The 72,089-nt window shown below is 33.5% G+C and overlaps 1 protein-coding gene across 1 annotated transcript; it reads left to right on the plus strand.

Annotated features, from left to right (window-relative positions):
• The first annotated feature begins 11,445 nt into the window (after positions 1-11,445).
• Positions 11,446-30,078, plus strand: LOC126778255 (homeobox protein slou). Its single transcript, XM_050501745.1, has 3 exons — positions 11,446-11,767; positions 29,276-29,598; positions 29,820-30,078. The coding sequence occupies exons 1-3, from the start codon at positions 11,482-11,484 to the stop codon at positions 30,066-30,068; spliced, it is 858 nt and encodes a 285-aa protein (XP_050357702.1). The 5' UTR covers positions 11,446-11,481; the 3' UTR covers positions 30,069-30,078.
• Positions 30,079-72,089: the final 42,011 nt, after the last annotated feature.

A 72,089-nucleotide genomic window follows, 5' to 3' on the forward strand; every position in this document is an offset into this window, starting at 1 on the left:
ACCCAATAACTTTTTATTGGCCTGACCTTTTTTTTTTTTATATTTGCCGGGAGGGCAAATGACTCTACTCCACCTGATGGTAAGTGGTAGTAGAGTCCAAACGCGACGACGGCCGGTACAGACGGGAAAAACGTTCTGCACTAGCCGCTATCGCCTTGCCGGCCCGCAAGATGCCTCTTCACGCCTCGTTTGAAGGAACCCGGGTTGTAAGAGGAGGGGAACACGTGAGCTGGTAAGGAATTCCATTTTTTGGAAGTGCGACAAAGAAAGGAGTTGTCAAATTTCTTTGTTCGCGATGGAATTGATGTCACAGTAAGGCGGTGACATCGAGAACCAGCTCGCGTGGACTTAAGAAGGAAGGTGGAAGCAGGAATTAGAGAGAATAATTCCTCAGAGCACTCGCCGTGATACAGTCGATAGAAAGCGCTCAGTGCTGCTATCTCACGACGCAATTGTAAAGGTTCAAGGGTGTTTGTGACCTTTACGTCGCCAATAATGCGTACGGCACGTCGCTGCAACCGGTCCAAGGCCTCAAGTAGGTACTTAGCGGAGCCATCCCAAAGGTGCGAGCAATATTCCACGCAAGACCGTACCTGTGTTTTGTACAGCAGGCACAGTTGTTGTGGCGTGAAAAAGCGCCGCACCTTGTTCAGAACTCCGAGTTTCCGTGAAGCTGTTTTTATAACAGCCTCGATGTAATCCCTTGGACTAAGGTCGCAGCGAACATCAATCCCCAGCATGGCGATTTTGCTTTGCATCACCAGCGGAGTACCACAGAGGGAGGGAAGAGGGGAAAATGTTGACTTTTTCGCCGTGAGAGCGCATACCTGTGTTTTCTTGGCATTAAACTCAACAAGATTATCAGGATTACCTGGGAATTGAACCCAGGACCTCCGGGTCTGCGGCCTTATATCAAGCCACTAGACCAACGAGGTAGTTATTATTATACATACCAAATAATGAATTGTTAAGTGAACAAGCCTAAATGACTTATAGTGATAATAAAACAGTGCGTTAATAAATAGATAGAATAAATAAATAGTGTATTATATATTACGAGTAGGAATACTAAACATCCTATCAGATTATGGTATGTAATCAACTTCGAAATAAAAATAAAATAAGACGTACGAATTTCAAACCATGATATTCATTTTTTTGTTTTTATTTCGGCTTTATCTCCGAAGTTTAAAAGAGGGTGGGTTTTTGTAGGGGATGACGCGTTTATTGTAACAGGAATCCAATTAGTTGCCGCAACCCACACTGCGGGTGAAAATATTATGCCGGCAAATTTTCCCGCCGACGACGCCATTTTTTGTTTTTTTTTTACATACCTACTATTGGTTGTTGTTTTAAAGCATGTATGTATACAGCCACTATAAAGGCTTATAAAAGCGTATGCAAATATGAAACACGTGTAAAATTATTGTTCGTATTACTATTGGTATTATTTCTAATTATAACTTTTAGTGTGCGAGATACTTTCGTGGGTAAACAAATCCAAGATAGTATGAAGTTTACTGCTAGTTAAAAAAAAATTCTAGCATAAACAATATAGATAAAACGTAAATTAGCTTAGATTTATTAGTAAATATTACCCTATTTTTTTTTCATAGTAAAATTTGTTTTAAAAATACTTAATTTTAAAAAAAATTCTACTTATTCTATCTTCAAACTTTAGTAAATGTATTGTTTAGCTTTTCTAATTATGTAACATTGTACATGTTTAAATAAAGCCCTGTAACATATATAAGAAGTATAAAATATCAAGACTAGTTTTATTAAAACACATATTTATATATTTTCCTTTGTCACAGATGTGCCTAGCACAATAACTAAATAACATATATTTTGGTCACTTACACTTTAAATTGTTAAAGAAAATATCAAGTCTTTTATTTTAAATTTCGAATTGAAAATGAGATATCCAAAAAAGTTAATTTAACATTTCCCATCGTTATTCTATTTTTAACCAAACTAAGATTTCTTCCCTCCTAATTAAGCAAATAATACATTTAATTTATATCACAGACATATGTTTACAAATAGAATTAATTATTTCTTTTTTAAGATTAACATCCACTCAACGCGGAGCGAGTATCAGCTTCGGACAAGTTAAAATAGCTTTATCGACTCTCCTTTCTATTTAAGATTGATTGAATGTAGTGTAAGCGAGACAAAAATAGATACCAATACAGCAAAGATGAACTTTATCTCATTGGACGACAACATTAAAGCTGGCTTCCCAGCAGTGCCATCTGTGGAGTCAAACAGATCGTTTGTCGACAGCCGTTTCAATCGATTCGATACATTGAACTTTTTTTATATTCGATTCTCGTTCTGGAACGCACCGCAACGAATCCGGATACCGAACCGTCGATTAGTGAGTGCTCTCACAATCGTGTTCCGATTTACGAAAACATACGGTTAAAAAACGAACGAAAGGAGATTCTAGGTGGCGAATGAAAAAAGTAAAACTTCGTCCGGAAATCGTTATAGATCGCTTTGATTGCGTTCGTAATTTGTTCATTCGATGTGATTGGAAAAGAGATATGCATCCTCTTTCGTTTGTACCTTTGGTGTGAATAGTTGATTAATCCTATGGTTTTATAGGAAAAAAATCATTTTCGTATGTCGTGTTTTATATAGAAAAAACACGTAATCTTTATACTGTTTATTAAAATAAACAAGTACTAACCAACGACAAAATACAATAAACCACTATATACACTATGTATAATATGAATAAATTGGATATATTCAAATAATTACAGTTAATTAAGTAAATTAAATAGATGTGCGTCTAAATGATAAATGAAAATATACCGCCACATGTTGTGTGTCAATTTAAATAAAATAACAAAGGCTTTATATAAATTAGGGGTATTAGCCTTAGGATTTGTCAGATCAGAAAATAGATGGCTTTTTGATAAGCAGAAAACGAAGCTGTCTTCGCTCTAATAAAATGATTATTCAACGTCACCCTAAAAGAACAGGAACAGCATCTTAGCTATCAGTTAGGTATGACATCCAATTTGTGTTCAATTTGAAATCTTAATAAGCCGTCAAAGCGTTCCAGAAATAGTTGACTAACTAATTACGTCCCGTTACAAGGGAGGTTGGCGACAATTGACAAATGTGCTCTGCGACGGGCGATACATACAATTAGTCGCGGAATGTTTCCGAACGAAGCGATCTTGTCACCGCCCTGTCACTGTCAAACTTTGGCGGGAAAGTAAGCTTTGAGCAAACAATATAAAGGCTAGTTTCCCTCCGTAATTACTTCCAAATTGAGTGTTTGCTTTGTGAGGGGGGTCTATTTGAGAGGCCTTTGTGTGACGGAGATAAATCATGTGGCCTGTCAGGTCTGCTTGGAGTGTGACAAATTGCCTGAGCGCCACCTAGTGGTAAGGCGGAGAACGATTTCCTATCAGCGTTTCATTATGCGTGATTTGCGTTAGGTCGTTAAATGTTCAAATTGATTAGAAAAATAACGGCTCTTTTTATGTTTTATAACTTAAACTTGAAAAATATTCAAGAAGGAATAATATCTTTCATTATGTTATTTACTCTTAATTTAAGAATATTACACAAAACAATCTAAAATAGTTAAAAAACCACATTGCTACATTGCTCAAACGATCCTTATAAATACATCGCGATCCATTAATTTTTACGAGCTTCAATTTCAGTTTCAAAAGACAACATTGCTGCAATAAACATTTCTCAAATTAATTAGCTCATATCCATCCAGAAATGTCCAATTACCCTTGCTTGTCTCTGAAAAAAAAAACGTTTCAAAGAGATTTGTTAAATACAAATTGGTTATTAAGATTCTTGGCTCGCTCTTGACAATCTTTTACGATTGCGACTTTAGGAATTTTAATTTGAGCTTTTATGTATCAATTTAAATGATATCTTGAAGTCGATTTGAGAGTCAACATGTAATTGCCTACTTTCTAAATTATAATATGAAAACATTACACATATTTTATATATATATATTTTTTTCTGCCAACTGTCAAAACTTTCTATACAAACTGTATATTGTGTACAAATGTGAATGTCGAAAATATTGTATTTGTAGGATAAAATCTTAGTTTTACAATGTATTGTATATAATATAATCTTAAGAGATAATAATGCCGGTTTAGTTTAAGGAATTGTTAGTCAAATATGTGTTGGTATTTTCCACACACTCTTACAAGGTGCTCAAACCTCTTGATTGCTTCGTTTTTTTTTTGTTTTATGTTATGGGTAGGCGGATAGGCAAATGGGCTACCTGATGTTAAGTGATCAGCACCACTGGCGATGTTAGAAATATTGACCATTCCTTACATCGCCAACGCGCCACCAATCTTGTGAACGAATATGTTATGTCCCTTGTGCTTAGTTACACCGGCTAACTCACCCTTCAAACCGGAACGCAACAATACTAAGTATAGCTATTTAGCGGTAGAATATCTAAAGGTTCTGGTGTCTGCATCCATTTGATGCCCGCGGCTGTCTTCAGATCGTCGGTCTACCTGGCAAGAGGCTACCCTAAGCTGCGTTTGCTGATCCGCGGTCTCCTGGCTAAGTATTTTTGCTCCAACGGCCTGCTCCTTCGATATACAACCAACTGCCTTTTCAGTCTGCTAATATTGCAATTTCGGTAACTACAATACTTCTCCGTATTATCTAATTTTTAATTTTATCCTTCAAAGACGCTCCGAGCTAGCTGCATAGTACATTGTGCGAGCTAGAGTTGGTGGACTGGTCCTGCAGGTAATGTCCACTATTAAAGAATACAATCTATTTAATAAAATGAAACGGCAGATCTCATGACATATATAATTCGTTTTAGAATTAAGGCCCTTGACCAATAGCATAAGAAGACCAGCGCTAACAGATGCACATAAGCTCCACTTTAATATGTAATAATGTATTTTTTATATATAGGTGAAAATTATTCGGATGTTATGAGACGAAAATTATAAGGTCTAATAGTAAAGTTTTAACTTTTTTCTGTTTCAAATTAGTTAAAATACTATTTCTATTTAGTAAATACTAAAAAAAATACATATGTTGTATGCAACAAAACTGTTATATGTTTTTGTAAGATTATCTTATTTACTAAATATATATTTTACTATCCGTTACTAATGATTGAACGTGAAACTCATAACAGGCACTTAAAAATGAAGTACCTTAATGAATCCTGGTAGAATTTTAATTGGGGGCGCCCGATTCGACAGCACCTTTTTTTCGCATCAAACTTTTTAATTAATCCGTCCACTGAAACGAGTGGACTTCAGTTCTACGCCAGACGTGTTTATTAATGATTTAAATTTTGTTTGGGGATATTTTTTATTCCTTTTATCCGATCGGTGTCTTAATTAAACAGTATAGCATTGGATTATTAATTGATTGTTTTACACAACCATGGTAACGTGACTTCGTCTGTATAAAATAATTAATTATAACAATTTTTTTTTCTTAAAAAGTCTTTTACCAAGCAATCGAGAAGGTTCTATGGTTAAAACATGTGGATTTTTATTCTCTCTTAACTCCTAAAAGGACTGCTAAGTTTTTATAAGCTTAATTTTTGCTTATTAGAAGCATCTTTTATCATATCGTTCTCAGCTGTTAAGAACACTATCCTGAGGATATCCTTTACCACAGTTATCTATTTCCACCAACAAGACCAGAATTAATACATTTACGGTCTGTAGGGCTATAGAACAAACTCGAAACTCGCAGTAGAAAACGGTCGTGAAATGTCAGAAAGTGACATGCGACATTGACCATAATAATTATAACATTTCAAGAATACACCAAAATAGTTTATCACCATAAGTCGGTTGTCAACATTTCACGGGTGAGTCATGTAATGAGTTCTTACAGAACTACATTTATATATTGATATATCGATTTTATTTAAATAGTTAAGCTGAATTATTTATTTATATTTATGTACAGACATTTTTATAAAATTAAAATAAAAATAACAAAATACACATTACAAATTTAAAGCAAAAAGAGGCCGTCTAAAAGATTGTCCTGTGGAATTAAATCGAATTGAAAATATTGATATTGATTTTTAATTGAAAATTATGAATATATTTTAATTATGTAAAAGTAAGTTTTCATTTTGTATTCGTATCTTTTCAAAATATATTAACGATAACTATCTATATAATATTCTGAAATCATTACTTTTTACTTTCTTATAAAAATGAATGCGAATTGTTGATTTTTAAATTAATAGAATATAGATATCAAAATATGAATAAATACGGTAAATAATATAAAGTTTCATACGCAACACTGTTTCAAGAACTCATTATAAAATATGTGAACTGACAATTATATTTTTAAAATAAAAAAAATTGAGATTTTTTTTGCAATTTTTCTTTCATGTTTTCCTTCATCGCCAAGCACGTGATGAATTACAAACAAAAATTAAACATTTGAAAACACAGCCACGATTTTAAAAATATTCGATGAATTATCCGCAGTTCAGTAAAGTCGTAAATGATCGAGGTGGCTAATCGCACGCCCAAGCAACCCTTGGGTTTTTCAATATCATTGCGCCGTCTCATTTTTTTAAAGTAATATTGTATTACTTAATCGTGAATATTAACTGCAGGAGCATTACATCAAGCTTGCTCTGCGCGCTTTGCTGCTGTTTACGAGCTATCTTTGAAGGATAATATCAGAATTTGAAATATCTTGAGAAGAAACGAAACTAACCACACTATGATTTAATAATCGTTATCGAAATCTAACAAAGTTTATGGTTTACCTAATGTACGGAGTTTTATTAAGTGGATTTGTCAATTAACGAGTAGGTATACCAGTTTGACTACTGGCTTTCGTCGAGTTGTTTTTCACTTTATCAGTAAGCGCCACTAGTGTAGGGGTTAATCAAGTACCAACAGTGTTTGGGTCTCGTTGGAATACAAAGCACCCCAGCGGTTACTCTAATCACGAGGGAATTCGACGCGATGGCATGTCGCTTTTTTAACTCTGAATTATACAGGCTGATCAATTAGTTTTAGTTTAAAGGTTAATTACAAATGGATTCGATATTTACCTATGAATTTATTTGAATATCGTAGGGTAGTTTGTTATTCTAGCAATTTAAGTACTATACATAACAAAAGCTCTATTGAAAACATAACATATTTTTATTTTATTTTAATAGAACTACCAACAAAATTACATGTGTTTTTATATTACACACTAGGTTATTAGGATACATATAATTCCATTTAAGGAAGATAGCTGTTTTGTAATTAAGTCTCTGTGCCTCATGTATTGTGGATGGTACTACCAGCTAGATATGGTAGTCACCAGCTACAAATTAAGACTAATTAACGTGCAATAACTTTCTATTTAAAATAATTTTTAATATTTAAGATTTGTAATTTAATTGAATATAAGAACAAGAAAAGTGATGTAAAAAAGACATTGTAAGTAAATTAACAGTAATAACGATTAGGTCCTACATAATTTTCATCCATTTAACTGTTAAGTATTTAATACTAAATTGTAATACATTAGGTGTAAAAATTATGATGACAAACAAAAACGACTTTTGAATAAATCAAGAACGCATTATTTTTGAATATTAAAGCAAAGTTAGCAGTCTCATTGCTGAGAGGAGTTTACCCAGCACGATGCTTCCATGGATTAATACACATGTGGCAGATATATTCATATATTCATCTAAGGCGATTATAACGCCTAATAATGAACGAAGATGACCTATAAGAATCGACCTATTAGTCATTACATTCTTAAGAAATTAAAAATGATTTAAAAAATACGTTTCTTTTAAAACATCCTATACCTCGCCATAATATAAAAGCGTATCAAATAGTAGAAATCCTTCAAGTCATTGGTGTCACTTAATGGTGGATTTTTATCAGCGATTAAGTACATGGTTAAAAAATAAATAGCCGTATTGTCGTTTGACAGTCCGTCCACTGATTGACAAGACGTCACTGTCACTTTGACAGCCGTGACGTGTAAATTCCTACCGCTACTGTATCAGCAACTATCGTCAGCATTAGGTGTTGGGTAATTAGGGATTTAATTTATGAAGAATAATTTCGGTTTTCTTTTTAATTTTTGAAATAACTACTAAGTAATAAAAAAATTTGATATAAAAGTTTTCATATTATAAGTTACTAGCTAGCTGACCGTCCTGGCTTGGCACGTAAAAAAGAGTACATTAAACGTTTATATTGAAAGATAAACACACAAAGATAAAATTTACTTTTTTTTTTGAGCCAACTGTCGTGGACATACTCAAAAAAGCCAAAGTTTCATAACAATCATAGAGGACAAACAAATATTCATTTTTTTATTACGATATTTTTAAGGTAATCTACGTTGGTAATATGTTGTTTATTTCTTGAAGTAAATATTATAATATGAACGTCGAAAGGACGAAACTTGTAATTTTTTAAATCTGAATTTTAATATCTTTAATATTATCTGTTACTTAGTTATATAAGATGGATTATAATTTACGGAACACATAGACATATAACTAGTGCAATGTATGATGTAAGCCGTGTATGTTTAAAATGATTTATATATTCTGATAAAATGAAATATAAATAGAATATTTGGTTACGGCCCGGATGCTTTTCAAGCGAATGTTGGCAATAACAAATACGACACATACCAATAATGTCAAAAGTCAAAAGTTCACAGAATCATATATCTGTCTATTTATATTCTGTACATAGGTAAGTCAATACAATATATAAAAATAATTGGAAAATAATTATGTAGAAAAACAAATAAAAATAAACTATATTTTAGAAAGCCGACGCAAAAGCTGTTCAGAGCAGCACTTTGAATAGTCATTTTACAATTAATTAAACGTAAATCTTCATCGTGCGTTCAACGCATTTCTTCCACGTGCTTATGTGCTACTCGCCGGCACCTAGTGAGTCTACGGCGTCGGAATATCCACTAGAAAACAATCGGTTCCCACTCCGTCTATTCGACGGGCGTCATTAGTAGGTACCTAGTTCCATAATTATTATTACAGATACGTGTTCCTTCCATTTCAAGTATTAGTAAATAAACAGCATGTAGTTGTCTTATTGCCTGGCTAAGGCCTCTCCTTTTGAGGAGAGTTTGGAGGTGAAGGTTTTGAGCTTACATCATGCTGCTCTGATTTGGGCTGGCGGAAACACATGGCAGATTTTCATCCGTCACATGAAGGTTTCCTCACGATGTTTTCCTTCAAGCTTGGCTGAAATTTTTGTACTGTGACGTCATTTAGGTAGTGAATACAAAAATATTAAAAAATAAATAAAAAAGAATAAGAAGCAAGAGCCTAAATTATTTTTAGTCCAAGGTCGACTTGAAACAAAAAAAAAATAGGTACTTATAACAATTTAATTAGGTACATCGCTAAAAGTATTAAAAAACATTGGTTTTTGGACATGACTGCATGTAGACAAAAACCGAAAACCAAATTAATCATTTATAAAGAAAACAATATTTTAAATTTTCTACAGATTATAAATCGCTCATAGTTGGTGCTGGTGCATGAGTACATAGACGAATAGTGTTCTTAGATTAGCAATTGCTTAGATATATAGAAAAGTATAACATAACGCCGGGTACGTTATAAAGGTCTTTTTACCGCACTGATGACTCCTGTCATGACTGGTTCATTTTTCGTCCGGAAAAACAGATTTGCGATTCAAGGGGAAAATGCTGTTTCCACCATTCCACGTTATTATTAGCTAAAAATAGCTAGTGCCCATTTTATATTTTTATTTTTTGCGTTGATATATTTAAATCCTCAATGTAAATTATTCTTACGTAAATTAATGTTTATATTTAATATATTCAGTGGACGAAACTTTTCAGTAGGAAAATATATATATCATAATTCTGAAACTTCATATGCCTAGTGGTAATCCTTTTTGGAGCAAGCATTCATTTAATCGTTGTAATTAAATTAATTCTACCAGGTTTTAGGGCTTTTTTCAAATTCGTCTTGGTTCCTACCCAAGATATTCTAACGCCAAACAGCTATATTTTTTTGTGTTCAGACTTGAAGGATGAGTGAGCCAGTATTATTGCAGGCATAAGGGACACAACATTTTAGTTCCCAAGGTTGGAGGCGCAATGACTATTTAAGGAATGGTAATTATTTTTTACAGCACCAATGTACATGGGCGATGGTGACCATTTACTATCAGCTCACCCACTCGACTGCCTATTATATAAAAAAAAAAAAATATTGGTAAGTATTGTCACAAGTAAGTACCTATCTATTAAAGCTGTGTGCAAAATTTGAAATAAACTGATTTGGTGTATTTGGCTTTAAAATTTAAAATTAGCTTAATAGATTTTATTCACATATACCCAATAACAGGTCAAATAAAATAACTGCTTGTAGAAAAGAGTAGTGCAGTGTAGATCCATATTTTACGAATTTCTCTGTATAGTGGGTTTTTATTAAGTTCTAATATATAAAGGATATTATAAAATAAAACCTTTTTTTATATTTAATTCAAATGAATATTTTACAACACTATAAGTTTATTACTGGCCATTACAGCGAAATCAGTTTTAAAAGAAAATCCATCACGCATACGCGCAAGTTCTAAGTTAAAACGAAACAAAGTTACAATAAACAGAGTTAATACATCCTCACAGGTATTTAAAGACCTATACAAACACGTTAATGGCGCAAATCGCTCGCAGCCGCAGCCCGAAACCCATTAAGTTCAAAACTCAATAAACATCATTGTTTCAGCGCTTAACTACGAAAATAACCCGGCAGAGCCGCACGGGGCCGCTTTGGCCCGATCTTCAGCTCGCCGCGACCTCTAATATTCATAAGTCAATTTCCTGCCCCATTAATACGTAACGAAGTAGCGCAAATGGCCTTATCGCTTGTGCGCGATTACTTGCCCGCCGCTCTCTTACATAATTCAACGTATTAAACGAAATTGTTTAAACCTTATTGCTCGATTACGTTTCTCCACCCCGGGCACGCCTCGTTTGCCTCAGCCAATCGGCTTGCGGGATTCTCTCCCCTCCCATGGTAGACGGGTCCCCCTCCGTAGAGTCCCCGCCCGCTTCGTTCCCGGTTTTATCGTTCGTAGAGTTCCGATGTTAGGTGCAGACGGTTGCGTACTCACTAGCGCTCGCGTTGACGGATTTCAGTGCGATCGTTCACGGGTTGATTTAGAAATTATAATAAGTATGAATAATATTAAAATGTAAAAAAAAATAAAAAAAAAATTATGCTAATATTATGATTTTACAGACCAATTTGACTTTATGAATTAATTAAAAAAAAAAAGAAACAGTACCAGTGCAGTGTTTAGTGCCGACGAACTGTTTAAGTTTAAAAAAAGAACAATAATAATATAATAAATAAAACTGTAACTATGAATATAAAATATATATAAGTTTAATGTTTGTGGCATATTTAAATAAATAGACGTTGATATGACGATGCTGGCAATGGCGCGAAGTTCTGAGGATAGGAGAGAGGACGAAGCTGAAGCGGAGGCGGAGGCGAACGGCGAGGTGGACGTCGTCGGCGTAGAAGAGGCCGCGCCGGTTGACCTGACGAGGCGACTCGGGCTGACGAGGCCGCCTGACCGACCCGCTATTGCGTTTTCCGTTGAAAATATTCTAGACCCCACCAAGTTCACTGGACGATCGGAAGTGCCTCTGCGCTATGATGAGACGTACTGGAGACCACATTATGATAGAGATGACAGCGATTCTGGTAAGTTTAAAAAAAACGATTAATAGTATGTGTTTTTATTTTAAGTGTATAAGTTTTTATTATAAGCGAGTTTCCTTATCGAATAAGATCTTGTGAGAAACTTTAATCTCAATTATTTACATATTTATAAATACAAGAGTTCTACGCTGTATATAAAACTAAGCTTAAATTATTAAAATAAAAATGTATCAAACCTTTTAAATAATAACGATTACTTACAGGACTGCGGCTTAAGAATAGGTCGGTCTAATATTACTACATAAAAATTAAAACTATTTAAAAGCAATATTAATACTTTATTATTGTATGAGAAAGATATAACCCAAAACTTTAAATTCAATTTAGAATATTAATCTTGTATTTTGTAATCGTAGTAACTATTGTTTTAAATAAAAATTTTTACTCCTAAGAGGTATTACATTTTTTCTTTGTAACACTTGATAGATTTACGTATGTACGGAATATTTTTTATCTAAAACAAATAAATAGTTAATTCATTTCCTTATTATAGTTGATTGTTATCTATGTTAATAGATGAGACCGTCGGTGTAACGGATGCTTTATAACCCACAGATAAAATTTAACGTTCGCTTATTTGGCAATCGCTATTTTAACTAAGCGGGTGTACACGGTTCAACTTTTTTTATTGTATAAGCAGAAAGGCAGAGATAATCAGGCTAACGACCATTGATATAAGATTCCTTGGTGTAATAATCAAGGTATATAATATATTTGATTGTTAATAATAAAGCGATATTTTATACATAGAGATGCATCAGTTTCAACCCAAAGATGTTTACTCACAATGCAATTTCACACTTTAAATAATATATATACATATATTAAATGTTTTTGACATTTCTAAAGTAGGTACACAATATACTTAGGTATGTTTAATATATTTACAAATGATAAAAATAAGGAAAATATTGTACGATTGATAATCGATTCGCATCTACTTCACATCGATATAAAATCGATATCTCTGACAATAAAAATCGGATCAAAATTTTACATTAATCTGTTTATTTAAATTTCGAATTATTTATTTATTTTTTAATATTGCATGTATATTTTTTCCATATTATAAATTACTTTAAATGATGTTATTATATCACAAAATCTCAATTTCGCTAATTTTTTATAATAAAATGGATTAAAGTATTATCTGCTCTCTTGATTCGATCAAAGCGGAAGGTTTCTTAATTTAAATGCTAAGTTAATTGTATTTCCGTTAGGCAAATTAATAAAAAACACAAACGTAATTAAATTACAACTTTTTTATACAATTACTGTATAATATTTTAGAGCGAACTTTTTATAAAATTATTTATAATAATGTTAATTTGAGATGGTAAGCGAATGTCACCTGTCTAATACGCTCCGTAAGCTTAAAAGGCTTTTTCGCAGTACTTAAGAACTAAGTCGAGTAATGATATTGCAGTGCAAACTTAATTTTATCGAATACGTTGTTGTTTTGTTAGAAAATTAGTTGCTACTCGAATAAATAGGTACGAAAATAGTGTGAATATATTATTTTAGGCTTTTTATTAGGCATCAAATTAATGTAAAAAAAAACCACGCGAATATAACAAAATCAGTCTCGGTTTCGCTTGTTTACTTAATGCACGTTGGTCTATATCAGAAACCTTATTTATTCTTTATTGCACACAATTTACAAACATATAATAACATATAATAGCAAGTAGTACATATAGTATGCAAAGGCGGCCTTATCACTTAAAGTGATCTCTTCCAGGCAACCTCTGTAAAGAGAAATATTTATATATATATATTTGCCAGGATCATTCATCGGGCATAGTGTGCGAACAACTTATACTTAAAATTTATTTAAACCTTACCTTACGTGTCAACAAAAACTGTACAAAGTTTCCGTCTAAATCAATTGAACGATGCTCGAACGTAAATATATAAGGAAAATAGCCAATATTTTATATATATTAGATTTATCTTATTAGTATTTATACTTTAGTCGAGCACGGATTTACGTCACACGCTTTTCCGTTAATAGAAGCTTTTGTTCCGCATTAGGCTGTGGGATAACTACGAGCTGAAAGTAACTTTTATTTATTTATATGCTATAATAGACGTGATGGACACGCAAATGCTACCAATTGGTGACGGGATAGGAAGTATAAAATATCAATATGCCACTAACTCTTTACTCTTTCTAGTAATTACTTCACTCATTCTTTAAATCGTATCGAATACATTCGGCGATATAACTAATGATTGAGAAGGTTCTATCGAGACGGCCAGTGAAAATAACATCTATTTTAATTTAAAAAATCCTTTATTTAACAAAGTATATATGTTGATGTAGAATCGATTATATACTTAAGGTTTGTCAGTATATTACATATTCCTCTTGTATGTCTAACATACGTTAATATTTTATAACTATATATATTCTATAAAAAAAACTTCATTTGTTTACGCTTTCCGCAGTGATTTTTTTTTAATTAAAAAATTACTAACTGACATTTAATTTGTAAGATTCCAGGTAAGTAGGTTGTAGACACTTTTATAAATACACAAAAACTTAAAATTTATAAATATTATAATTTAATATCAACTTTTCTAGAAAGTATGTCCAAAACAGCTTAAATTTTTTGTATAGGAAATACCTAGTTTTTTTTAGTTTTAAATTTAAATTTTATGACTTAATTTTTATCACATTTCTACATCATCAGATCTTGCCGCACGATGCCCCAAATAACTGTGTCTTATGCCCTTAAAACGTTTTAATTTTAGTAAGATTTGGTTATGATACATTGCCTTCTCAGGAGACTAAGGCGGACTGTGATTAAAAAATTTATGTCATTAGTAATTAATTTTAAAATCTTTGTTTTATAGAGGTTGTTGAGTTTTGTAGTTTGTTGTTGAATTTGTAAGTAATAGGCAAAGTTTGGAAATTATTTAAATTTGGACATTTTAAAGACAGTCCTGCGACTGATCTCTAGCTGCGCTTGCGCATCCATTTGTGCCTCTATATTTACAGCACAGTGGACGAAGCAAATAAAACTAACACACACGATTAATACCTGAGTATTAACATTAAGCTTTTATATATCTATTTTTATGTTTTAATACCTATGAGCAAACAGTAAAAAAGCTTATATTGTTGTATGTGTATATAGATACTTAAATGATTTGGAAGTCGGTTGATACTTTATGGGTAAGGAAACGTACGTAGAAATATCGCCTTGACGTACTTTTGATGACTTTGGCTTATCGGCAAAGTTATATTTCTTATTTGACTGAATGCTAATCTAATCTAAATAAACGTCAGCGACTGCCTTCGGACTAATTACCTAATATATATTTAAATCCATAAATCAATAATAATAAACTTTCTTTAAATGACATCTTTTCCATTTAACGGAAAATAATCTTGAAGAAAATAATCGTGTCGTTGCCAAAACTAAAAACATTTTAGAAAAAAAATTAAACTTGACTAAACTATGCAATATCCATCAAATCACAAAATATTTATTTAACAAGACACATTAATGATTTTAAAACACAATAGTTAATTTCTAGGTTTATTTTTGTCAAGTTAATAACATGTTCACTGTCGTGAAATATTAACAGGCAATTATTCTGATAATGGCCGTCAAACTGAAAGTCAATTTAAACAAATTGTTAGGTCATTGTGATCTCGATTGCTAACGTGTCAGCCTTTAAATATTACAAACTGATTATCCGTCACGCCAAAACATTTTGACTTTTATGATAAAAGAAATAAGAGTTAATGTATCGTTTATTGGTTTGTTTTCTTTAAGCTTGTCGAAGTTGAAGACTTTATTGGGTACGTGACGAAAGGTAAACGATGTCAGACTGACGAGTGTGAGCGGAACAAGGTTGTATTATTTTTAGTTTATTAGAAGCTAATAAACATTTCGTGAATTGAAATGTCAGTTCCGCCATGTTCCTCAAATATTTAACGAAACGTAGTCACCTATTTATGTGTTTTTTTTATTTTCGCAAATAATGACAAAGGTAGCTGAAATACCTACCTAATTTGGTTACATTATTACGACCATTATGTGGTAGGTAAGTATTATTAAATTAATATCACAATATCTGAGATGCGTAGATATAGTTCACTAATAGCTCACTCTCATAGTCAATTGGGCATCTTATACGACCAGAGAGAGATCACTCCCAAGACCAACAGCTTTATTTCCTTACATCTCAGTTCTGTGGTATTTCTTTTCAAACTTATATCAGATTTTTTACAATCAATAAGAAACTGTAATGCTTCTATGTGAATAAAGGTTTTGATTTTGAATTAGATTTTTTTTGTCAAAAGCCCCAATATCTTTTAGTACCTTGATGTGGGATTCGAAACCGTAACATGGGCATGTACAGCAATATAACCCAGCTACTAAAACAAGGCATCTGATATATTATCTGACGTATTAAAGAAGGGCAACATAAGGTATATTTTTTGTAGCAACATAATCGTAGGGCAGATTTTAAGGAAGAATGCTTATAATGTTTACGATTTGATATCTAACGTTTTTCGCTTTGCAGATATGAGAAATTGTATCGGGGCCGTATATTTATAAAACCAATAGGGATATTCTGTAAAAAAAAAAAACCCGAAACTCACCGCGGAAAACGGTCGTGATACGTCAGCAAGTAATATGCTAAATTGACTATAATTATTATAAAATTATAGATATATATATAACCAGAATACACGCATCATAACTGAATATAGGTCTGTTGTCAATATTTTAATGGTGAGTTATGAAATGAGTTATTACAAATTCGCAATACAGTTAGTTTTATATTATTTTTCTTTTTTCTATCAAGTGAAATAAAGGTGAAGAAGAAAATGTTTACAATAAAAGTATTTTGTAAATAGAATGGCGTATACAATGGTGCGTCTTTTTTCATACATATTAACCATTATTACAATTTGTTTACACTGTTCATTTTTGTTTCTGTTGACAAAATCGATACTGTAGTTTGGTATTAATCGATTATTTTTTGTTTCATTCAATATTTAATAGCGGAATTTATTCGTCTCTATATATATTGTGTCAGCCGACGGAACGGCTGTTGTTATATACGTTCATGTATATAATATGATACATTTAGTTGTTCTAGATAAGAATATTTTTTTTTGTAAATACCTACGGCTTGACTACCTATAATAAACTATATTAATGTAAAAAACTTTAGTTTTTTTTTTTGGATATTTAAATCTCATTGCTTTTCTGTCTAAACTGAAAATTTTTATCGTTATCTCAAAAGGTAATTTGTATATATTAAAGAATAACGGACACTATAATAACTATACATACTTTTTTTATTTCCTTTTACATAGTAGGCTATTTACATAGTAGCCTAAGGAGGATTTTTTTTAATTTAATTTTCAAAGTTTGTATGAAATGATTCATTTTGAGGAAACAACTATTAAAATTGCTATTTAGCAATTCTGGATTATGCGAGCGGAGCCGCGGGTAAACACTATATAACACGCGGGTACATAGAGTATATAACATCCACGGGGGCGGAGCGGTATCGCATAACGCGGTTGTAACCACGTGGAGTACTTAGTAATACTCTACTTTATATATAAAAGTAATATTGTGCGTTTTCAATCAAACAATTTTTATGTAATTTAAGACGGATATAAGTCAAACGAATAGGACATTGGTAACTTTTTAAATACTTCCCCTTAACTACGCAGTAAGAGATTGTATGAAAAATAACCTTCTTAGGAATAATGTAACAAATTTTAACAAATAATTGAAGGTGACTAGTAAATCTTGTATGATTATAATTATGCACATACGATTGGCCTGAAAATGGCCTAGTACTGGACTAAGAACTTATCTCCTCTTCAAGAGAAGACTTGGAGCCCACCACGCACCCCAATGCGTTCACCGCCAAGTACAAAATGAATAATAGGCACAAATTACAAAGTACATTAAAAATCAAAGATGCTTGTCTAGATTTGAACCCTGGGTTGAACTTTGGAAAACCTCGAATCATAAACTATACTTTTTTCTAGTAAGTTAATGAAACATGTCTAGGTTTATTATAAAAACTACAGCTTGTTTAATGAATATAAAGGTGAGTAATTTAAATAATGTTTTAAAATCTACCGTAAATCCGACTTGATAATGACGACGCGTGATTTTATTGCTCTCGTTTTAAAATGTAATGACAGGGATTAAACGGACACTTGTTAGACCGGTCAATTACTAAATTACATTTAATTACAAATAATCGACATGTAAATGTACCGATAATGTAAAAATAATTACATTAAATATATTTAAAATAACAAAATAGATTAATTGGCACAGATAAAAAAAGCGAAAGTTGTAAACAATATCCAGCCACCGTCTGACCGGAAGCTGCAAACCTGTCGACGACAGCTGTACCAGATGTTGACATGTTAATTGATTTAGATGCTTTACTTCTCTTATATTTGTTTTATAGACTTTTTTTTTTGTCTGAAAAGTAAAGTATTATCTAACGCTTTGATAGAGTTTCAAAAGTCGTAAAGTATTGCTATATCAGAAACAAACAAAGTAAGTTGTATGATGTCATTTATTTAAGCATTCATTTTCACTCGCGATTTGAGCGTAGGGTCAATAAATCCTTGGAGTTCACCCTTGCTTAATACCAAATTTCATCAAAATCGGCTTAGTGGTTTAGCCGTGAAAGCGTAACAGAGAGACAGAGATACTTTCGCATGTATAATATTAGTATAGAAGTATAGAGTATTTTGACAATTCGATATTCAAACAACAGGATAGCAAAACGCCCACGCTATTAAATTCAAAATGGCGATCCGATTAAGATTCAAGATAAGTGTGAGATAGCGACTGACGTATTATAGTCGCTTTTATATCACGTAGTGCGTCGTCTATCATCGATGTTTCCGCGTCATTTTCCCGATTTTTCCTTTTAAAGTTTATCGTGAAACTAGTTTTCATACGTGGCCGCGTGTGAGGGGCAACTGATACCCTGTGACATTTACTGTACCCTTAACAACGTGTATGCAAAATTTCATGATGATCGGATGGGCAGTTAACAGTTATACACTCATTACGAAGATAATTTATATTTTTTTTTTTTTACTGAAACTGTATCAAATTTTTTATTGAATCAGATAATGAAATATAGTTTTTTAGTATGGAATATAATTTTAACACAAGTACAAGTAAGAGTACTCTTGGATTTAGGTATTTATTTTCTTTTATTTCTATTTTTATTACACTAGTTTCCGACCCCGGCTCCGCCAACGTTTAAGGGGGCGCAGTTATTAGTATCCTATATCCGTTCTAGGGGTTACAGCTTGTTGCGTACCAAATTTCATCACAATCGGTTCAGTGGTTTAGCCGTGAAAGCGTAACAGACAAACGGAGTTCTTTCGCATTTATAAAATTATAGATAGCAAATAAATCTTATTAAATATTCTAATCAGCAATTTGAGATGGTTTTGAGGAAATGTTTTTATACGTCTTTTTTTAAGACGGTGATTTTTTTAAATATAGAAATATTTACACTTACCTAATGATAGCCAGAGTAAAGACTATGTCATCGGTTCGGCGAAAAGCACTTAAATCTGATAAATGGCAATAAATATTTAGTGTTTTTTTTTAAATTGTTCGTGAACGCTTATAATTTTTAATACATAAAATAACATGGAGGCGTTTGATTTACAAAGTGTTTTGTCATCTATAAATTCACTAATTATATAATAACCAAAATATTTTTTTATTTAGCAACAGAAGTCGTTTGTGCTTTTTTCAACAAATTACCATATACTGACTATGTAGAGTATGAGTCATAATAAAATTGGGCTGGTTTTTTTGTTGTTTGTACATATTGATACATATGTAATAAATTCTTTCTTTACATACGTTTTAGGAAAGTAAATCTATTCAATTTCAAAAGAATTCGTAAATATTTTTACTTCTCTGAATGTAATCGTTAATTAATCTGTAGATGCCACGTTAATTTAAATCTGTTTTTAATAAATTTAATACTAAGAATGTATATATTTTATCTAACCTACCGACATAATATAAAGCTTTTACAATTTTGCAAACCCTCAAAATAAGAATACAAACTTTAGCCCTATACTTCCTAACGTGATTGGTCTGGGCTAGAGTGAGATAGCTGCGACAAACTGTACGTTAAATAGAGACAGATTCAACCCTTAGCCGCTGCGTCCCTTTGCGCACCAATCCGTGAAATTAGAGTCGTCTAAACGAATCTAACGATTATTTTATTATCCCTTTTGCGCTAAGATTTGTTCCTTGCTCACTCAAATAAAAATAAAAGGTGAATAAGGCGTTTGGAGGGTCAAGCGGACATAAATTCTGCGTTCACGGTCTATGTTGGTTTATTTTTCGGCCCTTTAAACGGGAAGGGTAATTTTTTTTTTTTACCGACAAAAACTTATTGCGGGAAATTTGATTTATGTATTTTGTTAGACCTCAAAGCACTTTGGATGAGTTAAGGGTTAAAAAAGAGTACATGAGATACATTACTTGCGTGTAATATAGTAGACTTAAAATTTCGCAAACTAACATATATATTACTTATATTGATTGTATCATATATATTTTATGTAAATAAGTACCTATTACTTTTTTGTTTTAATCATTTAGTGACAGATATATATATATATGATTAAGCGACGGAGTCAAATTTAATGTATAATCTTATTCTAAATCAATTTTATATTATTTAGTTTAGAAAGTAAATAATACTGATGTGTTTTTTTAAATGTAATCGTTTAAATATATGCCAATCTAACAACTTAGCTTATTTTATATTATCTTTAGAATATTAAAAAGATTTTTTCTTTATTAATTTAACAAACTTTTTCATTAAAATTATATCACCAAATTATAAGGTTTATTCTGACCTACTTAAGCCCATTGTCATTCAACGCGGTGTCACGGCGTTGTCACGTAATTCGGGCTGTAATTAAAAAGTCAAGAGCAGTGTTGCCAACATTAAGTCCTCGCTTACCCGCGACTTTGTGTTATAAACACCCTCTAATTTTGAGTTGATTAAAACAGAACTCAAACTTTTGCTTTTCTATGGTTTAATTAATTTAAATAAGTTATCAATATTATGGTACCTACTGTAAGCATTCGTTTCCAAGTTAATCTAATATACTTAGGTAATACGCTTTTTTGATTTTAGTATATTATTAATATTCGGAAAAAAAGCATTGTTTTAATAACATAATTATAATAAATTATTGAATTGCATGTATCTATAATTCTATATATAATAATAATAATATCCTGGGACATTTTTCACACACGGCCATCTGATCCCAAATTAAGCTTGTACAAAGCTTGTGCTATGGAAACCAGACAACTGATATACTACATATACTACTTTTCTTTTGTAAATACATACTTATATAGATAATTACACCCAGACTCAGGACAAACAGACATGTTCATGCACACAAATGTCTGTCCTGGGTGGGAATCGAACCCACAACCTTCGGCGTGAAAGGCAAGTGTTCTACCAACCACGCCAACCGGCTCGTCAAATATATAGTCGTTTATATATATATATATATATATATATATATATATATATATATATATATTAATTTATTTCAATTAAATATATTTTTTACGTAGAGATATGGCATACATCTTTGTTTATTGAATTATATATTGTAGATATTTTTATCACTCGAATGAATCTTAAGATTTAAATGCTAGCAAAAATCGGCAGATGCGCTTTCCACTCCCACAATGGAAGGGTCACCAACTTTGAGGTTGGATGTCATAATAATCTAAAGCGCTTGCTCTGGCATGCCAGCCGTCGGGCTGTGATGGTAGCGATCACGTGCAATCGAACCCATGGCGTCCTACAAAGCGAAGAGGATACCGAGGGTTTCCGTGTCTAGTATAGCATACGGTAAGACTCCCACATACTCGCATCGTGTCTATTTATTCATAAAATATATTTGTGATAGAATTTCAGTAAAATTAAGAACATACAGCGTAACGAACTATGATGTAGCGAGAGACAAACGCATATTGGAGTAGCGTGGTAAAATATGATCCAAAAACCTTCTTTTCTAAGTGAGGCCTTCCGCCTCAGGCCAGCAGTGGTACACTCAAAGGCTGGCAGAGAGAGAACAAAAACAAAGGTGCAAGAGTTGTAGGCTTTGGTATCATTCACTCATTCATTTTTCCACCACCGTTAGATCCCATGACTGGTTTTGCTTTGTTTTATTGTCTAAGGGAGGATACCTAATATTAAATGACCGAGTTGCCTTTTATAAATTTGTAAATATTTTTTTTAATTAAATGACAATGTTCGGCAATACATCAAGATGTTCGACTAACATATTCGACTTTTTTTGTAAATCCTCAAACATTTTGTTCATTGGCACATAATGCACTCTTAGCAAAACTGATCCAATGAGCCAATGATCAATCTAAATTGAACGATCGAAAAAATAATTTTGCGTACAATATTTGGTTGAATATGAATATTTATGATTTGTTATTAGCTAATTTATTTTCAGCGAATCAGCGTTTCGGAAATGAGTGTTAATCGAACAAGCGATTGATTAGTCCGGTACAATGTTTACTTAACAAATTTAAATTTTAAGATAACTTTTGTGATATTAAAATCATATATTTACTTTAAAAAATGTATATATTTACATAAATATATAAAAGTATATTTAAACGCAAATTGTTAATTAGTAATAAATTTTAAGGCAACTAGTTTTTATGAATCGATTAGATCCAACTCTTGCTAAGTTCGGTTATAGTAAAATAAAACATGGCCAAAATACAAACGTACCTAGTCCATAAAAAAAAGAAATATACATGACTTTATATTTCTTTTTTACTCGTGAAATGTAGAAAATGTTTACGGCGAAACGCTATTTTAATGTATCCTTTAAATTTTATAATTATTAGTTAATATTGCTTATCATTTTCTGAAATTTCACAATCGCGTTCAACGAGCTCGTTCTTACATAATGCGGATAATTGGTTCATACTAACAAAAATACAACAGCTGATAAAATATAATATACAAATAAATGATAATTGTCTTAAATGAATCACTGTTAAAACATTTTGTTATAAAATAAATTAACTCCATAACTCCGCTTTATCGTTTAACATAACTGCGAACACGACCCCGTTCTCAAAATCACCCAACCAAGAATCCTACCCAAATTACACTTCTCCATTTTCTTCATTTAACAAATTGATGGTCCTTGTTTATAAAACGTATTATACAAAAACAGCCCTTAATACGAGTGGAATTAAAACTTAAACCCTGTGCAGTACCATCAAAGGCGTACAAACGCTTACGCCCAAAAGATAAGGTTGAAATTTTGGCTAATAGCATCGCGTTAAGGGATTTTTAGCCTTAGCTAAGAGAGTTTAAAGTGTATAATTGCTTGTCAATAGACGGGTGGAGGCTTGCGGTCCAAGTTTGTAATTAATAAAGCCCTCTCGATTACAAGTGCCTTTCCTCACTGGGATTTGGAGTATGGAGAGCTGAAAATTGTGTTCGTTGAAGCTTTATCTGACTTTGATATCGGGAATCGAATTATATTACGAGAATATAGGATGGAATCTCGTATTTGTTAAGGGTAAACTAGGGCTACTTCCTATTTCTGACTATATAACCCATTATTATTCAAGAGACAGATGTACTTAGGTTATTAAGTAAATTAATATAGCTTTGAGCTTTCTTTAACAAGCAATGTTTATTAGAAAAATTTTAATTTAAATGTGGATAAAATTCGTATTTTTTTTAAAAGGAAATTTGTTCTTTATTATTAATATTCTATCTGCCATCTACAAAATTTTATAAATATTATTGGCAGATGTTACTCTTTCGAATGTCAAATGGTTAATTAAATAAGCAATGTTTAGAAATAGAACCGTTTGTATGTATTAGCGCTTGAAAACAAGTGCAAGGGAAAAACATTATGTTGAGTTGTTAAGTGATTGTGTTTACAAATAATTGCATACTTTTTAAGGCTGCAGTTCATCCTCATGATGACTATCCTATCCTATCCTTTAACCTTTGATTCTTCATCTTTAATGTATGTTACATATTAAACATAATAATATTAATATTTTTCTAGAACAATGTTTCATTGTGTCGGTATAACTCGAACTTATGTGACGTTCTGAATATTTACAGCTTTTTAAGCGTTAACGGCCTTACTTATAAAATATGCTTACCGCTTGTTTGGTTAAATATTGATTGCGCTCTTTCTATCATCATTGATTTGACGTTCGAAAGAAGAAGACACAGCATTGTTTAACTAATCACCTGGTAAAAAACGTTTATAAATTTATAATTACTAAGCCAAATCAGTTCTTAATGGATTGCTTTGTTACACCAACTGTCACACAATGTCCTGGATACCGTTTTCGGCTACGCAATGGGGGTAATCCTCAAGAAAAACAAGCTAAACGTAAGACATATTATAGTCCACAAGTGTGTGCTAACACAAGTGCACTCTCTAGGACTTCACACTCATTATCTAATGAGACGGGAAAACCGACATGACAACCGGCTTTACGTGCTATCTGAGGAACGGGAGTGTTAACACTGGCAACTTTCATATTCTAGGCTGCTACTGAAAATGTATTTACAGAAAAACGAATAACTTTTTTGCTAGCCCGACTCAGGGTATAAGCCCAGGATATCAAGGCCTGCGGCCTCAAAAGATAGCCGCGAGACCAAGGAGGCCCAGTCAACCAACTCATATATAGAATATTACACTACAAACCAACTTATACATATATTACAAATACATAAATATAACAGCCAAAGAGACCGCGGCCAGTCAATACTAACGAATGAAAAATAGGCAACGCGGTAGGTACTTTATATATAGGTGAGTATTTTATCGTCCTACTATTTTATCGTCCTCCCTCCCTGTTACCGAAACCAAGCTTGTTTACACGAGTCTACAAGCTTTCGAACTACGTATTTAGGGGAAATTATTTGTGTAATATTTTGTTTTATAATAATATTAACTTCTCTTGTTTTATTTAGTTTTGATTTAATTTTTCTTAAGTTAATAAATATAAAACCTCTTTGTTTAGAAAATATTATGAATGAAAATTATTGACGTAATTTAACCTCACGCAAATGTCTTAAAAGCATATCCAATCTACAATACTATAACGTAGTTTCGACTCATCACCATTAAACACATCAAAATTTGAAACCGATTGATCTCATTGTGTTTCATCTCTTTTATACGTGACATTGGCAGACTATTTAAACTTAACTAGCGTAGATATACGCCAGAAGAAAATTATATCCATTCTTATTTATATTATAAATGTGAATGAGTTTATTAATTTTTTTATTTCATTTTCACGTTTTAACAACGGACATTGAGTGACCTAAGTCTTCTCCTTAAACGCGAGCGAATAGAGTTTTTTTTAAATCACTTTGAGAAGTAACCACTAATTACTTGTTGGTAGTATTTATGCATACCACCCTGGGTAGGTAAAAGCTTATTAGTAATTATTGTAATTAGCTTGTACAAAATATGAATCGTATGCGAAGCGGTTGTTTAACAAACAAACTTACATTCTCTAATGTGTTTTCTACAAATAAAATCTAGCAACGTATTTGGTATGGAATTTGTGACAACTATGCTGCAAGGTTGCCATATGCTAGAAATTTCCCGGATTAATTATTAATTACCTATACATTCGGAAAGCACTCGAACGTGATAATGGTGTTTTTATTTAATCTCAATTTTGATTAAACAAAACATATTTCAAGCTTTCACTTTTTTTTTTATTACTAACCAATAATATCATTTACCAACGTACTAAGGCTTCTAAGTAAGTTGAAGTAAACTGAGTAAGTGAGCTGAAGTAAATTTCAAATCACATCCGCAAAAAGAAGAGAAGCCTTAGCTCAGCAGTGGCACATTTACAGGCTTTTTACTTTTTTATTCTTATGTTATACTAAGTCTTAATTCATACTTTTTGCATATTATTATTATCAGATATAATAAAGGAAAATAATATTGCACAAAGGTTCATTTTCAAGTTTTAATATTTGGTAACCCTAGCTCCAATTCTAGTCTATATGTTTTTTTTATTTGATTTCTGGCATTGGTTAATTGACTTACGCATTGTTCGAGTTTCATTGCGTATAGTCGTGGATTGATTAACTTGTTCGCGATTGCAATAGAAAAACATAACCTCGTATAAGATATTTAAAAAAAGAATATAATGTATAAATATGTTTATAAATTATTTAATTCTTTATCTTATTCAAATTTAAGTTGTTTTGCTGAATTTGTTTTAGCAATATTTTTTAAAGACCAAAATCTATTTATAATTATAATGTCATTCTAAATAAATCATAGAATTATGATATTTAAGCTATTTTATTTAATTGTTGTTAGGTATTAAAAAGAGGGTGAATTTTACCGCGAAAAATTTAACTCGATATAACTAAGACGATAATGTTTTCTTATTTTAATTCCTTTATTCTTTTAAAGATGAAAACATATAACGATTGATAATGGAGTCTACATTGAAGCAAATACAACATAGCTGTATGTAACTTCGGAGAGCAAACTAGATATAACCGGAATTCATTGAAATTACACTAAGTTTTAAACAGAGAAACAAACCAATAGGGCGATTTAGTATCTTCAGCTGGAACCGTATCCTTATAAGATGTATTTAATTTAGTAAACGTCGCAAGCGCACCCGTAATATATCTGTCGTCGGAACATCTGCTCGTAATTTTATCGCGTTAATTCGTACCGCGCGATGTGGACAACTTTCTTTAAAAAGAAAAATCTTAAACGCAACGTTATAACGTAGAAATTTCAACTTAACAGTAATAATAATAAGATTTATATTTAATTATTCTCATATAGAGTTACGTCGTTTACAATCCTCAAATGTTAGCAGGCGACATGTCAAAAAGTATGTTTTCATTTGTGTAATAAAGTTTAGAATTATCGGTATGATATGTTTGTGAAAATATGAGACAAGATCTTGTTATTTGTTTTAAATAATATTCAATTATATTTTGATTCCAGAATATTCTTTGTTCTTAGAGATATAAATATTGACTCACTAATGTAATATTTACTAGAGCATACATTTTTTTATAGTATTGGAAGGTGGACGAGCATATGGGCCACCTGATGGTAAGTGGTCACCAACGTCCATAGGCATTGGCATTGTAAAAAATGTTAACCATCGCCTACATCGCCAATGCACCACCAACCTTGGGAACCAATATGTTATGTCCCTTGTGCCTGCAATTACACTGGCTCACTCACCCTTCAAACCGGAACACAACAATACCAAGCACTGCTGTTTTGAGTTGTTGAGTGGGTGGTGCCTGTCCAGATGAGCTTGCCACAAAGCCCTACCACCAGTAAAATTTAATCTATAAGTAAGATTTGTTTATGTAAAAAAGACAAATAATTCATGAGGTGACTATGTAAATACTAAGTAACGTCCAGAAATTTAATAAATATTTTCTTTTAACGTCTCGTAATAATTTTAAAACTTTTAATTTTCCGAACGAAAATGAAATTAAGATTTTTCAATTCGTACATAAGCATAACTAACATTTTGTGATTTCTGGTACTTCTAGTACTTAGTCTAACGTCAGTTGAGTACTTAGAGACTTTGGCGTTTTTAATAAACAAGATCGAATGACATTAAAAGTGTTGTGAAAATGGCGGTTTTTGATATGCAACGTCTATTGTTTTATTAAATTAATGGACAGCCCTTTCAGACTAATTTCTTATAGCTTCTTATTCGTCAAATATATACTTTTAATATAAACAAATAAAAAACATGCTGTGGATATCTATAGCGTGTTTGCGTACCATTGTCGCTTTGTTTGATCAAACATTTGGTGTATTGGCAAGTAAAGTAAAGTATTACAAATATGTCGTGACTCGCAAATAGCTCACATATATAAAAATGTTTGTTTATTCATAAAATAGTAAATTAATCATCGGAACTAATCAAGGTTGGACGCCAATTATTGCATTATTTCTTTTGATTTGTAACTATAAACTGACTTGAGAACGGAAACAGGTATTTTGTTATGGACGTGATTTGTCATATTCGCGTAAATATTTAATTATTAAAAAGGTATCTGTACTCATTGTCGTATTCGTATAATTAATGCATAACAAATACATGAACGCATTACGCTAAATGATGTGCAGCCATATAAAATGTTTTCGTAGCTACAACAAGCCTCATTCTATATTCAAATATTTCTGATAGATAATAAATTTTAAATCAGGATCTGTCAGTTGATATTATTATTTTTGAAATATCCTCAAAAAAAAAATATTTTTAAATGCAGAATAAGAAAAAACATCGAAAGCCCGGCCCACTTAAGAATGTATATATTAAAAAGCAATAATTATTAATCTCCAGTAACTTAACTATAATAAGGAAAACATACTTATGCAGAGTACTGAGTGGCGAAGACATTAAACATTGAAATCATACAAGTATAGAGTATAAGAGTAATAAAAACTATTAAAACTCGACTCATTAGATATAACGCCAATTATATTAATATGGAATTATGACAAGCGACATTAGTGAAAGTTAGAACTGTCGTCATTTTCTTATACACGCTTTGACTTTAATTCGGCTATTATTAACGCCATTTCGCGCTTCCAAGTCCATAACAACGTCACACCTAAACACCGAAACAATTTCGTTAATATTTATATATCCTGTCCACCATTAGACTCAACATTTCACTAATTTCACTAAGCACTCGTAAATTATATTTTAATGTTTCCGGACGTTCGATATTCGTTGCCAATGTTGCTGCTTTAAAAATTAATAGCCGCTTTAAAACTATTTTGCACTGGCAACACAGAAGGAAACGGATATGTATATTATATCATTTGGACATGTTCACAAAAATAATATAAAATAAAATGATCACGAGATTATAAAGTGTTTAATTTATTAGTATTTTATTTGTGTTCGACGTCTCTTAGCATTTTAAGAGCGATGAAATTAAATTTGTCATGACGTAGATACTTATTTTATTATTTATTTTATAATAACAGTTGTTTTATATATAAGAAGGATCCGTGACACATGAATTATATAAATTGATACTTATAATATACGTCATAAAACAATTTAAATAATATGTCTCTTTCGTAGAAATTAAATATAATACAAATTATGTTAGGTGTTTTCTATTCAATAAACGTTTTGACATAAATGAAAAAGCAAGTGCAAGAAATCACATGTGCCAAAACAGTTTCACCCGAACGCTACATAAAAAACGTTGCACTGAAAATCAGTTCGAAATTTTACTATTACGAATAATAAAATTTTAATTCAAAAACACCAAAAAAGCAAAACTAAATGAGTTTCGAAATGTCTTTCTTATAATCGTACTCTATTAATACTAAGATTAACAACTTGTCTATTGTTGCAGTCAAAGATCATCTGCAGCACTCGGACCTCGAAGCTGATGATGTGGAAACAGACGATCAGACATCTAACATGGATGATGACATATTAACACAATCCGACCTTGACGAAAATGGGGATCCAAAGAGTCCCACGAGTTCTAGTTCGAAGAAGTGTAAGAATGGTTCCTCTAGAGACTCTAAGGGGGGGACAAAGCCAAGAAGAGCTAGAACGGCATTTACATACGAACAACTAGTTTCCTTGGAGAATAAATTTAAGACGACAAGATACCTATCTGTTTGTGAACGTCTCAACTTGGCGTTAAGTCTCAGTCTGACGGAAACGCAGGTTTGTTAATATTGAATTTGATTATTTTGAAATGTGTCGGTGCTGAAATAAAAACTCACTTGGATTTATTTTAATTTTTTTGTTTATAGAACCTTTTTACTATCATTTATTTAAAAAGTACAGATGACCTTTATAGTTAATAATTAAATTATGAAAAAAAAAATTAAAAAATCAATTAAATAAGCAAAACACCTACAATCATCAATTAATTTTGTTCTCAGGTCAAAATATGGTTTCAAAACCGTCGGACAAAATGGAAAAAGCAAAACCCTGGGATGGATGTGAACAGTCCCACCGTGCCCCCACCACCTGCGGGGGCTTTTCCTTCTGGCCCTTATCCTGGGGGTCTCCTGTACTCACACGGTGTCCCATATCCGTTCACCGGCCCGGGACCCTATGCGCCCTACTTTCACCATTTAGCCACAAATCACCACCACAGCCACGGGTCCTTAGGTCACTCCCACACGTGATTATGGCAACGACCAGGGTCACAAGACCCAAGGGTCGACACGGACAATGAGAATGGACTTTCGAATTAGTGATGGCATTTCATTATAATTATTAAATAAAAATATGTCATCGAATAAAGTATTTGACAGTGATGTTCGCTTGCGTTTGACAGTGTTTTTTTACTCTGTGTCTTTTTTACTGTTGTATCTGTAATATTTAATTACATTAGCTAAATATTTCGTTAACTAATTAACGATCCAAATTGATGTCGTAAAAATAAATCCTCAAATGGTTCTCTATATATATAAAACATTTTTTTAATCACGGCTTTGCTTACTTTATATCTTGTATAATGAGAAAGTAGGTACCTAATAGTGCAATTTCATGTATTTATTATTTTAAGATTTAATTGTGAATCGATTGTGATACATACTACAGTAAGGAATAATTCTTTGCTGGAATGTCACACTTTTAAGACAGAATATAATATTTTTAATCTAACTGTTTTATGGCAACAATTTCATTTATTATTTTTGAAGTACTTAAACAAAGAGAAAGTTTTATTTTAAGAATTAAAATATGATTAACTTTTTTTTTTTCAAAAAAGTGTGACATTATTCGTAATGTAAAATAATATATGATTAATAATGATTAATTATAATGTAATAATAAGATAACGTGCTACAATAAAATATACTTATTCGTAGATTGTAAATTTTGATACCCTTAGTTTATTTGTTTCGCTTACATATTTTATTTGGTCTTACTTATATATTTTTAAACAAAAATATTATTTTACTCTGTATCTATAAATATACAAAAACACATTTAATATTACATATGGCGGTTACTCTCCGCCGTATTGAATTTCTGTGACGTCATATAACCAGAAATCATTGTCTCGAAATTGGTTAGAATTCAGATTTCTAGCTGGGAATGACATCGTCATACGTATAATTGGTGGTAAATATCGTTGCATGTACAATAATTTTATTTTAGTCATTTTATTCGAAATATACATATAACGTCAAAATAAATCAATCACTTCATAAAATAAAACCGTGGTATTAATTAGGTAGTCAAATTCGGTTATTCAGCCTATTATGGGTATGAACTATTTTTATAGCTAGTAAAAAAAATATAGAAAATGGTGATGTCATATATTGAAAATAGCTTAGATTTTATTTTGTGAAATCCTAAAAATGCCAAATATTTATAAATGAATTCAAATAATCTTATATTGTATGATAGCTAAGTTGCTTTAAAAGAAAAATTCGATGTTCATAGTTTCCAACATCTTCCGTAGTAGTTATATATTTTTATTTATATAAAAATGCACATGAATGTTGTCGTCGTTATATATGTATTATATTAAAACACAAGTAATTGGCCACAAACTTTCTACATTTCTCAATATTTGAATCTTGCATGTTGCCTATTGGACTAATGTCGCTACTCGGCAGATTAAAAAAAATGACGAAAAAGGTTGTCATGAAATAAAGATTTATATATGAAAAACATGCTCATGTAAAATAAACCCATAAAACCTTTTTGTTGTGTGTAAATATGAATAACTTTTCTCAATCATTTTACCAAATATTTTCAATCACTGTTAAAAATAAAATATCGTCTACAATAAAAATTAACCTTATATATATGAATAATGTAATATAAAGATATGTGTATTCGCTGAATAAATGCTCAACGCTGTAAATATAAGCCGATGAAGTACTTTATAAACTCGATGTTGATTATAAATAGTTTCCAGTTATATATTGTTTTATTTTATAACCTAATTTTATTAAAAATAAGTAATTTATTTTAAAAAAAACTGTTTTCTTTGTATATAATGCATTAAAAATGATAACTTGGTGATAAATTGTATATAAGACTAGTCAAATTAACTCAAATGTCACCAAACTAAAAGGATGAACGAAAAAACAGATAAGTCCACAATCCTTCAACTGACTCCATCAGACTACTACTACATTACTATACTTGTAAAGTTTTGAATCTATACGTCATCGCGCAGGCTCCTGATTCGATGCGGATGACGTGATTACGGCAGCTCAGCCAATGCCGACAACTGACCATCCCCGCTAACACTAATAGCTACGTACAAATATCAACAAATTTTTTTACCAACGACCTTCAATTCGATCATTCTTTTAATAATTGTTAAAGTAAAATTCAATATTAAGATTTTCAAAATTTGACTCATTGTCATTTATTTCTGATGTGTAAACGCAGTGACCCTCAGTGGTCCTCTCGCGAGTCGGACAGACAGGTATTCATGAAATTCATTAGGAACAATGCTTTTAATAGATATGTATTGCAAATTTTCTTAAGAGAAAATTATACTATGACGAGCCGGTTGGCGTGGTTGGTAGATGCTTGCCTTTCTCGCCGAAGGTTGTGGGTTCGATTCCCACCCAGGACAGATATTTGTGAGCATGAACATGTCTGTTTGTCCTGAGTCTAGGTGTAATTATCTATATGAGTTTGTATTTACAAAATAGAAATAGTATATGTGAGCATATCAGTTGTCTGGTTTCCATAGTACAAGCTCTGTACAAGCTTAATTTAGGATCAGATGGCCGTGTGTGAAAAATGTCCCAGGATATTATTATTATTATACTTTATGTTTTTAACTCTCGACGTTAAAAGTCCCTCTTTTTTATAAGTTTAACTAATGGACCCAAACAAATGGATCGATTTTTGCATTTTTTTCTGTTTGAAACCTGATGTGATCGAGATTTTAAGGTATAAATTATAACGATTAATTGAGCTAACTATGAATTGGCCAAAGTTGTCTTACGTACAATGCGATACTATAATTGACAAAGGGTCTAATCAATTCTCATAGGTCCGATTGATTTGAAATTGCGGTCAAAACGCGACGAAGTTTGTATTAAAATACACATTTCATTTATTTATTTTTCGTATTATTTCAATTTTTAATTAATTTATTGTGTAACAATTACTTTATTTACAATTATTATTATTTATTTATTTATTTACAAAATGTAAGTAAACATTACAGGTTTAACCTAAAGCATTTACTTCTTTAATGAATACACTTATTCCTTAATTATTATGGTTTGTATGTATTCCGCTGCCGTTTTGCGAAATACAGCAGGTGATGAGTTAAACAAGTCGAGGCTTGGATTCCAGGCCAGGACACCATTGAGCAAAGTCAACGCGCGTATCAAAGGTGACTCGCTCACCAGTACCAATCGACAGCCAGGCACCGCAAATAGCTTGTGTCGACGAGCGCGAGTGTATTTGTCAGGAACGTTCAATGATATTAGCTCTAACACTTAGGGATTGAAAATGGTACCCCTGAGTAACAGGAAGAAATAGCTTAGCAAGGCCATATGTCGTCGCACTTCGAGGGAATCGTATCCTTGTATAAATAAACTAGGATAACAATAAGGATACCCTACGAAGAATCCGTATTGCTTGTGGTAAAGCCACCTCAAGAATTTCTTTTGGAGTTTCTCCACCATGAGTTTGTATTTTACCTCATGTGGACTCCAAATAACTGAGTTACTTTCTAACGTGCTTCTGACGAAACAGTTGTACAAAATTTTGACCGCAGCAACACTTTCAAGGTTTTTTGACTGCCCCAAAACAAAACCTAGGGATTTGTATGCCGTTTTTGTAATATTGTAAATATTGTCGGTAAAGCTCAGGTTATCACTCATCAAGACTCCTAAGTCTTTGATAGTAAATTGCCGCCCTAGAACAACGTCTTTTAAACGATAGTCGTATTTGACTGGCATGTTTGCGCGTGTGAATGATATTATAGAGCACTTTTCATCATTAAACACTAGCCTATTCCGCTTATTCCATTCTTCAACATTTTGGATGTCTTTTTGTAACATCAAGCAATCCGATGGCGTTTTGATTTTTAAGAATAATTTCAAATCATCTGCAAATAACAAACTATGAGCTGCACTAACAGCATCAGGCAAATCGTTAATAAAAATCAGAAACTCAAGAGGCCCTAAATTGGAACCTTGACTTATTCCGGAAAACGTAAAATACGGTTTTGAGAGTTGTCCATTAAACTGCACATACTGCCTCCGTTTACGGAGGTAGCAGGAGAAAAATTGTAACAAGGCAGGAGTAAATCCGGCGGCTGCAAATTTACGGAGCAATAAGTCGTTATCGACCGTATCAAACGCCTTCCGGAAATGTAGTGTCAACTTGAAAACCTCTATCCACCGCCATAGTAGTGTATGAATAAAATGATAATAAGTTACTCGTAGTCGAGCGACCAACTCTGAATCCGTGCTGGGCATCAGACAGGTGTATCTCAACCTGTACACTTATCAAGTGATGTAAGATACTTTCAAACAACTTGCCAAATACTGATAGTACAGCTACCGGCCTATAATCACTTACGTTTGTTCCGGAATTATTCTTAGGTACCGGAACCACACGTGTGATTTTCCACACATCTGGGTACCGATAGGTTGTGAGACACAAATTAAAGATGTACAACAAATGGGTAGCAAACACTGACCGACAATCTTTAATGATGTATGGCGGAATGCCGTCTGGACCAGTAGACCTTTTTGGTTTGAGTTTTTCAACGCGTTTCCCCAACGGGAACAGTGGGGGGGTATGTGGGGCTCGCCGGTGGCCAAGGCGCCGAGTGCGCCCCGAACATCGGAATACCCACTAAAAAACCAGCGGTACCCTTTCCGTCTTAACGAGGAGCGCCACGGGATCGCTTTTGCATGCTGTGATGCTCTGATGTACTTACCTACCTGTACAACACGTCATATTATATTTATTAAAGTATTTTATAGGTGAATAAATATTTTATTACATAGGTAAAATTAAAACTAATAAAATGATTGAAGGATAAAATTACTGAAGAGACTAAGACTCAAATTCGGCAAGAAGCAAGATTTTACACTACAAGTAGGAGTACCTATGGAAAAACATCCGAGAATTGTTAATTTACCCGATTTCGATGACTTGTTTCGTGTGTGCTTAGACTGGACTCAGTAGGTGGCACTGCGATTGATTTTTATAAACAAACAAACAAAATAAACAAATATCTTATACATAGTTTTAAGCAAATTACAAAACATTCTGTAATAAGCCGAGGAGTCTGCCTGTACCTCTTATCAACATTAAATAGAAACAATTAGGTAAATTGTACGTAATACAAATATTTTTACTGTCAATTATTTTACTCGTTATAATTTTCTAGACAGGTTGACGTCATGTGAGAAATTTATCAAGCTCGAACTAAAAACGTGTTGACCGATTTTTTTCATAAAATTTCAAGAGAAAATCGGTGTCTTTGATCGCGTCTCAAAATGGCGGCGCATCATCCGTCATTTTTAATTGTCTGTCAGACCGCCTCGTTCAGGAACGCGTTACGCGCCACTGCGAATATATTTAGTTTATTGTGTTATAAACGAAACCGTTTTCTTATACTGCGTTCATTAAAATCACATTTAAAATAGCTCCATTGAAATCGGTATAGATAAAACAACAATTCGACATGAGCTTTGAAAATTTATTTCATCAACTCTGTGGTACTTAAAATAATATTATTTGCTACTTTGATACTCGGACATGAACGTCAATAGTTTTAGGAGTGCGTGACGTCACGTTACCGTAATGTTTTTTGATTCTAACACCGGTAGTTTACAGCTTTGTACATAGAAACATCAAAGATGGTACAAGCGACGACGTATGAATACCCCGTTTGAACGAAATCCTAATGTCTTAATTTCGTTGCACCAAACCTCACGTTTATTTCACAATAAAGTATAATATATAGCTTTCCTTCAGACACTTTCGACAGCCAACAAGTGGCAATTAAAAGTGACAAATGGTATGATGTACGCTCTTCGTCGCGTTACGCGGTATAGTTTTGACGTTCAAAGTGCTTTGCCTGTGATCTTTCTACGACCGCTTCGTTCTTAAACTGACAGCTATACAATTATTAAAATAATGTTGTTCTTTTTTTAAAAATTAAAACTATTCTGGCGCCTCGCCGTACGAAAACTTTATAGTCTAACTGCTATTTTTTAATGTAAAAATAGACAATATATAGAATTATATATACAGACAATATATAAATACATAAAATTAAAAAAAAAATTATTAAATTTTTGAATTTAACACAAACATAATATAACATATAACAAACATTCGTAAGTTGAACTATTTTTACATTACAAGTTATTTACATTATGATAAATGTCTAATAAAAAGATGAAAGCAAACATACTTTTGTTTATGAAGCATGATAGTGGATGTAAAACATAGAGCTGTCATCTAGCGAATTAAAAAGCAATAATGTGGGTGCAAATATCAAAGAGGTTTTACAACACATCCTAAGCTTTGTACTCTATGAAAAAACATTGCTACGTCAACAGGTAAGCTTGGATACATAATTAAGAATATGAAAAGTTTATGAATGACGTGGATTTCCTGACCGTTTCCAATCACAGCGATCATTATCAAAGGATACTAGCCAATTGCGTAGGAGATTTTATATAAAACAAATGGACGAGCAAATACAGGTGCCTTCTATTCAGAAGTAGCCGACTCATCTTGACAACACTCCTTGGCATAAACTTTCAATATATAATATAAATATTACTGTACAGTACGCATGTAATTATCGATTTACTAATATTCTTATTTACCTCCAAATTAGCGCAAACGTTTTGTGAGTGAAGACGAAAATAGCATTGAGCCCGCTTTTATATCGCTAGGCCGTATTCCATTGTGCTATTGAGGCTTAAATTGATTCTTAATTTAAATTTAATGTAAACATATAAATATTTGCGATGTTCCTTGTGATAATTTTTAATGTGTTTTTATAAAATTCCAATCACGTTTAACTGTAGGTATTTATAGATTCTGTCGGGGGGGGGGGGGGCGGTAGTATGCGCAAGCGATCCCATGACGTCCCCAGAAAAGAAAAAGTTTGTACCGCCGGGTTTTAGTAGGTATTCCGGTGCCTTCAGCGCTGGCGAGTCCCACATACCTCATACCTAATGTGGGGGAAACGCGTAAATGCGTTTTTCTAAGGGAGAGAAAAAAAATAAAGTTACTCATAGATTCTAGCTAAGTATTTAAGCTGTTTAAATATCGGTTCTTAAAATTCGCAAATGAAAGCAGCCGTTAAACTTATGTACCTACGTTTAGCAGCAAATGAGTCACATTTACAAAATAGCTCATATTATTATTAAATAAATAATTATAGCACCAATTACACGCAGAGCGTTCCTAAATGCGATCAAAGTGTGGCTTTAATGGACCAATTTACATATAATTAAACATTACGTAGCTCAGACGTGCACAATTATATTTTACACGGAATTTAATGTTCTGTTTCACTATTGCGACTGATTTGTAAATAGGTTTTACCTGTGGATTTATTCGTGACGATTTAATTTTTCATTTATTAAATGAGGCTTTTATAAGCTTTTAAAGTATTTTAGTATATGTATTATTTCTATGTTTGTAGTAAGTAGTAACAGCCTGTTAATGTCCCACTGCTGGGCTAAGGCCTCCTCTCCCTTTTGAGGAGAAAGTTTGGAGCTTATTCTACCACGCTGCTCCAATGCGGGTTGGTAGAATACACATGTCGCATAATTTCAATGAAATTAGACACATGCAGGTTTCCTCACGATGTTTTCCTTCATCGTCAAGCACGAGATGAATTATAAACACAAATTAAGCACATGATAATTCAGTGGTGCTTGCCCGGGTTTGAACCCACGATCATCGGTTAAGATGCACGCGTTCTAACCACTAGGCCATCTCGGCTTTTTTTTCTATGTTTGTAAATAAATGTATTTTTAAAACCAAATGATATAGTATAAAAAAGCAGTTTTCCAGAGCGTTTTGGCCTTTTTTTTTCTTTTTTGTCTAAGATAATCCAATGTTTAATTTGAGAACAGCGTTGCTCTATGTAACTTTTATGACGACAAAAAGTTTGACTTACACGTAACAACGTCTACATAGTTCAAATAAAAAAACTAAATTTTTTGCCACTTAAAACTTTAAATAATACCAAATTGATAAATTTCTATTATTATAAAATAAACTTCAAATTCCATTACGTTATTAGTTGCTTTATAATAAAAAGGAAAAATGTTAATCAATTTAAAAAAAAAAGCCTTAATTTGATATTACCGCAACAGCGAAACAAGTAATTAAAAATAATTTAAATTATCAAAGTACTCAGTAGACAGTACGGTGCTTAAATTAAGCGAAACTCTGTAACCGATCCGCAACGCTTCTTCTCTTTCTAACACATTGTAAGTGACAAGGAGGTTAATACAACTAAAAGACGACGCTACTTCAGGCGACTGTAGCTCGCTTGATAATGTGCGGTTACAGACCTAAGGCGGTGTACACAACATTTTGGCTACGAATATTTGTATAAGTCAAATCACAAAAGCAAAATTATAGTCGAAATCGAATTAAGTCGAATTATTCTTTATTTAATAAGCCACTTGAATTATCAATTGATAATTAAATTGAAGATTAACTTAACTTTTACAAAAGAAAAAAGTCACTGGCCAGTAGTAATGGTATTTTAAATATTTGGTTTTCCTTCTAATACAGTCTTATTGAATCTATTCTAAGCGGTGAATTGTCTTCTTTGAAACCAAGACGCTCCTTTTATTTACCCTAACCTATATGTGTGCTCCTATGAGAGGACTTTAGAAGCGTCATTATACAAGATAAATTAAATGGACAAACGCTGGTGTGGAATTTAGATTCTACCGAGAAAAACCGAAGAAACTTAATATTATCGTCTATATTATGATATACGACGAGCCGGTTGGCGTGGTTGGCGGATGCTTGCCTTTCGCGCCGAAGGTTGTGGGTTCGATTCCCACCCAGGACGGATATTTGTGTGCATGAACATGTCAGTTTATTCTGAGTCTGGGTGTAATTATGTATATAAGTATGTATTTACAAAAGAAAAATAGTATATGTAGTATATCAGTTGTCTGGTTTCCACAGTACAAGCTCTGTACAAGCTTAATTTGGGATCAGATGGCCGTATGTGAAAAATGTCCCAGAATATTATTATTATATATAGTTTGTGTGAGTTGTTTTTAAAGCGCTTTAAATATTTCGTAGCAATCCCTAACGGTTAGTTAGTTATGTTACAGATTTTGACTAAATTCTATCGAATCGATTTAAAATTTCATTTTTTATATATATATATATATATATATAAAGATCAACGTAGTGAAGGGAAAATTCTTATTATATATATAATAAGAATTTTCCATTCACTACGTTGATCTTTATAAAGTAATAACTTTGTTCGACTATTAATTAGGTATGTCAGAAAAAAAAATACAACGTCGCAGTTATTCATATCAATTGCCTTCTTACTTCCTTTATAATTAACGAAATGTAATAATTTAATTAAAAATTAAAGATTTTAAAATTAGAACATAAGAGATGTGAAACCGTTTTATATCAAAAACATTTATTTTTAATTTAAATTGGTATCCTGACTGGTAATTGGTTCACCTGATGTTTGTTGGTCACCATCATTCCTAGATATAGGCATTGTATACTAATTATCTCTTATAAATATATATTATCTGTGTGTTTTGGCTTATATGCCCTCACCTTTACCTATCTCAGTCAGAGCGTAACAAAATTAACAGTATTTCAGTTGAATTTTCATACGAGCCGAATTAGTACTGCGACACACATACCAAATGTCTATTGCGGTTATATGCACTATATTTTAATATTTTATTTTTATTTTTTCTGCCTCGTTGGTCTAGTGGCTTGATGTAAGGCCGCAGACCCGGAGGTCCTGGGTTCAATTTCCAAGTCGGACCAATAAGAAGTTATTGGGTTTTTCTATCAGAAAATTCTCAGTAGCAGCCAGGAGTCTGGAAGTTGGAAGTGTTTACACTCCCGTGCCTTGGAAAGCACGTAAAGCCGTTGGTCATGCACCTGAACTCTTTCCGGTCGTGACGGATTGACGTCCCAATGGATTATGAGAGTTAGGGAATAGAGAGTGCACCTGTGTTTGCGCACACACACATCGCTTACATTAGTTAATTTATAATTTTGTTATATTATATTAGTCAAAGTTGCATTCAATATTAAATATAATAATAATAATATCTGAGTCGAGATAACGCGTTTTAGAGAACACGTGGAAATTAACTGAAACCAATTTCAGGCCGGTTAAGCGTCGCTAGGTTTGCACGTACTTAATTTGTGTTTATAATTCATCTCGTGCTAAGTGAAGGAAAATATCGTGAAGAACCTCCACGTGTCGCATAATTAGAATAAACTCGAAACCTAATCCTTGAAGAGAGGAAGAGATGAAGCATTGCCAGAGCAATGGGATATTTACTAAGTCTTACTTAAGTTTATAATATGTAACTACACTTCGACTACACTTTGCTATAGATTCGAGTTCCATCGTTTATATTATTCATACACTTTTTATCTGTTCTTGATTAGTTCTCCCTCGTTATCTTAAAGGCGAGTTGGTAAAGATCTGTTTTGGGATAGATAAGACTGCCGTTCTATAATTTTGTCAGCATCTACTATTATTTTTTTAAATAAACCAAATTATACACCACACTGCGCATATTTATTTCATGTACATCATATTATAACATCATACATTAACACAGTAAATATAATTGTAATACAAAAAATTTATTCTATTAATAGGCTTAATATTTTGTCGCTTGAGAAACGTAGGGAATGCAAAGATCAGGTTTTTCTTTACAAAATTGTAAATAATTTTGTCGATGCAATGTACTTAGTCAACAATATTAATATCAAGTGTCCACATTTCATTGTCCGTTCAAAACATACCTTTTATGTTCCTATGTGTAGAACGAACTTTGCTAAAAATAGCTTTTTGGTAAGAGCAAATGACAATTATAATAAACGTTATACTAATATAGATATATTTAACGTAAATTTATTTAAGTTCTTAGAAGCCTTAAGAAACTGTATTTGTCATTAATATTCTTATCGTGTTTTTTTTTCTTTTTTTTTTGTTGATCTGTTTTTTAAATTACTTGTTAATACTTTATTTTATATACTTTAATACTTATTAAATAACTTGTCCTAGTTAGGTTCACTCCATGTTTCAATGTTAAAGTGGAAACTTTGTTGGTTTATGTGAGACTTATTTTGTTATCAAATGTTTATGTGTTATATTATGCTGTATGTTTCCTCCAACAGACGAACTGAGGGACAAATCAATTCACACGGGCCTTTTAAGTCCTTAACCCTACTTAAAATTATAATTTCTTTTCTTACATTATAATAAAATAATCAAATGAAAAGCATATTTATGGACAATATACCTTTTTTTCCTTCCACCAACCCATATTGGAGCAGCGTGGTGGAATAAGCTCCAATACCTTCTCCTCAAAAAGAGGGGAGGAGGCCTTTAGCCCAGCAGTGGGACATTCACAGGCTGTTACGGTACGGTACCTTTTTTAAATTACATAGCTTACAATTTAATTTTCTTATATAGTTGACTGCTTGTATCGTTGATTTTCTTTATGTACATAACAATTACATCGACTTAAGTATATACAAATTTAAATATAAAAACTTATGATCGTTTGTGCAATGATACTACGTCAACGACAAATTAAATAAAATATATATACCATTTGGCCAGAAGCAAATTTATATCAAGTCGACCGAATGAAAAATGTAAAGGATTTATTTTAAAATGTACGTACTATTCTCGAATGTAGATATTTTACAACTATATACAGTTTTCTATTATCTGCAGATGCGTCTGTTTATTGCGTTTCTCTGCGACTAATGGCTGCAATTCCGTCGCCAGATAAACTACTATGAATTTCATTTATATAAAGTAGTCAATATAACATTTGCTATGCGATAATGTACTTTATTGCAAGGTGTTAAGTTTTAATTTAGAAAAAAATAAATTTTCTTGTAGGATATTCGATTTTATATGTAATGTTTAAATCTTCACAAACTGTGCCGCCTACATTTTTTTACATCCTTACCTAATATTATAAACGTGAAAGTGTGTTTGTTTCTTTGTTACGCTTTAACGGCTTAACTACTCAACCGAACGTCATGAAATTTTGCATACACGCTGCCAGGGGTACAAGGAAATAAAGTATAGAACATACCCCTCCTCACTCGTAAGCGTAGCCGCGGTCGGAAACTAGTACTTATTAAAAAACTAAGATATGTGGAAGAGAGCTTCAGAAGCGTTTTACTCAAACGTTACACATAGAAACGTTGCTCTCCAACTCGATAATGAAATTATGCTTTCATTACGATCTAAGAAGAAACTTAGGCAGAAAAAATAAAACTTTCCGATGAGCGGGTTTCGCTAGGTACGTTTTTTTTATGATTTAGTTATTTTTTTTAGGAAAGACTTATATAAATAAACTTAAAAAGCAAATTATCTAAATACAATATTTGAGCTAAATCATTACCTAATCAATCATACATAAAAGAAATGCTTATTTAATATTATTAGATACCTATTCTGATCTATTTACTTTTAGAAATGTCGTGTGTTTGTCATTGAAATGCTTATTTAAAACATAAGACAAACAAACAATAAAGTTGGTTATAGGAAAAGTCCGAATACAGTTTCTAAACGATTATGATTAATGGCGTCATTTTAAAATTTCATATTTAGAAGTATTTATTATTTATACATATAATAATTAAAATAAAATGTTTTGTTCGTATTTTTTACTACTTAATGGCTTATTTAATTATATATTAATCGAAATGTAAGATATATAATACTGTAAATATTTAAACGTAGTTAAACTAATGTCCGCTGGAATGCAGTGACGCGGTACACTAACGTCATAAAATATGCAAGCCGCTCGATATACTCGCGCTGGAGACGGTGACATACCGCCATCTTGGGATCTGTTTTTACGATTATTATTTTGTCAGCTTACATTTCAACTGCGCCATTAGATCTTAAGGAGATTTTATTATATAATACGTTGAAGTTATAGTAATCATATTTTAAAGTAAGTAATAAATACACCAGTAGAAATAATAAATTTTATTATTTGTTAATTATAATAATGTCCTACAGACCGAATTCGCCTACGGCGGCCAAACTCAAGAGAGATTAGCCAACTATGCAGGAGATGCGTGCACAAGTGTGTGCGCAAACACAGGTGCATTCTCTATTCCCTAACACTTATAATCCAATGGAACGGCAATCCGACACGATCGGAAAGAGTTCAGGCGCAGGACCAACGGCTTTACGTGCTTTCCGAGGCACGGGAGTGTATACAATTCCAACTTCCAGACTCCGGGCTGCTACTGAGAATTTTCTGACAGAAAAACCCAATAACTTTTTATTGGCCCGACCTGGGAATTGAACCCAGGACCTACGGGTCTGCGGCCTTATATCAAGCCACATGACCAACGAGGGAGTCAATTTTAATATACTAAACTTATGAGATCTTTATAAAAAAATTAAAACAAAATATCATATATTGTTAATTCGATGACAGTCGTTCAGTTCTCCGTTTATTATATATGCGCGGGAAAAACTATTTTTTTAACTTTTTTTTTTACCATACAATACCAATGACGTTCTGAAACCGATTATATTTTTATTAAATCAAATACAGTATATAAATATGTAATTATTAAATATATTAATTAAAGAACATAAATAGGTATTTCTAACATAAGTTTTAAAAGTCTTATCAACTAGTCTAAAAAAAATTGTCGTTACTGTTTTTTTTAAAATAACATTTAACTACATATGATCAATTGCCTTGATTAAAAAGCTACAGATCTCGAGGTCCTGAAACCAAGGTGATCAATAAGACAAGGTGAAACCAAGGTGAGGTGAAGGTGAAGATGTTATTGAGCTTGGAAATTGAGTGAGAGTGCACACACACACAAACACACACACAAATTAGTAACCATAATAAGGTATAAGATATCAGTCAGAAGGACTATACCCAATACCTACATAACAGAATCTATTCTCGACTATGAGAACAAGAAGTATATTTGGCTAAAGTAATCGTCTATTTGGCTAAATTAATATTACGTTAGATATAAATAAGAACTTTACATTACATTCCAAACTTACACATACAGTAACAGCCTGTTAATATCCCACTGCTGGGCTAAGGCCTCCTCTCCCTTTTGAGGAAAAGGTTTGGAGGTTATTCCACCACGTTACTCCAATGCGGATTGGTAGAATACACATGTGGCATAATTTCAATGAATTTAGACACATGCAGGTTTTCCTCACCTCAGTCAAGCACGAGACTAATTATAAACACAAATTAGGCACATGAAAATTCAGTGATGCTTGCCCGGGTTTGAACCCACGATCATCGGTTAAGATTCACGCGTTCTAACCACTGGGCCATCTCGGCTACTAAGCTTACACATACATTATTTGAACTCTAATTGCATGCTTAACTATATAAGAATACTTATAACTAAATGCTTATACTTAATATACTGCTACTTACAGCTACTATTAACTACATAAGAATTGTTATATTAGGTCATTTTTCCATGAAAATCAATCCTATTCTACCCACCACCCATTGTATGCCTTATATGGCATCGGTTATTGACCTTAAACGGCCCAAAACAACATCCGAATCCTATGATTATGGGCTCAAACCCGGGCAAGCACGTCATAATTATCGTGGGATATATTCCTCTTTATAATCATTCAGCACTGAAGGAAATCATCGTGCGGTTGCCCGTGTCAGATGAAAATCTAAGCCATGTATATCCATCACCGCATTGCAGCAGCGTGGAGAATTAGCTCCGAACCGTCGCAAGCGGAGAGCAGCCCTGAAAGCCCATCAGTGGAACCTATCAGGGAAATATTTATAGGCTAATATATATACTACATATAATGTACTACTTTAATCGGTAAATATCTGCAGTGCAAAGTAAAACTGTACTGTGTTTTTTGTCGTATTGGTTAAAATATCCTAATAGAAGTAAGAGTTGATAAGTTAATTATAAATCTCTATGAAATTTGATCTTATCTTAAAAGTAACAAAAAAATTAAGGTGATTTTTATCATCACAATGATTACAGGCTGTATTTAATAAGATAAACGTAATTATGTTTTCCGGTGAATGGATTCACATTTAAAGAATCAATTACAGATTCGATTTTTAAAATAAAAAAAAGCAGTCTCGAACATTACCCGGCTTAGCCGGATATCCGCGTATATCGAGATCGGCACTTAAGCGTTGGAAAGCGGGTAATTGTATTCAATTCTCTTATAAATTGGCTCAAATATCCGGAACATTGTCGACGTTTCCGTTGTACGGCGATTTTTTGTAACTATTGACAATTTAGAAATGAATTAATAAGTAATAGAATAAATTATTTAATTATTTAGTCTACAGCTTAATATATATTAATCAAAATATTCAAATTATGGACTGCTGATAACAAGTACAACAAAAACTATAGATAAGTAAACATTTTAGAAACTATTTTGCCGCTAGAAAGCAAAAACAACACGAATACGCTGATTCGAGAGTGCGCAATAATTCGGATGTCGAATGTAAAAAAAATCAATTTATTTAACACTTGAGCCGAGAATGTAGTGGAAAGAACGAAGATCACTGACTCAAAGCACCCACTTTTTTTTTGCTTAATTTTTGATTTCAATTCATCTCATTCTCGACGGTGAACAAAGATATCATAAAGCAAGCTCCAAATTTTTTTTTTATTTCAAATAATTTCTTCCGAAACGCTGAGTATTCCATGATAAATAAACATTATGAGCATCAATATAATAATATAGAAATGTATTCTAATTCACTACTTATGGTTTTTACATACACTATTTGTGATTGTTGCCTTTTTAACATATTTTTTTCATGATAACGTTTATTTTTTAATAGTTTCCGTCCGCGTGTGGCGGAGGTATTAGATACCCTGAATTTTTCTTTTCTTCTGACAATGTATATGCAAACAAACAAACTTACTTTCGCATTTGTAATATTAAAAATCAATATAATTATCAGTAAGAACCTTAAGCTTTTAATATTTGTTTTTATTCATTTGTTATTTTTATACTATAATTTGCAGTAAGAAAAAAGAATGTCAGGAGAGAATGGGAACAGTTTTTTTATCTAAGACTTCATTTAAAAGCTGCATATTTAGGCGGATCTTGAATGAGCTTTAAGCTTTTACAAAGAATCATAGCGGTACCAGAGTACACCGGCAGGGTGGTTAGGTTTCTACCAATTATTTTAAAAATTTAATTAAGAGATGAAATATAATAAAATATTTTTCAACGATAGTGTTGGTAAAATTAAAATAAATAACACTAATAAACAAACTCAACCATAGATTTGATGTTTAACAATAAATTGTTTTACTTGGTAGGGCTTTGCGCAATGCCGCCTGGGTAGGTACCACCCAAATTTTCGTATCACGACAGAGACTCGAGTTACCTCAAAAAAAAATTACCCCTTTTTTCAAGATGGTGAAAAAAGCTCCTAGGAAATATCTACGTCGGTCTATTTCAAGTTAAAATCTTAACTTACCATCTAAACCACATAATATCCAGAAATCAACCATCCAATATATATAATGACTGGACCACACATATGTATGTATGTGACAAGAATTATAGAAAATGGCTAAACGATCTCAAGGTCTATAATATATATATATATATATATATTACATAATCGTATATTAATCTTACACAAATATACTAACATCCATTTTTTATATGAGATGTAAGAATATGTGAGAAGCTGCATTATTAATAAATATTGTAATACGTATGAGAGCGCCTCCTTCCCCTGTACATCCCGAAGCAAGCGTTCGCATTAAATCCGCAAGAGAAAATTGCTTCCACCGATTTGTTTTTACTCTAACTCCGCTACGTAATATCATTATCCTATAAAGTGGTCTGGACCATGTTACTGTTATCTTTAAGAAATCCTTACTTTCAGAGAGTTTTTTTAATAGCCTTGGACTTTACTTTCTTTATTAACATCTAATATATAGACTGGCAGTATCTGTTATGCGTTCGACAGAATGTCATTCAAAAAAATGTGTTTTTCGATGTTGGTTAATCAATTAATAAAATTATTAATAATATTAATATAACACTGGAAGCAAGAGTGCTTATATTATATATCCACGAGTATTTGAACAATAACTATTTTCTATTTTTATTTGTATATGTAGTATATCAGTTGTCTGGTTTCCATAGTACAAGCTCTGCTTAGTTTGGGATCAGATGGCCGTGTGTGAATAAAGTCCCAGGATATTATTATTATTAAATTTAAAAAAAGTACGTTTTGGTATAATCAAAAAATTAAGGTCTTTTTAACATTTTTAACAGTGGCATACAATATCTATATATTAGTTTAAGTTATGTGTTGATATATTCATTCGCATCATAGCCATTTATCAGTGCAATAGTTTTCTGTTACACATTAGTTTACTCTTTTAAGAATTCCGTTTCCCCTATATTTTATCCCCGTATTCCCACAGTACGAGAAATACACGGGTGAAACCGCAAAGAAAAGCTAGTTGTAATATAAAAATCAGGTTTTTGCTCATTTCATCTTAACTTCTTCAATACGTTTTAATCGCATTTTCCTAGATTGTTTGCTGATAGTTCATCTTATAATATTATAATGAAGCAGTTTGGCTTCTCCTACATATTTTTCTTGGTATGTAGTGTAACGCACAGTTAAAATAAACAGTCGGTTTTCATCGAAGTCAAATTTATTGAGAACCTTTTGTTTTTTTATCATATATATTTTATAGAATATATATTTAACGGTAATAAGCACTGACAAGTGACAACGTTTGAGATAAAAAGCGCTTCCATAGAAGATGGCTACCCGCTATTGCCATGATAGCGAGATTATGATAGATGAGATATTATTTTACTGGTGGTAGAGCTTTGTGCAAGCTCATCTGGGTAGGTACCACCCACTCATCAGATATTCTACCGCAAAACAGCAGTACTTGGTAGTGTTGTGTTTCGGTTTAAAGGGTGAGTGAGCCAGCGTAATTACAGGCACAAGGGACATAACATCTTAGTTCCCAAGGTTGGTGGCGCGTTGGTGATGTAAGCGATGGTTAACATTTCTTACAATGCCAATGTCTATGGGCGGTGGTGACCACTTACAATAAGGTGGCCCATACGCTCGTTCGCCTTCCTATTCTATAAAAAAACTGCTCAGGTGACACAAACGTCAAGAATATTCTACATTTTGGCTGTGCGCATCAGAAATCAAGCAAAGCGCTTTTTTTTCAATTCAAGTGAAATGTTTATGACGTAGAGTCACTATCTCAGCGCCTAGTTGTCGTGTGTGTAGGAGGGTGAAGGAGGTGTAAATACAAATATTATAACAACCTATAATATTTATAGTATTTTTGAATTTGAATACCAAAAACAATGTCGTATTGACATATAATTGACTACGAAACTAAAACTTATTTACACAAAAACACAATTAATATATTCCATCGTACTTTTTTTAATTTAGTCTAAATAAACATCTACTACACTAATAGTTGAATATTATAAAAATAAATTATTAAAATCATATTTTCGATCGTCTGATTTATCGCAGACTATTTTCATCCTTATTAAAGGTCCAACGGGGCGTGTAATTAAAAAATAGTCGAGTGTGAAGCGATTAGCATCACAATGGAGGGAGGATAGCAGCTACTGTATTCAGTTTGATGTTTTAATATATTGCCTATTATTTAGCAGAGGTCACATAATAATAATAAAAATACAGATTAGTTTGTATTGAAATAATTTATATTATTATACACCCCTGAAATAATCTTTTGAATGCATAATTTTATGAGTCGTCGATGTATACATCAGTATACGATATACCGTAACAGCCTGTGAATGTCCCACTGCTGGGCCTCCTATTTTTTTTGAAGAGAAGGTTTAGAGCTTATTCCACCACGCTGCTCCAATGCGGGTTGGTGGAATACATATGTGGCAGAATTTCAATTAAATTAGACACATGCAGGTTTCCTCACGAAGTTTTCCTTCACCGTAAAGCACGAGATGAATTATAATCACAAACTAACACATGAAAATTCAGTGGTGGTTGCCCGGTTTGAACTTACGATCATCGGTTAAGATTCACGCCTTCTTACCACTGGGCCATCTCGGCTCTTCGATGTATGTACGTTATAATTGCTGTTTAGTTTTGTAATTTTAAATTCGGAACAAACATCTTATAAAAACAGTAAGCCCAAGGCACGCAAGCACCCCCAGGTGGTCCCTTGGCCAGCTGGATCGTGAGCTGGTCAGGGAAGCTGCTATCGTGCAGCGGTGGGGTTCCGCGGGAAGGAGGGAGGGTGCCAGTGTCGACGAGCTGGCGGACCGCATGCGCAGCGCTCTAAAGGAGGTGTGCGATGCGGCCATGCCGAGGACCCGGCGCAGGGTACCACGCCGCCAGTTATACTGGTGGTCGCCCGAAATAGCGGAGCTTCGAGCGACATGTAACCGGGCACGGAGGGCATACGTCCGCTGTCGCAGGCACAACGGCCTCAACGCGGACTTGGAGGGACGGCTGTGGGCCACTTATCGCCAGCTGAAAAAGGAGCTGCAGCAGGTGATAAGTCAAGCTAAGGAGAGAGCAAGGGAGGAGCTTCTGGTGGGCCTGAACAGGGACCCGTGGGGACGCCCGTACCGTGGTGTGCGAGGAAAGTTCCGCACACACGGCGCCCCTGCGACGGAAACGTTGCTGCCGGATCTCCTCCTGCGACTGGTTGGTGAATTATTTCCCCAACCAGGCGAACACGTCCCACCAAGTATGACCCCTCGCTCTGTAACAGATGACAGTGCGGCTCCACCACACGTTACGGAGCGAGAGATGGAGATGGCCCTCGATCGATTGAGGGCCAGAACCACAGCGCCGGGTCCGGACGGGGTTCCAGGGCGTGTTCTGCGTGACGCCCTGGAACACCTAGGTGGGAGGCTTCGGGAACTGTTTGATGAATGTCTTTCCAGTGGGCAGTTTCCGAAGCTGTGGAAGGAAGGAAAGTTGGTTCTGTTGCCGAAAGAGGGGCGTCCACTCGATTCTCCTTCGGCATATAAGCCAATTGTGCTGCTGAATGAGACAGGCAAGCTCTTCGAGAAGATCCTCGCTGCCCGTCTTATTCAGCACCTCAACGAGGTGGGGCCGGGTCTTTCAGAGGCTCAGTACGGGTTCAGGGAGGGTCGATCAACCATTGACGCCCTGGACGCCCTAAAGACCCGGACCACCGAGGCGGTGGCCCGAGGAGACGTAGTCCTGGCGGTATCGCTGGACGTAGCGAACGCCTTTAACAGTCTTCCCTTCGAGACTATAAGGTAGTCACTCCGATACCACAGGGTGCCTTCCTATCTCAGAAGGCTGTTGGGGGCATACCTCCGGGACCGAGTGGTCCTCTGGGAGGGGGGCGATGGGCGACTTGTCCGGCGTTGGGTAGGCTGCGGCGTTCCACAGGGGTCATTACTCGGCCCAATCCTGTGGAACGTCGGATTCGATTGGCTCCTTAGGGCACCCATCCTTCCCGGAATGAGGGTGTTGTGCTACGCGGATGACACCCTCATCACGGCGACGGAGCAGACCTTTCAGGAGGCGGCCCGCCTGGCCGAGGTCGGAGTATCGCTCACGATGGACCGGATTGGGATGCTGGGCTTGAGGGTCTCTGTCACAAAAACAGAGGCCCTCCTATTCCACGGTCCACGTCGGGGTCCCCCTCGAGGGGCGTCTATCACCGTCCAGGGGACGGTGATTAAGGTGCAAGCCCAGATGAGGTATCTGGGCCTGATCCTGGACGGAAGATGGAGCTTCAGGCAGCATTTTGTCCAACTCGACCCGAAGCTCATAAGCGCTGCTGCTGCCCTGGGCCGCCTCCTACTCAATGTAGGAGGGCCGGAAACACTATGTCGGCGCTTATATGCTGGCGTGGTACGCTCCATGGCGTTGTACGGTGCACCCATTTGGGTGGATGCTCTCACCGCTCGTAACAGAGCTTTTCTGCGGAGGCCGCAAAGAGTCATAGCGGTGAGAGCGATACGTGGGTACCGTACGGTGTCATGGACGGCAGCGACACTTCTCGCGAGCGATCCGCCCTGGGAACTCCAGGCAGAGGTGCTTGCGGAAGTGCACCGGTTCCGGGTGGAAACGAGGTCAAGCGGCGTCCGTCCAGGATCGGCGGAGGTTGAGCGAGTCAGGGCCCTAGCCCAGCGAGCCTTGATTCGTAGGTGGGAGGAGGACCTGAGGTCCCCCGCGGCAGGCCTTGTGACAGTGGAGGCGGTCCGCCCCCACTTGAGTCGCTGGGTGGAACGGAGTCACGGCACACTCACATTCAGGCTGACGCAGGTACTTACCGGACACGGTTGTTTCGGTAAGTACCTGCACCGGATAGCGAGGCGGGAGGTGACACCCTCCTGCCATGAGTGTGGTGCACCTTCGGACACAGCGTGCCACACTTTGATGGAGTGTGCCGCTTGGGGACCTCAGCGCCTGTCCCTGGCGGCCTTAGTCGGTGAAGACCTCTCGCTGCCGAGTGTGATAAACGCCATGCTTGGTAGCGAGAGGTGCTGGTTGCAGACGGTCTCCTTCTGCGAAAATGTCATGTCGCAGAAGGAGGCAGCGGAGCGGGAGCGTGAGGAAAGGGCCTCCGCTGACTCGCTTCGCCGAAGAAGACCGGGGAGAAGGCGTCGGCGCTATGCGCATCTTCTCCTCCCGCCCTAAGTATTGCCGGGGTTAGGGGGTCTTTGTACCCTGAGAACCCCCTAGGATTTGGAGGCCTGCAGAGGCGGGCCAACCGTCGGGGCGTCACGGTAGTATGCGCAAGCGATCCCGTGACGCCCCTCGAAAAGGCGGTGTGGGTACCGCTGGTTTTTTAGTAGGTATTCCGGCGCATATTCGGCGCCGGCGAGTCCCACATACCCCCCCACTTCAAGTGGGGGAAACGCGTAAACGCGTTTTTCCAGCGAAAAAAAAAAAAAAGGCACGCAAGCACATGTCTGTTAAGTAATTGTAATCGAAAACAAATTTCTTATATATACAAATGTAGTTAAATAATATTGTGGATAAAATTTAATTCAAGTAGACTTTTACAAGCACTTCTTAACATCATAATGGCAATGCCACTTACATATACTATTAACTATATAATTTTAAAAATTATAATAAAAGGAATCACAAAAAGGAAAGAGATAAAAAACGACAGAAATAAACATTAATATTATCAACAAATAATCACAAGAATATTTTCTTGTGATTATTTCAACTTAAATGTACATATATATATAATTAATGATTAGGTACTATTATATACTTTATATAATATTTACTAGCACTATTAAATTATATTAATTTGACTTAACATCTTTACATCTTGGGCTCAGCTATCAAGAAAAATAGCGTGAGGAAATGTGTAGATGTCAGATTCACAAATCCCCAATAGAGCAGGGGCCGAATTCTACTGATCTATATCGATTACGATACGTTCCCGATTCAATTCCGATCCAACTTTGATTCTATATTTATTCGAATCAGAACCGAATCGATAATATGTTAACATATAATAATAATGTCATCCAGACCGATTTCGGCCACGGCGGCCAATCTCAAGAGAGATTAGCCAACTACGCAGAAGATATTATAGTGCACAAGTGTGTGCGCAAACACAGGTGCACTCTCTATTCCCAAACTCTCATAATCCGATGGGACGGCAATCCGACATCACCGGAAAGAGTTCAGTACTGTAGTAAGTACACACTTCCAACTTCCTGATTCCGGGCTGCTACTGAGAATTTTCTGACATAAAAACCCAATAACTTTTTATTGGCCCGACCTGGGATTTGAACCCAGGACTTCCTGGTCTGCGGCCTTACATCAAGCCACTAGACCAACGAGGCAGTCACTAGAAATATATAAAATATACAAAAAGTTTTTTTTTATATTTGTTTCTATTATATAATATAATAGTTAAAAAAACAATTCGTTCCACATTCACTGAAGCAATTCCTCTAAGCCATAACCCCCAATATTCCGTTCTACGGTATTAGCTGCTTACTCGGTCGTGAGATTAGAAATGATGTCGCGCAACGACCGACGTCGCGGCCGCACGCGTGCTGTATTGTTGTTGAAGCGTTTTAAATTATCAGCAATTTACTAATGGAGTTAAATCATTTTTAAATCAATGCAATTACGGTTAGAGGCATTTATTTTCTCCAAAGATTTTCATTTAAATCAATTACGGAGAAATTCACAAGATAATTAGTAGAATAATTAAATCTAAAAAATAAATTAAATACGATGAATGTCACAATAATCTAATAATATCAGTACAGTGCAAATAAGTATGGATATTTTGTGACGTTCACAAATCGCTTATAAAACAAAAAAATTTTTTAATGTTTGTTTAGTTACATACATTTTATTAAAGAGTTGAGTAAATACAAAATGATAATTTGTTGGCAATATTTTTTTTCCCGAATCGATCGACGATCGACGACCTACCGTCTTACGTTAGTGCAATTATATGTGAAAAAATACATAAAGGTCACATGTTTGCACTTTGTTTAAAATATTCAATAACTTAATATACTAATCTTGTTAAAAATACTATTAGATTACATATTATGTAGATTGAAAAAGAAATTGTATAGCTATCAACACCGGCTTTATGTCTAGGCACAAGGCACCGGCCTAGGAGCCCCCAGCCATGGGGACAAAAAAATAAAATAATATTACTCTAACCGATTCGGAATGGTGGGGCCTCAAAGTTCCTATGGGCCTAGGATCTCTACGTCCGGGCCTTGCCTTGTTGTACAATCTCACGTTATTTCAATTGTGCATTTAGAAATTAAACAGAAAGCCTTTAAAATTGTCATTACACGTAAATAACGATCCATTAGTTTTCTAGTCTATTAGTCACCCTAAAATAGTTTTATTAATTCATATGTTTCTAAGAATATCAATATATCTAGTGTTGTGTTTCGAGTGTGTATTGTAAAATATTTCTAAATATACTCACGTACTAAATCGATGGTATTGGTATTCACAATATGAAAATTATTACTAAAAAATTGTAAAATTTGTACTTTGCAGATAAAATTTAAGATATTAGGTGGGTTTTTATAAATATAACTTATGCCAATTTTATCGATAATATTTATACCAATTGTGTTGATATTAAAAGTTATTTTTATAGTAACAACTGAAGAAGACAAAAGTCTTTTTTTCCCTTTTCTGTCGTTTATCTACGCAAGCGCAAAGCTTGAGCGCAAAATATTCTGACAATGTCACGTATAAAATAAATGACACATATGATATGAGATTATTCAGTTTCAAATTTTGAGAAGACAAAAGTTTATAAAATACTTATGACAATAAACGTCATACAATCAACGCATAATTGTTACCATCTATATTTTATTTATACATCATTTCCATATAAGGGCGCGTCAGATTTATTTACTGTATAACACCAACATTTTTTCCTTCACGATATTATTGTATTTGAATAAAAACCGCATGAAAACTCTGTAAGAAAGTCCGACACGCATAAACTCGATCACAACTCCCGACAAGGGTGTTCAACCGTAAAATGGGCTCTTTCGTATATCGATTTGGGGGCTGCTTTGAAAGGAATTAATACAGTGCCATTGAGATTCCGTGTAGTAGGATGAAGATTTCGGTTTATGTATATATATGGATATTTGATTTTATTTTTAGAATTATATGAATAATTGCAAATATAAATTATAGAATTTTATTTTATTTTAAATACTTAATGTTATTGAAATATAATGTTTGCTTTACATGTTTCATTTAATTTTCATGTTTAGACGGGCCGGTTGGTGTGGTTGGTAGATACCTGCCTTTCACGCCGAAGGTTGTGGGTTCAATTCCCACCCAGGACAGACATTTGTGTGCATGAACATGTCTGTATGTCCTGAGTCTGGGTGTAATTATCTATATAAGTATGTATTTACAAAAGAAAAGTAGTTTATGTAGTATATCAGTTATCTGGTTTCAATAGTACAAGCTCTGCTTAGTTTGGGATCAGATGGCCGTGTATGAGTATTGTCCCAGGATATTATTATTTAATCAATTATATTTTACGAGCAAAATGTTAAATTTCTAGTTCTTAAAATCGTGACCTAAATTCAGTTCCATAGCAACTAGACAAATTATATAAAATTCAGCAGATAATCGAAGACAGAAATTTGAATAAGTATAAATTATTATTAAACCTATCCACTACATAGAACATCAAAAACTTACTAATTCCTCTTGACACAATTTCGATTAGAGTTTAATTTTCATCCGATCCATAACAACGTTGACTTAACAATCTATTGAGAGCCTTTAGTTCAAAATTACAAGTACGTTTAAGTATTAATTCCAATTCAATAACAGACAATATTGACCAAAGAGGTATAATTTCTAAACTTTGATTGTTCCACAGATAAATAATTATTGTCAAGACAACAATCGCACAGACGTCTTAACATTCGTAGTTGATGTTTGTCTAAATTATTATCCTGTAGTGTAAATTACCCTCGCAAATAATACTGTCTAGTATGTACATTGTACATATATGCATTGCTTATTGTCAAATGTTTTTTATTACATATGTACATACAATGTATAGACCTTTGTAACTAGAATAAAATTATAAGAGAACTATTTATTAATTTAAACTGTCTGATATATAGTTTTCTGTTTTTATCTTATTACAAAATAAATATTACGTAAGTAACGATTTTTAAAAAATATAAAAAATAAGTAAAGTTTTACCTTTAAATAAATATTCTCAAAAGGTCTTAATATGTTTATCAGAGACAGTAGCGTGGTAGCGGCCAGATCGCAATGCAGGCGGCTTTGTGATGCAGATAACCTTAATCCCTGTCTGTCGGCGACGTGTCAACACCAGCCGTGGGCGCTTCGAGAGATTTCTATGGATATACGTTTATTTTTAAAATGAGCTCTTTCGTTCAATACTTGCTATCAACACTTTTTCACATAAAAATTACTAATATCTCCCAAGTAAAATTTTCGATTCCAATTTTCCCATTCTTTTTAATTCTATTTTAAGAAGTCCAGCTGAAGTTACCACTTGATATTATGTGTTCATTTTAATTTATGACACTGTAAGAAGTATTAACAACTTCTTAGTCAACTTACAATTACACTGGCTCACTTCGCTCTTTAAATCAGAAAACGGAGTTATAAAAAGTATTATGTTTTTAGCGGTACATTAATTGGTGAGTGTGTTGGTACCCATTAAGAGTCTGCACAATGTTTACCTACAACCTGTTTTTATTTACCGTGTCATTACTAAGAAGTAACTTTCTTTCTTCGAAACGAACAGAGCAAATACTATGATGATCGGGAAAGACAGACAGAATTACAATTAATCTTATTTTATGTCATAGAAATTACTACTAATTTAACGGTAAATAAAATGACAACTGTTATTCACGATTTCTACATAATTGATAACGTATGTTATATGAGAAGTAAATTTAAATTAGGTACCTACCTAACATTTTAGTCCAAAGACCTAGGTACCGTTAGAGAAGACCATCTACTCTGTACATTGCTAATGATAATTAATAATGGATATAAGCTCATATGTTACTTTATTACTGTAAGAAAAAATCTTTACTGGTTTAATCGGACAGAAATATGACGCATTGCTATTATTACTACGCAGATAAAGGAATATAACGGATCGGGACTTTACTAAACTTTATAAATACTACAAAAATTTAATTAAAAACCTTAATGTATGCGAGTAGATATCCTCCGTAATCTAACGTTAGGATGTACAAGCAACAGCGCGAAAGGATTATGAAGGGCTGAGATAGCAATTTGCGGCGTACTTAATTACAAGATAAATTAGTATGTAAATTAATAGACGTACTAGCTTCGCTTTGAGTAAATAATTCGTGAATACAAATATAATGCTTAGTTTGAGCTTCTAGATATTAACACGCTTTGATTGTTATTAATGGGTTAGGACTTGTGAATTTGCTTGTATCTTATTTATCTTGTAGTTTGTGTATAACTTTATGATGGTGTGGTTTAACAACTTCTGGCTTATCATTTATTTTTTTTAAATTACACTTAATGTTGCCGTAATCGAATATCAGTGCAAAATTTCCATAAGTAACGATGTGGACGCAGTTTCACTAATGTCACTTGTACAGAAAATTAGGCGCGCTCTTTTAAAAAAATATTATTATCCATAAAAAACTTAAAATTTACTTAAAAAGCTTAAGATTTAAAAAATATATATCTTTTTATTTATTTCTTTATGTATTACTACTATTATTGAACTTTTTTTATTATTTTTCTGTATGTTTGTGACAAGATAAAAAATCTATAAATTAATGATTTTTTACGGCATATATACCTATCATTGTGCGCTTTAATTTTCTTATCGAGTCAAGTTTATATACTGTTAGTAACATTTATGTATTAATAATGACATAAACAAAAACAACTATTCAATATTAGTAAGAAAGTTCTGCTTTAATGCAAAAATTTGTCGTCGTGAAATGTAGCCCCGGATATAAGGCATAAACTTAGTCAAAACTAGTTAACATTCAATTCCACAAGTAATATGGACTGTATCGAAGCAACGGCCAAAAAAGTTTACATTATATAACCGATTAATTAATTGAACAAGTTACCCTCAAGTTCCCAAGCACCAAAGTTTACTTAAGAAATAACTCTCGAAATCAAACAACGTGAAAACGCAAACCCTACAAAATAATAGGGGAAGAAGGGATCTCAATTACAAAAATTATATTTGCACAATGCTCACATAAAGAACAATGTGTTTGCTGATATAATATTAATAACGATTTGATTCCGCAATCGGCGGCCATGTTTGTTTAGCTGTCAAACAATATAGCGGGAAGCGTGCGCGTCACGTGCCCCGCAAGTTACTATCTAATTGGCCGATGACTCTATGGTATAATGCCAGAGGGATATGTTTTAATAGGATTTATCTTTTTTAGACTAACATTCACACAGTTTTTAATTCGTGGCCAATATTATTTTATTATAATAAATTATTTTTTCTTTATTTTGTTTATTTTATAATTTATTTAAAATAACATTAGAATTGTAAGTCATGTATATATTAATTGTATAAAATATTGTTTATTATATAATTTAATTCATATTTATAAATAAAAACAAAAGAACTAACTTATAACTTACTTATAATTTGTTTTCGTAATATAAAACCTCTTTGGTTAGTAAACACACAAAATAATCTAGTTGACAGATAAAATATCACTTATCGAATAACAATTTGGTAGGAGATTGCACTGATCGGTATAATCTGAACATCCCTTGTTTATTTGATTAGCTGTCAATGTACCCCACAAAAACAACTTTTGTTTGACGAAATTATATTTGTGGCCGTAAGCGGTGATTTTGATTTGGGTATGATAAAAAAAAAACTGATTTTATTTCATTATAATAAAATAAAACCTATATTTTTATTAAATCAAAAACATATATTATTTATGTTTTTGATTTTACTTCTTATATATAATTCATACACAATTAGGTACTTTTGGGTAACGTCGTAACTAAATAGCAAAAATTCAATAAGTTATATAATAAATAAAAATATTTTGATTAAATATCGCAAGAGTTGTTATGTGTAGTAGTTTGAGCAATATTTTTTATTAATAGTGTACTGTTGCTCATTGTGTTAAAAAAAAATCTCTATATTTAAAAAGTCAGTGACATTGATTAAGATCTGTATACAAATATTTTCATGTTACAAAAGAAAATGTTTACGAAAAGATTCATAAGTGAAACGGTTTTTAGTACCGCTAACTATAGACAACGCATTTTAAGAACTTATCAAATATCTTCTTTCAAATGATGATTTTCCAGATACTAACTTACCATCTCCGCAGAACATATTATAGTTGCGCACTATAGTATGTGCGCAAGCACAAGTACTTCCTCCATTCCCTCAGTCTCATAATCCGATGGGATAAATCCGCCACGGCTGGAAGGAGTTAAAGCGCAGGACCAAAAATTTTCGTGCTTTTCGAGGCATTCGATAGAAATAGTTTAGGAAGCAAAATTTTTTATTAACCAACTCTGGATTTAAACCCAGGACACAAATGAAGGCTGCAGAACTAGAACAACTAAGTAGTCAAACTTATCAACTATATAAATTTAACAGCCATCCAATTAAAAAAAAAACAAAAGACCAAATTTTCAATAATTAATCCATCCACCTAATTCTTAACGCTCTTACGAGGGTAATGAATGCTCCTGCGTTTGTCCGATAGCTTTGACATTCTCTCTTTAAACATAATGGAATAAAGAAACAGTAAGTTGGCAGCCCTGGTTAGAGGGGAACACTTCGTTAACAAAAAGTTGAGTTGGGATTAAATCGTTTTGATGTTTTAATTTTTTGGCGCAAAATATTATTAATATGTCGATTGACTGTTATTTAAAACAAGTACTGACATATAAATAGATATTATTATTATACATCCATCCCATTTAGGTCCAATTCTTTTTTTAGTTTTTATTAATGATATAGTAGACAGCATTAAATTTAGCAAATGCTTAATATTCGCCGACGATCTCAAAATCTACAGACCTATAAAAACGTTATCCGACTCTGACCTTCTCCAAGCAGATATAGACGCTCTCGCTAGCTGGTGCAATAAAAATAACATGGAATTAAATGTTAAAAAATGTCTTCATATAAAGTTTACAAGACGCAGAAAACCAATATTATCTAAATACTCTATATCTGGCGATCCTTTATCCGAGGTTAATTCAATTCGAGACTTAGGTGTACTTATCGATAGCAATTTAAATTTTATTAATCATCTAGACAAAATAATATCAAAAGCTTGGAAAATGTTAGGATTTGTAAAACGAACATGCAAGGATTTTAAGAATACTCGCTCATTGCTCTGGATTTATAATTCTCTTGTACGTTCCAATTTAGAGTATGCATCAAATATATGGAACCCTTTTTATAACACTCATATCGAAAGACTAGAGCGAATACAACAAAATTTTACCCGTTTTCTCGCATACAAGGATACTAGTTGTCCTTATCGCGCTAACTACAACAATAGGCTAAAACATTTTAAAATGATATCACTTAAAAGTCGCCGTGAAATCAGCGATGTTTTGACCCTACACAAACTGATCCATGGTCAAATAATGTCATCCGAACTACTTCAGCAAATCAATTTAGTTGTTCCCCGCAAAATTCCTAGACACCCAATAAAAAAACCTTTTAGAACTACAGCTTTTAAAACAAATTTAGGTAAACATGCACCCCTCAACAGAATAATTAATTCTTATAATGAATATTCTTCTAACGGCAATATCGACATCTTTGCCCAAAGCAAGCCAACTTTTGTGAAGCTCTGTAAAGATCTCATAGTATAACTTTAAACCATTTTATTCATAAATTAATTATTTCAACCCTTGTAGATTTTTGTTGTTGTATTTAAATTTTATTTTATGTTTTGTTTAATTATCTATAATTTATTTATCTTTTTTAATTTTTAGTTAAGACATAATTAGGTTAGAATAGTCTTATCTTAAGGTCAATGTTGTTTACACCTGTAATGATTTATTCACCTAGATTTAATACCCTGTATCTAATGCTAAGAGAATGTGTTAGTGATAAGTCGATGGTGTAACTATTTCCAATAAATAAAATAAATAAATAAATACATAGAATAATTATAAAAAGTTTTTAAAATTTAATTGATATACATTTAATTTACATTTTATATAGCTGTAACTTAAATTAAGTTTTACCAGTTATTGGAGTCTTCTTCTTTCGAATGTAAAATAATGAATAGTCAATAGGTATGTCAATAACGACAAAAAGACACACTGACTAAAATAACACGATAATTTGTATTACTAGATTTTATCACATTACAAATAAATAAATTTTTACGCAGTACAATAATACCTCTGTTACATTATATTCCTCAGAAAAAAAAAACAAATATCAAAACTATTTTTACTAAATACAAAAAGTATCCCATAGTAGCACCATTCATAACGAATCACCGTACAAAATGATATTATTTGCAACGTAATCCGCGAACAACTACACGAGATTGATATTACGCTGGGGTGGTATTGACATTAATTTATATGGATACGGTTAAAAATGTATAATGGACGCCAACACTAATAAAGTCCCTAGGGCGTGCTGACGTTGGCGCGAAATACATGCTTTTTAATAACAGCAACATGTTTTTGTTTTATCATTTTATAATTCTGAGCCGAAACTAAGTATCCATTTAAAATTATTGATTGAATTCTATTTTCAAAAAACCGTGTTCAGGGCACAACAACAGAGCGTCACTTTTGTGATGATTGATCTGTTATAACGAAGGTCGCGGTCGGAGATCCGTTATAATTTTATTGTCATTAAGGTAATTTACCATAATAACTATGGGAAATTATTTAGTCGGGGTAAATAATACAATAAAAATGTAACTATTATATTAAATAACTATTTTAATAAACTAATATTAATGTGTGAAAACATTGTAAAAATATATTAAAGGTTAGGTTTAAGGAAGGTGTCAGAGCGTCACTTTAACATGCGCAAGCGATCCCGTGGCACTCCTCGTTAAGACAGAAAGTTAAACCGTTGGTTTTTTAGTTGGTATTCCGTTGTTCGGGGCGCACACGACGCCTTGGACACTTGCGAGCCCCACATACCCCCCCACTGTTCCCGTGGGGGAAACGCCTAATAGGTACGTTATTCTAGCGATAAAAAAGGTATAGGAAGATATCATATAAAAATAAAAACGTCTATAAATAGCAGTATTTCTGTTTAATATTACCTATGTAAATTAACCGTTATCTTAATAGGCGTAAAGAACATAAATCTTACTTCCAAATAAGCAAATTACGCGCACAAATCGTCATTCAATAACAAGGATTATGCAAATAAGACAAAATCACGTGGCCGTGTAGAAATCGCCTAAATATGATTGTTAAATAGTGTGTAAAATTTGTCCTCTGCCACCATTGTGTAAGAACAAGAGAAACGGGGATAATTTTATAATTTAACGTCCAGCGCCATATTTACTATTCAAAGTCAACTGCGTGTTAAATTTAAATAAACGACATCATGCTAATGCATTCGAAATTTAAATTTTGGCACTGATGTCGCGGTTTTGATGTCTTTATTCGATATATTGTATAATGACACATTAAGCACGCGCGAGTGCTTTCTTTCAAATTATTAATTCAAAAATGTTTCAATTAGAATGTTCTATTATATGTATACAAATGTTAGACAGATGATTTATTGTTCAATTTGTTGTAATTTTAATTTGTAAAAGTATTTATTCATTTTATGAGTAAGTTTGTAATATGTATACCAACACTAAAAAAATATACACAATTATGTAATCTCGTATTTTTCGTTTTTATTGCCTTTAAACATTAAAAAAAAATAGGCAGCATCATTTAGGTACCAAGGTGGCAGATGTTCCCGTCTTCTTCCTTATTTTTCTTCTGAAATTCTTATAATATAAACACGTTAAGATTAATCGAAAAAATATTCAAACTGAGAAAATGCGGTATTTTTTAGTATTTCACAAAGCTTAGAAACAAACTGCCGACATATACCTGTATGTAGCTAGAAATTCACGAATTTTAATAGTAGTTTGCGGATTAATTTCCGATTCACTTACCTCAAAATTCACGAAACTGAACTTGCACGTATCCGGTTAAATTTTAGGACATGTGTATCCATCCGCATTGGAGCATCCTGGTAGAATAAACTCCAAGTCTTCTCAAGAGCTAAGGAATCTTTTGGAATATATACAGACTTGTTACCTCCCTTTTATTTTACTTCTTCTCGATCGTTTACTTCATTGCTGAAGATCGTGTCCACTCTGATCTAGGGTCTGGGTCACGATCTCTGTGAATTTTCTCCAGTCCTTCCTGTCCTCAGCTTTCCTCAGGGCTGTGGTCATTTGGAGACCAGTGAGGTTGGTAACTTGGTCCGACCATCGTGTGGGGCAGCGGCCACTTTGTCGTTTCCCCTCTACTTTGCCAAGCACCATCAGCTTTTCGAGGCTGTCAGGCTGCCTTCGCGCTATATTACCAAAATAACGAAGGACACGCTGGTAGAAAATACTTCGAGACATTGGTTCTCTTGGCCGTCCACGGTATGCGCAGCATTCTTCGCCAGCACCACATCTCGAACGCGTCGATCTTCTTCCTCTCCAGTGAGCGAATTGTCCAGGAATCCGAGCCATAAAGAAAGATGGAGAATATCAGAGTCTGAACGAGCCGTTTTATTTTACATGTCCCTTTATATATACAATTTAGACTAAACATACTTTTATTTAAACTACCCTATATCATATTCAATGCGCGTGATAAACATCAATTATTATATGATACAACGCCTAGACACTAATTATCTTGCGTTTCGACATCGCACCTCAGTCCCCTGACTATAAATCAACGTAAAATAATATGCCCGGGGGAGCTGTCGTGACATAATAGGGTATTTCGTTGGTAACGAGCAATCATGATAGTCCTGATGATTGCCTATTTAGACGACGTGCTGTTGTTGCCGCGTCTTCGTTCTTGGATATTATATGAAGTTTAAGTTTTTTGATTATTTAAAAATATTAAACAGTACTTACACGAACCATAGTTGTTCGTTCTTCTCAATAAAATGTACACTCTGTTGGTGATATGTCAAACCATTAAAAAATACTAAATTGTCTATGATCTTTGATTAGTGGACAGAACGCCACAAGGCTTATTGTGAGTAGTGTCTGCTGTATACTGGATTACTCTGTCAGAATCAACACCTTAATAGTTGATAATTAATAAATAATACAAAGGACAATAATAACACAATCCCGAATCGAATAGTGGTAATACAGATAGAAGATAATCCAAATAATAACGTGATTTAGACGATTCCTCTTCACGATGATGGAAACCGTAATATTAGGTAAATATTTCGAATGATCCACTATAAAAGACGTAAGTAAGAACGGAACAAATAAAAAAAAATTAAAAAAAAATAACTTCTTTAATTTATTTAAATGCAAAATTTGTAATATACATTGTACATATTAATTCAAATATTGGAAATAAATTGAGTCTGTTTTTGATGTCTACATTAACAGGCAATATTTAAGAAATTATTATAATATAAATATAATGTTTCAGTTTTTGTAATAACGATCCCACAAAAAATATCTTAAAAATAATATTTTATCCATAGAAGTGACCCAATTACTATACTACATCACTATTACTCTACGTACTAATATTGTAGTTATAAAAGTTTAAGCTAATCGTTAATTTTTTTAAATAATCAGCAAGTTTTAATTGAAGGAAATGAAAACTGTCTTATCTTTACTTTTATTCTAATTCCATGACGCGGAAACACAAAACTTTATCGTGTTTCCTGACCACAGATAATATTCAAATTATGCGCAATGACGTAGTCTAAAAGTAACTTGTTCTAGGAAAGTAGGTAACTACAGTATTAGCTCGTAATAATCCCACTTTTGGGTCCATTCAATTTGTCCCGCCGATTTCGAGAAAAATTATTATATACATACATAAAAATTAAGAACGCAAAAAGCTTGTCATGTTTTGCAGAACAATTTTACTTACTTAGCGAAAATATTTAAAAAGAGAACAAGTTCTTTTGTCGGTTATATTAATGAGACATAAAATATACACCCAACACAATAAAAAGAACAAAATTGATCTCTTCATGAGATATGTATGTATGTGTGTATATACATGTGTGTATATATATATGTATGTACCTAATGATCATTAAAGGTTATTGAGAAGTAATTTTATTTAATATATTCAATTTTGAATAAAGCCAATGTAATTGCAGTTCGTGGAACATTTAACATTGCAATTTATTCCCTTGCTGGATTAGTAAAATCAATGAGTTGGTTACAAGGGTCCGCTTGTTGTCATCCTCAATCCTCGTTACTCTTATTAATGTCAACGCATTGGATATTTTTACAATATTGTTAAATATTTTAACCAACAATGCAAAAGGAAAAATAAAAAAAAACTTGTACTTTACACAATATATTAAATAATAGTACAAGTAGTACAAGTTTTTTTTTTATTTTTCTTTGTCACAATATATTAAATAATAATTTCGTACATTATATAATTAGCAGATTGTATTTTGAATAAAAATTGATAAAACCAATTTGGTGTTAAATAAGTTTAAGCTCAAGTTATAGTTAAAGTTATAAAAATTATAAAAATCGTTTAATTTATGTAATGTCTATTGAGTCAATTATTATATTACATATTTCACATATAAAACAAAAAGTAATCACATTAACTTAGTATATACTATATTCCTCAACCGAACCGTTTTTAGTCCTAACACTATTTTTAAGTGACTACATGTATGATTATTTGTATACAAATACGTATAGCCTTATTTAAATAACTTTATAATACTTCATAATCCCATACTGGAGTGATTCTCAACCTTTTTTTGTTGCGGCACACTTTTAACGATTTCAAAATTTGGCGCACACAAAGAAAAACATAAGTTAAAACCTTATTTACTTACCTATACTCACTGCGTAAAATAGATTACGAACCCAATGAAATTTTATAAATTTAAATATCTATTAATAACGAATCTAGTAATCACGAATCGTCTTGCCCGAAAATTCGATGACTTCCAACCCGTGGAGCAGGCTGGGTTTCGAAAAGGCTTCAGTACCGTAGACCACATACACACACTAAGGCAAATAATACAGAAGACCGAGGAATATAATCAGCCTCTATGCCTAGCGTTTGTGGACTACGAAAAAGCCTTCGATACCATCGAGACCTGGGCTGTTCTGGAATCCATGCAGAGATGCCTAATTGACTGTCGGTATGTCCAGGTGGTAAAGTGTTTGTACGAAGCCGCAACCATGACCGTCCAAGTACAAGATCAGAGCACAAGACCAATCCAATTGCATCGCGGGGTAAGACAGGGAGATGTAATATCACCGAAACTCTTTACCAATGCATTGGAGGACGTCTTCAAGACGCTCGATTGGAACGGACGCGGCATTAATATAAATGGCCAACACATTACACATCTGCGATTTGCCGACGACATTGTCATCATGGCGGAGACTCTGCAGGATTTGGAAGAGATGCTAAACAGCCTGAGCGATTCTTCAAGACAAGTAGGTCTCGGGATGAACATTGAAAAGACCAAAATTATGGCAAACCGTCATGTATCCCCGAGACCAGTGGTCGTAAATGGCTCTCCACTTGAAGTTGTGCAGGAATATATCTACCTGGGCCAAACTATACAACTTGGCCGGCACAACTTTGAGAAGGAGGCTAAAAGAAGAATACGTTTGGGCTGGGCGGCATTCGGGAGGTTACGTCATATTTTTGAATCGTCGATCCCACAGTCGCTTAAGACCAGGGTCTTCAATCAGTGCGTCCTACCTGTAATGACTTACGGTGCCGAAACGTGGACACTTACCGTAGGACTGGTCCACCAATTTAGGGTCGCTCAGCGAGCAATGGAACGCGCGATGCTTGGGGTTTCTCTGGCAGATAGAATCCGAAATGAGGACATTCGCCAGAGAACTAAAGTCACCGACATCGCGCTTAGAATTAGCTCGCTGAAGTGGAAGTGGGCTGGTCATGTCTCCAGGCGCATTGATGGCCGATGGAGCCGACACGTGTTGGAGTGGAGACCACGCTTAGGCAAACGTAGTGTAGGACGCCCTGTGACAAGATGGGCCGACGATTTAAAAAAGGTGGCAGGTTCGGGATGGATGCGGACTGCCCAAGATCGGGATGGTTGGCGTTCTATGGGGGAGGCTTTCGTCCAGCAGTGGACGGCAAAAGGCTGAAAAAAAAAAAAAAAAATATCTATTCCTGTTAAAAGGAAATTTTTTCTTGTTAAATCATATTACTACTGGTGGTAGAGCTTTGTGCAAGCTCGTCTGGGTAGGTACCACCCACTCATCAGATATTCTACCGCAAAACAGCAATACTTGATATTGTTGTGTTCCGGTTTGAAGGGTGAGTGAGCCAGTGTAATTACAGGTACAAGGGACATAAAATCTTAGATTCCAAGGTTGGTGGCGCATTATCTATGTAAGCGATGGTTGATATTTCTTACAATTCCAATGTCTAAGGGCGTTTAGTGACCACTTACCATCAGGTGGCCCATATGCTCGTCCGCCTTCCTATGCTATAAAAAATAACAGAATTACGTCTAATATTTGGCGGCACATTTATAGAATTTTGCGGCACACAAAAGTGCCGCGGCACAGTGGTTGAAAATCACTGCCATACTACAGTATGTATGTATGTAATTGAAAATCTATCGATATTTTTGTAATGATGAAGTGAAAATGATTATTAAATATAAATAGAGTTTGCACCCGTACTTAACACGATGCCCTTAACAGTAGTGTACTCGGATAGAGCTTCAGTCACAAGCGACCTGATTTATTGTAAGGCCCACCTGTTAACGCAGATATTATAGCCCTTGTACGTTTGTTGCGTTTTTATTGTATGCAATAAATGAATAATTGTATTTTTTTTTTAATTTATTCTGTTTATATTTGATCCTAAGATTGTTTTGTCGGTGACATTTCACATATATTTTTTTTAATTAACAAACAATATCATTTAAACAATATATCATTGAGCTCGAAATCAATGTATTAAAAAAGATTAACCAAATGATTAATATCGAAAAAAAAAATGTTTGACGTCTAGCTTTTAAAAGCTTAACTTAAGATTATGAAAACAAACATTTAGACCGACTAAATGACTACTTATCCGTAATTCGTGTAATAACGACATATTGTACAACAATAAAATATCCTCAGACCTATCCTCGGACCGGACCCCATTCAGCGTCAATACATTGACAATAGAATCAATTTCTGTGGTCGTCGTCCCAGGGGAGTTGAGATTCGGGCGTTAGTACTATCGATTTCGCTTCAAGTTTCTGAGCTCTGCCTCTAATCGAAGTTGCGACAACAATTGAACTGAATCTTTATTTCTTGTATCATTCAACAATAAAAGATATTTTGATTATATTATTACAGAAGAAGATTCGAAAGCTTATTTCGATGTAGGTAATCCTAACTAATATTATAAATGCGAAAGTGAGTTTGTTTGTTCGCTGCGCTTTGACGTCTTAATTACTAAAACGATCATTATGAAATTTTGCATACAACTTGTCAAGGGTTTTAAAAAGAACATACGATACGTATCACCTCTCCCCACACACGCCGGCGAAACCGCTAGTGGAAACTATTTAAATATATATTAAACAAGATATCAAAACAACTGGTAAGTTCTGGGATATATAAAATAACATAATATACTTCATTCTTAAGATATTGATCATTCATTCATTTTTAAGATCAAATATATATTTAAGGTATGGCGTGCGACTTCCTCTCATTCTCATCTCATTATTTTAGGTAACATTTTTTTTTTATGAATTTAAATCTTAATTGCTGCTACGCTTTTACGGCTAAACCACACAATCGATTTTGATGAAAAGTGAATGACCAAAAACGTATGGACCGTGGTCCAAATATACCACTAACGAGACCTATACCGTAAAATAGTATATGCCACTAAATACTGAGTTATTATAACCATACCGCAACAAAAAATATGCAGTCAGTATAAAGTTATAACTGAATGAAGTCATGTTTTTGTTTCTTTTTATGCGAAAAATATCGTTAAGCGTATATAACGGATGTTATGTCACGCTGCCCACCCGGTGACGCTGTCGAGGCCAATTGGCCAATAATAGGTAAACTATTATTAATTTTCATATAGTCATAACTTTTATTCTGATAGCTTATTTTTTTGTCTCATATTATAAAATTACCTTGTCTATTTAATCTGTTTAGTAGACTCCAAGTCAACATAGGTCTCGTTAGTGGTGGATTTGGCCCACTTTTGGTCATTCTCCTTTGGTAAGAAGCTTTAACCACAGGGAAGGAAAGACTATTTAGTTTTTTACCTAATAACTGACGACCCCCTCCCACCGAACATGCAGGCAAAGCGAACATTGTAACAACAATTATTACTATATATATATTTATGTATGTGTATTACTTATATACTGTTTAAAACTTGAAAATAATCTGATTCAATTTCTGGATCGTCAAGTGTAATTGTTGAATAAATAATTTAACAGTGTCGCAGTTGCACTTGGTGTTTTTTTTTATTTTTACCTAGTTAAAGAAATAATCCAGAATACTTAAGCAAATAAGAGGCGTTTTAATGTTTATTTTTAAAAGATTTGATTTATTTTGAAAAGAAACCATGAAATACATTTGTTTAATAATACTAGTTTTCTGTAATTTTTAAGTCAGTTCGAATGTGAACGTTAAACAGAATGACACGAGACTTTTGAATAGAGGTTTTTGTATTTGTTTTTTTTTTTTATTGTAGGCTTGTGCAGAACTATCCGATTGTACATATGAGATAAGATTATTATTAACTACTGTATTAAGATTAAATTGAAACGGAACCCTCATGTATCTGCTGGGCTTTTACCACGCTGCACTACTACAGCTTTGCAGATTACCATGTGTCAAAATAACATAGCGCCTCCACAGACCCTTCACAGCACCGCAAACCATTAGAATATTGACGCTTCAATAAGCTTAGCGATATAAAAGTCGCAGGTTCAATCCTAAGCTCTGGGCTTGTCGTCTCTACTCCTAACACAAGCACCTTACGAATAGAGAGGTAAAATAGTAATGTTAGTAATTTCCTCAAAAACGAGAATTGATAATATATTTACTTTTTCGAAAACCTTTACAGCTAAGTACGAGATTTATATGACAATAATAAATTAAACTTGCCATAAAAATTATTAACATTAAAAATCAACAAGTACGTTACATTTTGATTTTAAAATCGTTCTTAATCGTATCACTGTGTCCAAAAAAGTATTTAAACCTAACCAGCACTGCTCGATCTAATTATATACCTTAAAAGATATAAACTTCAAAACGGCTGTTCGCACATTAAGGATAAACGAACCAACATTTAATAAATTATAAAAGGTTATGAAGTTACAAATGGATAACGTGAATCGAGCAAAATGAACTTGCACATTTATCGACGATCCAGTTAAATCTTCAATGTGCGCTCAGTGTTATCTGCTCGGATGTTTTTAATTCGCACGCGACCGCTCTCACATACATTTGCGTCGGACGGATTAGAACCGGCTGTAGAATCGGCTGATACACAGGGTGATGTGTATTTACAAAGGATTTGAGACAGGGACATGAGTGAAAAACAAAATAAGTCTCTGAAACGAGATTGGTAATGGTACACTAGAATTGTAAATTGTTAAATAACGAATATGTAAATAAATAAAATAATAAGTAAATATAACTTTATTATATAATTAAATAGTTATTTATATATTTGAATTAGTGAAAAGTTAATTTAGCGTTTAATTAAATCTGTTTAAATGACGATTTAAATGTCTACTGCTGATTTCCCCTTAGATCATTGATCCACATATACTGAATTAAAATCACAGGTCGGATTAAATATTGGATTTTCCTGTCAATAAATTCTTAGTAATAGCCAGAAGTTAATAGAGCTAGACTCCGGTGCCTCGAAAGTCTGGCTTGTTCCTATGACTCTCTCCAGTCGTCACGGACTACAAGGAAGAGGGAATACAGAATACAACTGAGGCAGAAAAAAGCGTACTACAATGTCCCATTAGATGTTTTAGAGATTTAAATCAGGAGGATATTCAATATAATTAGATAACTGTTTTTAAATTCATAATGAATACGCAATAAAGTCCATAAGCAAACCAAAAAAATATATTAGGAACATCCTATATAACGGATACCCATTTAAATTGATATAAATTAATCCTTTAGCAATGTGCCCCTCAAGAAAGAAATCCCATTAGGTCCAGATTCGATTAACGTTTTAACAGGATCCCACACCCTCACCCCTCGAGTCTTGGAATCTTTAGACTGTCCACTCTGTACCGCGTAAGTACGGAGAATGTGGAAACTAGTCGTTACCCGTGACTTAGATATTTGAGCTTCTAGTAGCATTTCAATAAGTACTAGAATCGCTTGTGATCGATTTTCCTTATAACGTTATTCGGTTTTGTATTACACCTCGCTAAGAAATTACCTATTAAACAACACACATTTTAATACCTCTCCTTTAAGAGTAATAATAAACATCACAATATTTTCGCAGTAGCAAACCTTCATGTTCTCAGGTTTTTACATCCAATTGAGTTATGCTACGAATACCAGGTCATCAAGACACCTGGCTGTAGCGCACTCTATGCTGCATTTGTTGACCAGCGGTCAAATCGGACGTCTTCTTTAATGGCTATCGATCTTTTGACATACGTGACCAGCACACTTAAGTCTGCCAATTTTGCAAGCTAAGCAGGAATATGTCGTTACTCTGGAAGAGCTTCGCATAACAATGACTTTTATTGATTGTCTAAGTGCAAATTCTTAATATGTTCGAATATATCATACGTCACGAAAAAAAAATGTTTAAATATCATTTAACTCTTAACACCACGATAGCTCTTGAAAATGATTAATTTTACAAGGAAGAGGAGAAGTGAAACATTCAACATCCAAAAGTTGGACAAACTTCATTGAATCTCTTACGAAGTAACTCACTGAACGTAGACGCAGTGCTACGAATAGAGATGGAAGTCTCGCAAAATCTGCAACCAGCCTACCAAACCACCCATTACCACGATTACTCCGCTAGGACTAATCGCAACTAAAAAGAAAAAATACCAAGAAAAAAATTGATACATATTTTTATATCCTATAATATATATAAACATTTAATAATAACGTTAAAGTTATATATTTCGTATTTATTATTTTAACTTTTCCCTGAATTTCTGATGACCACAAGCTT

This window comes from Nymphalis io, chromosome 25 (genome assembly GCF_905147045.1).
Source record: "Nymphalis io chromosome 25, ilAglIoxx1.1, whole genome shotgun sequence".
NCBI classification, from domain to species: domain Eukaryota; kingdom Metazoa; phylum Arthropoda; class Insecta; order Lepidoptera; family Nymphalidae; genus Nymphalis; species Nymphalis io.

What these genes read in the sequence shown, in the direction of transcription:
- LOC126778255 (XM_050501745.1), top strand. Translation starts at nt 11,482, where the DNA reads ATGACGATGCTGGCAATGGCGCGAAGTTCTGAGGATAGGAGAGAGGAC. An exon ending in TAGAGATGACAGCGATTCTG is followed by an intron (nt 11,768 to 29,275) that starts GTAAGTTTAAAA and finishes CTATTGTTGCAG; the next exon opens with TCAAAGATCATCTGCAGCAC. An exon ending in TCAGTCTGACGGAAACGCAG is followed by an intron (nt 29,599 to 29,819) that starts GTTTGTTAATAT and finishes TTTTGTTCTCAG; the next exon opens with GTCAAAATATGGTTTCAAAA.